General features: G+C 38.2%; 1 long non-coding RNA gene across 2 annotated transcripts; it reads right to left on the bottom strand.

Moving 5' to 3' along the window:
- Positions 1–18503: 18503 nt before the first annotated feature.
- LOC132687634 (uncharacterized) lies at positions 18504–58321 on the bottom strand. 2 transcript variants are annotated; one of them, XR_009614215.2, is made up of 4 exons: positions 58154–58321; positions 21741–21830; positions 19236–19362; positions 18504–18714 (listed from the first exon to the last, which is right to left on the bottom strand). It is a non-coding gene; the product is annotated as an uncharacterized LOC132687634 (long non-coding RNA). The 2 variants fall into 2 exon arrangements; XR_009614213.3 differs by lacking the exon at positions 58154–58321 and adding an exon at positions 43084–43246.
- Between the last annotated feature and the right edge of the window lie 13768 nt (positions 58322–72089).

Genomic DNA, 72089 nt, shown 5'->3' with positions numbered 1-72089 from the left:
TCCTAGAATCAGCCATTGTTCAAAGGGGTAGAATAGGTTTTAAGACAGACTTAAATGGATTCAACCTTGGCTCCACACTTACTTACCTATGACCTTGGGCAAGTTATTTAGCATCTCTGACACTCGCTTTTCTCACTTGTAAAATGAGAACACTACTAACCTCAAAGTGTTACCATTAGGTCTAAATAAGAAAATACATATTAAAGTCAACTTTTTCACACTTTAAATATTTAATAAATATTAATTCTATCCCATTCCTTGTCTTTGTCACCAGTTAGCACAACAATCTACTAGCTTCCCTGAATCACTTCCCACCTTCTACCAACTGAGGATGCTTCCAAAACCACTAACCTGTAATAGTCACTTACAATCTAGGGACGTCTTTTTTTGTGCATAAATTAACACTTACACAGATGCACAGATACATACACACATATGTTGTATTAATTCACCTAAATGTAAAATATTTCTACGTGAACATGTCCATCCTTGGTATGACATATATTTTATGTGAAATACATCACAGAAGCAATTTTGTAAAGCTCGTATTTCACATCATTAATGTAGAGAAAAAGGAAAAAAAATATTCGCCAAATGAGTAGTTACCATAACAAGTACATGCAAGTGGCTTTGTTTTTGGACAATCACTTCATCACCATTTTAACATTTCAGTTTCCATGACAACCAAATACAGTTAGTATTATCTCTAAATACACTCCCAGGTATTTTTCTTCCTCAATGAAGCAAGGTCTTTCATTTTATACTAAAGAGATCAAGGCTATCTGTATATATTTAATGTAAAATCTATCAAAGACAACCCTTTATCATGGAAAAAAAAATGAACATCGGATTCAGTAACATTATGAATATCATCTGCTTTTTTTCTTAATCATAACTATCAAAGAATAGTTATCATAACTATCAAAGAAAATATTCCAGAAATACCCGAAGGAAATTTGTCTAAATTTTTAGTATAGGTTATACTCCAAAGAAAGAAGTATTTAGCTGCAAGAGTCAGACCTCATCCTGTGTTGATATTAGTTTGTATTTTTATAGCACAGTAAGCCTTTTAGTCACTGAGAGACATGAGGCACATAACACTGGCCCAAACGTAGTTTGTGTATCTGCAAAGGCTTTTATGTAAGTGAACCTATTTCTGTTGAAGCTGAACTTGTAACTTCATATTTTCCATCTCACAGTTCGGTTCCAACTGCCCTTTTTAGCTTTTTTCACTTATTCTCCCTTCATTATCTTCTCCTACAGACAGTCCCCAACTTGTGTTTTATTGACTTTATGATGATGCAAAAGCAATATGCATTCAGTAAAAGCTATACTTTGAATTATGCATTTTGATCTTTTCCCAGGCCAGTGATACGTGTAGATCCCTCGTGATACTCGGCAGAGGCAGAGAGTGGTGCTGGCCGGTAAGCCACACAACCACAAGGGTCAACAAAAGTATACACTCACAACCATTCTGCCCCTTCTCAGCAATTCTGTTTTTCACTTCCAGGAGAGTATTCAATAAATTACATGAGATATTCAAAACTCTGTTACAAAATAGACTTTGTATTAGATGATCTTGCCCAACTATAGGCTAATGTATGTGTTCTGAGCACGTTTAAGGTGGCCTAGGCTAAGCTATGATGTTTGGAAGGTCAGGCGTATTAAATGCATTTTGACTTAAGATACTTTCAGTCTGCAGTGGGTTTATGGGATGTAACCCCATCATGAGTCAAGGAAGAGCTGTTTTGTCCTGTTTTCCCTCTTTTCTTTCCTCCACCTTCTCCTTTTCTCTCTTAACCTGCCAACCCCTGCGTTATGTGCTAGTAGTAACAGCAGTGGTACTGGTGGTAAATCAGGTCAGAGATCAGGTGTTTAATAAACACCTTCTTGGTGTCAAAATGCTACTTGGGAGAAACTCTAGTCAAAATCTCTCAGACATTCGGGGCACTTGGGTGGCTCAGTTGGTTAAGCGTCGGACTTCAGCTCAGGTCATGATCTCACAGTTTGTGAGTTTGAGCCCTGCATCGGGCTCTGTGCTGACAGCTCAGAGCCTGGAGCCTGCTTTGGATTCTCTCTCTCTCTCTCTCTCTCTCTCTCTCTCTCTCTCTCTCTCCCCCTCCTCCACTTGTGCTCTGTGTCTCTCCCTCTCTCAAAAATAAAGTGTAAACAAAAAATTTAAAAAAAAAATTTCTCAGACATGCAAATACAGACACCTTATAAGAAAGCTCTAAATTGAGACCCAGTACCCAATCTTATTCTGCTTAGCTTTTAACACTATTTGATATCAAGTGTTCATTACTGTGAGAAGCTGACTCTATGATATATTAGTCAGTATCAAAAAGCCATATGGCTCAAATTCAGCAATTGCAAGAGATAGACAATTATTGTTCTATATCCATTGTTCAGATCTGTCTTCAATAGGTATGCCAAAAAAGGTATACATAAAAATAAATCTGAATGAGATCTTTTTAAAGATTCTGCAGCTGCTAATTCATCTGGGAGCAACTCAGTGCTAATCAGCATAGTGATACCACAAAATGCTATCATTTTTCTGGGCCTTATATATATCCAGGCCCTGTAATATCAAGTACAACATGAGGAGCCAAAGAAATCATACTCGTATTTCATAGTTCCATATTTTTACTGTCATCAGCTTTATCTTTCCAGGAGAGTCTTCTGTTAGTAACTTAGAGTTATATATCCCTTTCAGTATGCCTCAGAAAAATCTTTTATATAGAGCTTACCTGCTTTCATTTTTGTATAAGAAACTTGGGGATGGATATTTAATTATTATAGAGAATATAGGAAATTGCAGATAATGTACCATACTTAAAAGTTGTGCATTATAGTTAGGATATTATTTCAGCTGCATGTAACACAGACCTAAAACAGTGATCTAAGACAGACAGAAGTGTTTTACACTCTCACCTAAAAGATTGGGTATAAAGTCTGTGTTACTTGTAGTCACTTAAGGGCTCTGTTGTTTTGCCTTTCCTGGATTTCTGTCTTGTCCCATGGTTCAGGATGTTGTGTGACCACGTTCATGTTCCAAGCAACAGGATGGAAGCAGGGTGTGAGAAAGGTTTGCCTCTCCTTTTTAGGACATGAGTTAGAAGTTCCGCACATCATTTCCGCTAACAACCTATTGTCCAGAATTTAGTTCTGGTTGGTCATGTGATAGCTAAAATAGATGATTTTATTTCTATGAAGAAGAAGTGGAGAAAAGATGTGGGGAGACAACTGTAAATCTCCATTAATTTCCATTTTCAGTAGAAAGTTTTGTGTGTGTATGCTTAATTCTAATTTCTCAAAGTTCAAAGCGGATGTAGAAGAAACCCAGATAGAAATAGTGCTTGATAAGTCTTACTGCTCTGTAAAATGAAGCCTTGAGTCATTCACTGCTGACATATCTCCTCCCACCTGATGCCTTCATCATTCACCACTCAGGAGTCATCAGTCTGCTAATTAATTACCTTGAGTACACAGACAAAACATCATTTTGCTTTTCTCAGAGGCTGCCACTTTTTACTTTTCCTACTCACTGCTACAGAGAATAGAATTTTCTAGTTCTTTATGGCTTTCATGGAAGGGGATATTTGTTTCCTCTTCTAGAGGTATTACTTGTGGTTAGTGACTTTCCATTAGGATAGCTGACCTCACCCTTCTGTCCAACTGTTGACTCACTCTTGAATTCTTCTGGTTATATAGATTAAACAACATCCTCATTGGCTGCTCATCTACATTTCCCTAGAAACACCATTCTCTGTTACCTGTCTCCACAGATACTTCTTACAGTCTTCACCCCATTTTATGACAACTGACCTATGTGGCTGATCTCTAGCTACTCTGGGGCTTGCCTCCCTGTTCTGAAGAGTTCATACAGCTTGTATATTATAGGTGCCATGTGTATTATATTCTCCTTCGTCCTTTCTGTGACTGATAGTGTTTTGGCCTCTTTGCTTTCTCTGAGATTATTTTATTTCAGTTTATTTGGTGAGAACATTGAAGTTCTACTTTCTTTGATGATTTCAAATTTCAAATTTCTCTCAGTGAAGAAACTCCCTTGCAAAGCTTTATCATCAACTCCACAGGCAAAGTTTTTCCTGCCACATAGAGGTGAGAAATTTTTAAATTTGTAGTGTTAACAGAACTTTTCTAGCTCTGCAATATAGGCAGGTAGTTCAATTTGTAATGCTTAAATCCTATAAATGAATCAAATTGATTTAGTCTTAGGAGAAATGATTCATGAATGTTCATGGCAGCATTATTTGAAATTACCAAAAACTGGAAATAACACAAATGTCTACCAGCAGGTGAACAGGTAAACAAAATGTTGTATACGCAGAGAATTAAAACACCATTTGGCAGCAAAAATTAATGAACTGCTGATATCATGGAGGACTTGTAAAACATTCTGCTGAGTGAAAGAAGCCAAAGAAAAACACAGTAAACAACAATTCAATTTGTACAAGATTCAAATTAATCTATAGTTGACACAAAGCAGATCAGTGGTTACCTGGGGCAAAGACAGGAAAGAGGAATCAACTGTAAAAGACCACAAGATCTCTTTGGGTGGCAATGGGGATGTTCTGTTCCATGATGTGGCAATGGTTTCATCGGTGTCTACAAGTGACAAGACTCACCAAATTGTACACTGCAAATGACTGAATTTGCATATAAATTACTCCTCAATAAAACTGATAAGGAAAATAATTTCTTGAGAGAGTGGGAGAAACAAAATTTTCATATAAGAGAATCTAGTTTCATATTAGAATTATCTTCAACATTAAATCCTCAAATTCATTAGTACTTCTTCAAAATGATGGAAGAAAGAAGGATTTAACTCTTTATTCTAGAATTCCTATTCAAATGCTTCTCTCACTTTGACATTACACACAGACACACACACAGCATTTTACATTTCAAATGCAAATGGCACTTCTGGTATCCCCTTTACAGTACTAATTTAGTTCTAAAACCAAGATAATAAGTCAAGAGGTGATAAACCAGGGGCGCCAGAGAGGCTCAGTTGGTTAAATGTCCAACTCTTGATTTCAGCTCAGGTCATGTTCTCACGATTAATGGGTTTGAGCCCCGCATTGGGCTCTGTGCTTGCAGTGGGGAGCTTGCCTGGTATTCTGTCTCTCCCTCTCTATCTCTCAGCCCCTCCCCTGCTTGCTCTCGCTCCCTCTCTAAAATAAATAAATAACCTTTAAAAAATATATTTAAAAAGTGGGGCGCCTGGGTGGCTCAGTCAGTTGAGCGTCTCACTTCTGCTCAGGTCACGATGTCATGGTTTATGGGTTTGAGCCCTATGTCAGACTCTGTGCTGACAGCTCAGAGCTTGGAGCCTGCTTCTGATTCTGTGTCTCCCTCTCTCTCTGCCCTCCCCCGCTCATGCTCTGTGTCTCTCTCTCTCTCTTAAAAATAAATAAACATTAAAAAACAAATAAATAATATGTTAAAAAAAAGTGATAAGCCAAATGAAAATACGTGAAGAGGATGAAGAGTAGAAACTTTTGTTGCCTTCAATTTCCTATCCATGATTGAGAACACGCAGTCTCACTCCCTGGCTTCTGTGGTGCTGGTGATGCTAACCATGCTTTCGGAGGGAGCAAACAATCCTGCATTTCCCCACAGAATGGTGCACCACCAAAGCCACGTGTCTCCACTGGCTAGAGGCTGAAATACCACTGCAGCATTCGCCACCAACCACATAGGGTAGTGCAGGTCAGTTAACATTTTGACCGGTAGCTTCCATTTCTTAGTAAATACAAAAATGAGTCACATGAAGAAATGAGAAGTTCCTGTTAGGGTCTGGAGAAGAATGTGGGTCCCTTCACCAGCAGAGATCCAGGACAGATTCAGATTGTTTGCTGGTATCTTCTCTAAGGGCAGACACTGCAACTAGAAAAAAGGCTGCAACTCTGATAGAAAAGGAAGGCTCAGGGAGGGCAGTCCTTATTGTGTGGCTGGAACCTTCCTGCAGCTGACATGCACATCGTTCTTGTTGTAACAAATGTTCTCCTGATTTAAAAACTTACATATCTTCTTCTGAAAAGATGGACTGCTTGAATTGCCAGCTTGCTGTTACAAGTTCATAAGGGAAAAAACAAAAAACACACACACACAAAAAAACCCAAAAAACCAAGTTCCATGTTCTTTCTGCCTATATGCCAGCTTTCATCCAGATACCTGCATGTTCCCTCAGCACATTTATGCCCTTGTTAAAATGTGACCTTCTCAGTAAAATATTTCTGCCCATTTATTTAAAACTGAACCCTATGAAAACTCATTCCCCAACTACACACACACACACATACACACACACACACACACACACACACACACTTCCTGTGCCCCTTCTCTGTTTTATATTATATCCATCATTCTGCCATATGATAAACCATATTTTTACTCATTTATTTTCTGTCTTCCCTCTTCCCCTTGGAACCTTCATAATTTTTTTTCTAGTTTGTTCACTACTTTATTCCAAGGTCCAGAAGAGTTCCCAGAACACATTGGATACTAATTAAATCCGGATGAGTAAGTGAAGGAATGAATGAATGAATAAAAGGCTATGACACAGAGAGAAAAACATAGGTCCACAACATACATTAGAGACCAATTCCTTAACAGACTGGTAGGAGGAAGCAAGGAAGTTTAATTTTCCTTAAATTTTAATAGGAAACGCTCCATGAGCCTCCATGGACAGAGCATCTAGAATTCTATAGTTTAGTATTTTCCGAACTGTTTCAATGGTTTTTTCATGAGATCTTGATATGTGTTTGTTATTCAAGGGCATGTGTGAATAATTACATTATTAGAAATATACATTACATTTATTTCCTAGAGAAGCAGAAAGTACATTTTCTTAAGAGCTCTGATAAATTCTGCAATAAAACCAAATTTTTAAAAAGTCCACAAGCTAGTTTTCTTAATCCTGTTTCTCAAATTTATTTAACAATAATGTCTCCTTCCCTTTTGAAACATCTATTAACATCTAATTCAACATTACTATTCAGTGAAGCCCAATTTAGGAATTTTGGCATATTCATATCTTTGAGGGAAAAGAAAAACTGTATCAGTCATTTAGGGACTCAAAGGTATAATGCCAATACAGCAATCCTGAAAAGAATTGCTTAAGAATTCAATTGAACCAAACAAGAAGTGAATCATAATAATGAATCAAAGAGAGAAGGACAAATATTTTATAGAAACAATGTGAACTATGAATTTACACACAAGGCTTAGCAATGAAATTATATATACTTATATATATAACTATATATACTTAGGACTAAGTCCAAGTAATTGTTGATGAATTCTTTGAAGTTTAGTACAGTTGAAGAAAGGATTTTGAAGTAGAATATGTAATACAAAAATAAAATGGATGATACATAAGTGAGGGAAAAAAAGCATATAGGTGAGAATTATAAAATAATGAAAGTTATACTTACAAATAGATTCTTCATTAAATCTTGGGACAATTAACCCTCCACTTGATGTGGGGGAATGACCACCATACATATAAAAAAATAATTACTAATTAACCATGGATTAAAACTTAACATCAAAAATAAAATCATGACAAGATGAATAAGGAGAACAATAGTTCAGTAATTCTGGGCTAAAGCTTTCTAATTAGAATACCATGGTCAGAAGACTAATTCTTAAGAAATCACAGTTATATCTCCATTGTACTTACATGCTATACATGAAAAAAATCACAAAAAATTTTTAAGGAGAAGCAATAATCTTTAAAACAGATTTGCAACCTATGTGACAAAGTGTTATGTTTTTTACTTAGGATTTTTACAATTTTGTGAGCATGAAGACAGGCACCCTCAAATCCACAGATTCCTTCATAAAAGCAAGATACACAAACAAAGCATTACACTTTTGAGAAAGGGCTTAAGTTTTTTAATTAAGCATCTATAGATTTGTCAAAATTAACAAGATCAGTAATTCACAGACTCAGCAAGTATTTGGGGAAACAAGTGTTCAAATATACCATTGGTAGGAGTCCTTCATTCCCAATAACTATCAGAATTGAGATAAATCTTTACCTTAACAACTCTACTTTTAGAAATGTATCCAAAGGAAGGAACCAAAAATATGCAAAACAACATGTATATATTCAATGGAGCTTTTCTTTTTTTTTTTCAACAGAGAAATTAAATGTTTAGCATTTAAAGTGTGGGAGAATTTGTAGCATCATTTTAAAAATATGGGCTTTGGAATGAGGATGCAGCTATTCTGATAGTAAGACTTTGGGTAGTGTCTTAACTTCCCTAAATCTTAGTTTTTGTATGTAACATACACACAAACACACACACACACACACACACACACACACACACACACACACCAATATACTGATTCAATGGAGTATTACATAGCTCTTCAAACAAATAGCTTAAATCATGCCCTGACATGAAAAGTGTTCATGATACACTGTTAAGTTGAAAACAACCTAGTCCTGTGTACACATTAGACTGATCATATTTATATCACATGTTCAACTATATATTTCATATCCTTAAAAATACATATTAAACTATTAGCCATAATTATCTCAGCAAGTGGGGAGGTGGTAGGTCAGGGAAATGGACTAGATATTAGAGGAGGCCTTGATTTTCTACTGTATATGTTATATAATGTTTAAAGATTTTTCAACCGATTGCCATTGCTTTTTTATAAATCAGCACTGGCAACAAAAATTTCTCCAAAAAATGGGCAAAGCCAAACAGCCTATTTGTTGTATCTTTATAACACTCTGTGAAGCTTTCCCCATGAAGGAATGACCCTTTATCAATGCTTTATCCATTTCAGACCTTTTTAAAATTTATTTATTTTGAGAGAGAGAGCAAGAGAGAGAGCTAGCATGCATGTAGGGGAGGGGCAGAGAGAGAGGGAGAGAGAGAATCCAAGCAGGCACCACACTGTTAGCATGGAGCCCAGTGTGGGGTAGAAACCACAAACTGTGAGATCATGACCTGAGCCAAAATCAAGAGTTGGATTCCCGACTGACCCACTCAGGTGCCCCTCCATTTCATCATTTTTAAAAAGTCCACCCCTGTACTCAAAGTTAGGCATACCTGAGATTCATAGATCCTGCCTTTTAATCCTTCTTATTAAAAACATAATTTCCAATAATTTATTTTTGAATCCTAACAACTGAATTCTCCATAAGTTAATTAATCTTATTACAGGATTAAAATCAGAATTAATAATGAACTAAGGCATGCCATTTAAAAATCATTTTTCAAAACCCTTTTGAATTTAAAAGAGAAGTCAGACACTGAGGTATGACACAAAGAGCCAGTGAATCTCAAAGTTGGAGGTTAATCCTAGGATTATGTGTTGTAATAGTTATATGTGTAATTTCATCATTTGAAGGAAACCACTTAAATGCTGTTTCCATGTTTGCTTAAATAATCTCTCACTGAAGCAATTCACTGAAATTTAATTACAGCCTGGAAGGCGATTCTCCCACCAGACCTGGAACACTAGTATAGACTCATCCAATGTTCATATAAAACTGGAATATAACTCCAAGAGATCAGGAGTAATGATTCGGGGAGCAAAAAATGCCAGATTGCATAAAGAAAGACACCTGGTGATTTTATTACTTTAAAAAGAGTAGCTCTCTGAAAACATTTTCTGGAGATCATTTTCTAGCTTAAAAGCAAGCTCACCACCCATATAGTAACAAGAATTTACTCTGGAGCTAGACCACTATTTCTGGAGTTCATAGGCTCAAAAACCCAACATCTATGGAAGACCTTTTTTTTTTTTCTTTTTTTTGAGAAAAATCTTATAATTCAGAGAAACTTCTCTTATTGACTGACTTAGAATAGATCATAATTCAAAGCAAATGCTACATTGGAAATGTACCACTGAAAGACATTTTGAATTAAAAAAAATTGCCGTTTCATGTCTGAGGAGGTGACCTATTGTACTTTACTAAATAAAATAAATAATCTGAAGCCACTCGATTAAGATAACAGTTTTAGAACTCCTATAGCTCACTTTAATAAGATTTTATTAAAGTTGCCTCTAAGCTTTCTCACTTTAATTCAATTTATACGTTTTAAATATGTCCTCCAGGAGTGATACAAACATTTCATCAAAATACTCTATATATTAATCCTCAGCAGAGAGTTGAAGTCCATACCCAACCCTCACACCATGTACACCAATAGCTCCCCAGTGCAAACCACCAGCATCTCATGCACAGACTTCTGCAAGTCTTCATTAACACTTTCTTCCCCTTTTCAAAAAGTATTTCCTGGAATGCCTCAGGGGCTCAGTCAGTTGAGTGTCAGACTCTTGCTTTTGGCTCAGATCATGATTCCAGGGTCATGGGATCAAGCCCCTCATTGGGCTCTGTGCTGAGCATGGAGACTGCTGAAGATTCTCTCTCTCTCTCTCTCTCTCTCTCTCTCTGTCTCTCTCTCTCTCTCTCTCTGACCCTCTCCTCTGCTTGTGCTCTTTCCCTAAGATAAAAAATAAAATAAAATTTTAAAAAGTACTTCCTAAAAAGTACTTCTTATGGTCTATTTTCCTAAGAGCAGCCAAAGAGATTATTCTGCATGGAACTCTTCTGCACAAAATCTTACCATGACCCTCCTCCTTCCTTACCACCGTCACAGAATATATCCAAAGACTACAGATGACCTGTATGGCCTGGTGCATCTAGTATTTTCTATTTCTCTCATACTGTTGGAGACACTACCCTGCACGGCAGTCCTCAAACATACCCTTAAAGATTTTCCTATGTGGGAAGGTCTACCCACCTACCGCTCTATTGCTTAGCTCTGTTCTCTTCATTTAGATCTCTGCTTCAATAGCACCTCAATAGAGAGGCCTTTTCTGACACTCGCTACCATTCTTATCTCATCTTTATGTCTCAGAGTATATTACATATTTGTTTTAGGTTCGGTTATGTTCACAAGTCTTCCTGAATCACTAGCTTGATATATTTTATCACTTTGAAAAAAAAATAATAACTGTTATCCATTTAAATATCCCTTCTGTTCCATTCTCTCATTTCTTTCCTTCTAGAAACTCAATTATACTGAATTAAAATTTGTCACTGTTATCTTTTTGGTCTCCAACCTTTTATTCTGTAATTTTTCAAAAAAAAAAATTGTTAGTGTTTATTTTTGAGAGAGAGAGACAGAGTGTAAGCGGGGGAAGGGCAGAGAGACAGGGAGGCACAGAATCCGAAGCAAGCTCCAGGCTCTGAGCTGTCAGCACAGAGCCCGATGTGGGGCTCAAACCCACGGACTGTGAGATCATGACCCGAGCTCAACCTACTGAGCCACCCAGGCGCTCGTCTTCTGTAATTTTTATTTGTGTCTCTGTTTTTCTTTCTGGATGTGTTTTTCTTTCCTATATAATGTTTCACTATTTATATCTTCCATTGTTCTTAACCTACTTTTATTTTTTTAATGTTTATTTATTTATTTTTGAGAAGGGGGGAGTGAGCGAGAGTGGGGGAGGGGCAGAAACAGAGGGAGATAGAGAATCCCAAGTAGGCTTCACGTGGTCAGCACAGAGCCCAATGCTGGGCTTCATCTCATGAACCATGAGATCACGACCTGAGCCGAAATCAAGAGTCAGCTGCTTACCCCACTGAGCCACCCAGGTGCCCCAGGAACTGTTCTCTGAAGACTGCATTTCCATATCAGGTATTATTGCTCCATCATCTATCTACCTTTGACCTTCCTACAAAATTTGACAGTTAACATGATCCCCTCCTGGCCATTCTATTGGTTTGTGGGGGCTCTGAACTAGTCAAGACTCCTACCTATTTCAGTTATTACTTTTCCCTGGTCAACTTTTTTGAAATTTTTAAATATTCCCTCATCCTCTACAGGATGGAGTTTCTCCCAACTCTCAGAACTGAGCATTCTTTCTCTATGAATTTGTGGTCACACCAATTCTAAACACTGACTATAAATTATATAAAGTTTCTTAACCCTTATCTTTGTACCTTCACTTCTACCCAAATCCAGGCCCCTTTTCAACTGCTTAGAGAATCCTTCAATTATGCATTGTTCTGATCCTCAACCTAACATAAAGCTTTTAGTCTACAAAGCTTCATTAATAAGTAGAATCTAAGCTTTCTTTTCCCCCCAAAATTCATCCTTACTTGTTCAAACTTCTCTTTTCACACTGTTAACCTGCTGGAACTGAGATATATCCTGCCAGGCCTGGAGGTAATCCATGCAAGAATGTTTTAAAGACCATAAGGACATTTCACTGATCTTTATGTTTTTAAATTCGCCAGTGTTTAAGACATACATTCACTTCCTGTTCTGGGATCAGCCCAAAAGAACAACAGTTGTTCTATTTTTCCATGTGATGATTTCCCATGACTTACGTTTTATCACATAACCCTCTATTTTCTTTTCTATTTCAACAAGGGTGTGCTGTCAAAGTACTTAACAAGCTCTCCCCAGGAGTGAGATCTTGTATTTATTAGATGGTAGTTAAACTTAGGGTTCTGGGAATCCATGTGCAAAAGACAGACAAGATATTGCTCCAAAGAGTTTATGTTCCTGTTGGGGGGACACAACAATCAAACAACAGGACAATGACAACAAAAACAGTTTCTCGTTAATGAAGTTGTGAAATTAGAGAGTAAAAGTGGTTCATATACAAAAGAATGGCTCTTTCATCTATCCTCTCAGTCCTAAAGGTCTTATTTAATAAAAACTCAATGCCGTAATTGACTTTGTACACTTACAGAAAAACAACAACAACAACAACAACAACAACTCATTTTTAGTTGGGCTGTGAAGTTTGATGCCATTTTTCAGAACTTTCAGAAACCAAATGGCCAAAATATGAAATGGTGGAATTTAGTGGCCTACATAAAGTAAACAGGTACATTCTTCCTCCTCCTCCACTGAGCAGTGACAAAGGGAAGGGCCATTGTCAGAGGCATCCAATAACTGACCTTTAATTTGGAAAGGAAATGAAAGGTGGTCAGGTGGGGAGGAAGCAATTTCTTTTATGGTTTGAGACTGACTTAGGATTTTTTGTTTGCCTTTTTAAAGACTTATTTATAAAAATCTTTGCAAAAAATATCCATTATGCCATTGACATAGCTTGAATTAATCACAGAACCGCAATTTATTATCGAGCATCATTTAGCAACTATGTTGAAATAACTGCCAGTCAGCTTCCCATAATATCATCCCAAAGAATTGATTATATCCTTTAGTTTTTGATCTAATAGTTGTATACGAATGGTGAAATAGTTACTAATCTAAACAATAGGCATTCATAAAGGTATTGTAAATCATAGTCGCAGGCTATAGTCGTATTCTGTATTTCACAGATATTTTCCAGCATGCCTTAAAGAATGGTGTGAAAATCTTTCTTTAGATAGCTACATTTTGTACAGCTTTCCTTGGACTTCAAGACCCAATTCAGGCAACTGGCTTGGGAATGTAAGTGTATGTAGTCTTATTTTCATTACATTATTCATTTATATAGCATCTCTCTTCCTCAAAGATCTCAAGGCGATTTACAAACATTAATTGCCAAATACTTGTAGTGTTCCTTTGAGATATGTAAACCTGAAGTTGAACTAATTAAAAATTATAATCAAATCCTCCTTTACACACACACACACACACACACACACACACATACTTTACTTACTTATAGAATAACCATTTCTAGGCTGTGGAACTGTAATTGTTCAAAAGTGAGTACAGGGAACAACAGCAACAAGCTGATTAGGCCAGCATGGCCTCAGGACTCATGAGAATCTGGACCTTCACTTTGAAGTGATTTGTCTATGTGGAAAACCAAAACAATGAAAGGATATGAAGCTAAGTCCATGAAAAATTTGATTTTTACCAAGATAAGTTACAAAAAAAAAAAAATGAGATAGTATAGAGCTAAGTCAATGAAAAGTTAGATTATACCAACAAAATTCGCACACCAAGCTTGCACTTCTGGGATGGAAGAGGAAAATTCCATCTCAGTCATTATTAAAGCTCTTTCTCCATTCTAGTATTGCATTAGATTCTTAAAGACCCATGTGATATTCAGAGAAAGGATTTCTAATATTCAGCCTCTCTGAATGACGCCTGACATCCTCACTGATGCTGCTGGTTCCTTGTGGATAGTGACTCTCTCCTTCCATGTCACATGCCTAGCACAGGGTTTCTTTGACCACACTATGAAGCCAGTGCCTCTGAGTTCTGGCCACCTCACCAGGGTACTGCTGTAGAGAATAGCAACAAAACAAAAAATTGCTTTTTGAAAAAAAAAAATTGATGAACTCCCAATGACATTGGATCAAGATTTAAGAAAAAAAAAAGCAAACCAAATAATCAGTCTGAAGAACAAAAAGGGGACATCGCTATAAACTAGACATTAAAATGAGTATCATATAAGCCAACCTGTTGATAAATTAAATATTAGATGAAATAAACCAACTCCTAGAAAATACAATTCATAAAACTGAAAAAGTAAAATCTATATATTCCCGTGACTATTAAAGAAAATGTCACTAATTTCAGGTATATGAGGTAAGCGAAGCAGCCCGTGCTGTCCGTACTATGTCATTCTGCTCCTGGCTTTATTTTTCCCTGCTGTAAGTAAGGGGGTTGAACTGCATTCTCATTCCACGAAGGAAACTCTAGACAAATAAGGTTTAACCAGCAAACTCTACCAAATACATAAGGAAGGAATAACACTAATATTACATATACTTTCCAGATTGCAGAAAAAGTGGGTCACTCTCCAAGTTTTTATGGGGCCGTCATAACCTTGATACCAAACCACAAAAAGAACAGCACAAGAAAAGAAAAACATAAGCCAACCTTATTTATGAACATAGATACAGAAAAATTTTAAACAAATAGTAGCAAAACTATTACAGTAAAACATGCAATATACCATGATGAAGTAGCATTTACTTCAGAAATACGTGTTAATTTAACATCAGAGAAGCACTGCACTGTGCCCTTTTAACACAGTAAAGAAGAGTCGTATGACCACCCCAGAAAAGAATAATTAAATTTAATATTGATACACTATCAATACTTCTACTATTTGAATTCAGTACTTTTAAAAGCTAGACACCAACCACACACACACACACGCGCGCACACACACACACACACACACACACACACCAAAAGTGAGAACAATAGTTGCCTTCGGAAAGATAGAAAGATAACAAGTTAAAAAAAAGATGCTTGGTTATGTTTATTCAAAACTATGTCTACATGAATGTACCAGCAGTAAGAACAGCTTCATATAGATCAACACATAATAATGAGTTTAGAAGAAAAGAGGACAGCAACCCAGGAAACCTGAATTTCAGGCAAAAGGGATGGAAACAAGGAAAAGGTGCCACAAAAATCTTACCTGACAGAATTCTAATCAGATGTACATGAATTCTAGGTAGCGTGTGTGTATGGCTGGCCCTTACACTGATGGGCTGCTCTCATGAATTTTTCAGTTCCCTATGCCTGATGGGAAGCCCACTGTGAGAGAGGCCTTCTTAAGTGTTATCATAACTAATTACCTTCCTTGGTAACCCAGAAAAAACCCAACGTGCAACCCGGCTTCACAGACCGAGATGTAGTTCCTTCCCAAATTATAGCCTTCTCTCTCTGGAGCCATGAGAAAGTTATCTCTGTAAGCCTCAGTTTCCTTGTCTATAAAATGGAGATAAGTTCTTCCCAACTAGGAGTCTTGTTATTGGGGCAATAGTTGACATAGCTGAAGCATTTAGAAAAAAAGTTTTTCGGACGGGGCGCCTGGGTGGCTCAGTTGTTTAAGTGTCCAACTTCTGCTCAGCTCACGATCTTGCGGTCCGTGAGTTTGAGCCCCGCGTCAGGCTCTGTGCTGACAGCTCAGAGCCCGGGGCCTGCTTCGGATTCTCTCTCTCTCTCTCTCTCTCTCTCTCTGCCCCTCCCCCACTCATGTCCTGTCTCTGTCTCTCAAAAATGAATAAATGTTTAAATAAAATAAAGAAATATTTTTCGTATAAAGTAAGTTCTCAGTAGGTATTAGCTATTACTATTTTGATAATTAATACCCACCAGAAGGTGGACTTACCATTTGGTCCCAAAACAATTATATCAGAATATAACCATTATATTGAATTACTTGTTCTTGTGTAGAAGGGTGAGTAGAATATCAGCTGACCAATCCACACTGAACTAATAAGCCAAGCAGAAGCTGGTCCTTTCTTACAGTCTTGCATACCCACAGATGAACATCAAGCCTGAAAGCCCTTCATGCTGATTTCCCATCTCATGCCCTCCTATTTCAAGCGAAGAGCTGTTCAAACAAAAGTTCTCCACCCACCTCTGTTTCTCTCTCACATTCTCACTTCCACAGACATATGCATCTACACAAGAATTGCGAGGCAACATTTACAGACATAAGCTGTTTGTATCAAGAAAAGGAAATCTCCCCCACACTCCAAAAAAAGTCTTTGAGCCACAGTTCTGCATCAGTCTTCCGTAAGATTCGCCTTACCCATTTTCATTCAGAATCTCAGGCTACAAAAGCTGCATTTAAAAACTAGTTTTTCTGGGGGCGCCTGGGTGGCTCAGTCGGTTGAGCGACTGACCTCAGCTCAGGTCATGATCTCAGGGTTTGTGAGTTCAAGCCCCACATCGGGCTCTGTGCTGACAGCTCAGTGCCTGGAACCTACTTTGGATTCTGTGTCTCCCTCTCTTTCTGCCCCTCCCCGACTTATGCCCTGTCTCTCTCTCAGAAATAAATAAACATTAAAAAAAATAAAATAAAAAATAAAAAAATAAAAACTAGTTTTTCTAAAGGAAAGTTGAGAGGTAACTCTGCATTCTAAAATGGGTTCTTAATGGATACATTCAAGTGGGGTTTTTTTCACCTAAAACAAAGGGACAGCTTGCTCCAAACGTGAATTCATGTGTCAACTGCTTGTAAAAAAGAAAATGCTTTCAGCTTATAAATGATAATTAAAAAAAAACAAAACAAAAACACTTTAGCACTAAGTTTCAGACAGGACTGTAAAAGGAGAAAGCTCAATAATATTCATCAGGACAGTTGTATGATTCCTTGTTTCAAATATTTCCACCAAAGTGTTAAACATGAAAAATAAACCTTAGACTTTGGAGGTTGGTCTTATTTTGAGCTTCTGTTCTTGGGATTCTTACTAATTGTAAATCTCTGAGGACACGGACAGGAGTGGTTACCTGGGAAGCCCAGTGTGACAGCCACTGGAAGCAGAATCTGGAAGCAAGTCCCTTCTGCTGCACCAATGGCCACGGCACTACTCACGTCAGTGACATCAAGCATTGTGCTGAGGCTTTGGGCAAGAAGTAACAATTAAAGATGCAAGGTTACACAAAACCAGCATCCTATAGTAAATGCCCAGGTTTGGTGCAAATGGAGAAAAACGGTGGATTTACGTTAGCAGTTTTCTCCAGGTGAATTAGATTTTTCACTGAGCACGCAGCTGTTACCTCTTGTTGCTCACTAACCACTTCAGTAAGTTCTAGAGAATTTGAGGCAAGTGGTCCTATTGGTTCCTTGGCCCTAACATACTTTGTAGAGGACATAAGTCAAACTGGCATATGATTATGTGGGTCCTAATTAGAATGCAGTGGTCATGTGCATATGCCTTTCATTGTTATTCCCTACATTTTTAAAAGGTGAATTTGTTAACCCCAGAAAAAAAAAAATCAAGTTCATTCACCATAGATGGGAAAAAGAATTTGCAAAAACAAAAAAGGATTCTCTTTAATTTTCTTGCTTATATATTCTAGACTGACTCCCAGAGTATATTTACTTCCAAACTGTGTTCTCCACTACCCACCCCCATCTTTTTGTATCTTACTGTCACAGCATTCTGTATAGATAATTCATGGAACTATAAATACTCTTCCAGGTGCAAGACTTTTAAAAAGTAATTATTCTCATGCCACTGCAGTTTTGTAATGAAATTGCTGATAAAAATATCCATATGAATATAAATCATATAAATGCTATAAAAACATATAAATGTATACCACATCTATGTCTATATAATCCTCTCATGCAACACAGGATAGCTGATATGTATCTTGAAGGCTATATTTGGCTCAGGCTGGAGACAAAATCCAATCAGTAGGGAAGTGTCCCCAAGGTACTGCCAAGCCTCATTTGGCAACAATAGCAACGTGTGACAGCATTTAATGAAATATCATATCTTTTCAATTAAAATTTTATATACTAGAGGTTTACTTAAATTACACCAAACAATTTTCAAATCTAGAGCTTAGTGAGGCAACAGAGAATGAACTGTGTGCTATTTTGGAGCATTCATGTGAACACCATCATTATTTTTCATCATTAAAAAAACACTTCCCCCAAATAATAAATATTGAGAGAAATGAGCATCCTATAATACAACATCTATTTTTATTTTAAACGATTTATCCATTTCTGGAGAGCCAAAAAAAAATTAAACTTCATCAAAAGTCCTATTCAGGCTTTCCAAACCAGAATTAATAGCCTGTCATTTTACGTATGCAGTTCTTTCAATTCTGTGATTATGGAACAGTGGTTTTCTGATTTGTGTCTTCCAATGTGGGCAGCTGATTGTACACTGTGGTTAGCTGATATCTGTCTGGGAGGAAAGTTATCACCAGTGCATTGTGGGATGTTGTGGTCCAGAATGCTTGCCAGTTGCAAAGTCTGACAATCAGAAAAAGAGCATAATACATTCAGCACCTCCTTTGTTTAGTCCCAATTACAAAAGCTGCAGACATACATTTTATAAAAGATTGATAAAACATTTCAAACAATCAATGTAGATGGAACTGGTAGATGCCAGATTCTCAGCACCAAACTATCCAGATAAGGAAAGGCAATTTTAGATGAAAGGAGTGATTTTTTTTTCATTTATTATTATTATGTGTGTGCGTGTGTATATATGACAAGCTAATGGCCCTAGGAATTATCAAATTAGTGGATTTTGTGTCTGCTGATTTCTCAATTTCTCAATCTCATAGTTAATTTATTTAACTGCCTTCTAATTAGTAATTCTCAGCAAATAATATCACCATTTAATTGGGTAGGCTTTGCATGCTTGGCAAATCCTTCAACATCTATACCTTATTATTTGATATTCATAACACTTTTGGTTAAATTGGGCTGATGTAATATTACCAATAAAAAAAAAAAAACTTGAAACTCAGAGAAGGTATATGACTTACCTCAGGTTTACACTGCTTTTTTAAAGGCTGTAACTAAACAGAATATCCTCATTCCTAGTAGGATGATCTTTCTACTATCATTATAGCCACTCATAATGATGTTTTTTCATGCATTGTGCAACTGGTCCTGAAAACAAAAGTAAAGATAAGAGCAATCATATGATATAGATTGTTCTGTGTACCAATAGTTCCAGATAACAGAGTCCCCATAAAATACAAGGATTATTATAATTTTTGGAAGTGTCAAAAATAATTAGATGGTTGTTGCTAGACACTGGCCAGCTGATGGACTGGTTGAGATACCTTCACAAATAGGATTTCAGAGAAGTCAAAGCTGAAATTCTACTGATGACTCTTCCCTTTTGGTTGGTTCCCCATCTTCCTATCATCCTAAGACCCATAACTGTTCCAAACACTGAAGAGGGGCAGACAAGGTACCTTCCTACTCCACTACAAAATCTGTTTTGTCCCTACTAAGAAGTAACATGTATCAGTAACAACTTAAATCAGTACACATTTCCTCATGTCAATATATTGCAACATATCTTAACTCATTTGATCCTAAGATCTTTGTGCAATAAGCAAATATTAAAAACCACATTTGAAAGAGAGAGAGACACCACTGAGACTCAGCAAAGTGAAGTGATATCTGTGAGGTCCCACAGCTCATAAGAGGTAGGTCAGGAATAATAATTCAAATCTTTTGACTCCAAATTCAGCACCTTTCAATCACATCTATGAGACCAGAGAACTCAGGAACTTTCCCTGGAAAGTTTATATATATGTATTTTGCTTCTTCTGTTCTCTCACTAGGGGTAACTAGGTGCTCATTGCCCAGAGATTCTGCATAAAGGGTTTCTTGCCACTTCCAGGTAGATATAAGAGGAATGCTGAGACCTTTTTTCTATTTTCTTTTCCCATCAACTAAAATGGTGATATGTAGACTCCCTCTGTTAGTGAAACGCAAGCACAACTGGTATAGGAAACAAATGTGTGCTGCCGGAAGCTTATATAATTTTGGTGGCCCTTTTCAAGAAAAATAATACAAAATTATAACACAAAATTAGATATTAAAGCAAATTTTACTTAAAATGAATATAATCTCAAACCAATTACAAATTTTTAAAAACTGACAAACTGAGGGGCACCTGGTGGCTCAGTTGGTTAAGCACTGACTCCTGACTCTGGCTCAGGTCATGATCTCACAGTTCATGGGATGGAGCCTCATGTCAGGCTCTGCACTGACAGCACAGACCCTGCTTGGGATTCTCTCTCTCCCTCTCTCTGTCTCTCTCTCCCCCTCCCTGCTCATGCACACATGTGCTCTCTCTGAAAATAAATAAACAGAACTTAAAAAAAACACTGACAAATGGCAATATGCAAAAAACTAATATCATTATTTATTTATAAACTAATACATGTCTAAAATACTATTTTCATATATTTTCTTGCTGAATATAATTTGCTTCTTTAAATGATGAGGATTTTGTCATATAATTTTCTTTTAAGTTTATTTATTTATTTTGACAGAGAGAGAGAGAGAGAGATCTCAAGTCAGGGAGGGGCAGAGAGAGAGAGGAAGAGTCAGAATCCCAAGCAGGCTCTGCACTCAGCACAGAGCCCAATGAGGGGCTCAAACCCACAAACGGAGGGATCGTGATCTGAGCCAAAGTCAGATACTTAACCAACTGAGCCACCCAGATGCCCCTGTCATATAATTTTGAATTAAAAAAAAAAAGCAAAAAAGATGACTTTCATTCTCCTGGCATGTTTTTATTTTCTTTCCACTCACAATTTGGGAGCCAAACCTCATAGGGCCCATTCATATTGAAATATGACCTCAGGGATTCATCCTGTTTGAGTTGGCATAATGCATAAGAAAAGTATTATGGGAAGACATTTCTGCCCCAAGAGGGTTTAAATCTAGCTGAGAAAGAGCTCAGCAACACAAGCTTAGGAACCCTTCCACCTAACCATCTAACCTGAACTGTTAGTGCAGAAGACACATGTAGAAACCTTGGAAAATACCCATGATGTTTAATCATAACAGAAGGACTAGACTATATGGTTCCTTCCTAGCTTGAGAAAAGTGTGGCAGAAAGAATGTCTTTCTTAGAGACACAGAACAAAAAGTAGTCTGCTCTTAGGAGCGATCCTAATGACACTGACTGACTCTTTTAATTCACCCATTCAAAACACACACACACACACACACACACACACACACACACACACACACACGACCTTCAGTGTACCAGGCACTGTGCTAAGCACTGGAGACTTGACAATGAACAAAGCAGCATTCCATGTATGTGCTACCTTAGAGCTCACCTTCCACTGCTGAACAGATTGGCAGATTTAGGCAATTTCTACTCCCAGGTAGATATAATCTACTTGGATGGAAAAAGTAAGTTCCCTAGGAAATCTTGAACAATTGTTTTCTCAGTAATTGCATGGAATTCTTGACTCTCCACTGTGTGTTGAAGTAACTGGAACACTGCTTACCTCTGGTGATGATCAGGAATTAGTATCATGGAGGCACATTTCACTTGCTGACGTTTGGCATCCCAGGTCCTTGGAATCCAAATGAAGTCTCTGTAGCAATAATGGTGATAGGCACATAAAATTACACAGGCAATTTAAGCCAGAAAAGAAATATCTCCTCACGTGAACTCTCTATGACAGGGCTGGGCTGAACTACCCTATTGTTTTTAAATCCATATACCACAGCAGAAAAGTTTTAAAGATGCCAGAAAGCCCTTCAGCAGGATTTAGACACTTATCCACATGACATGTCACATTTTAGGGCACATTTTCATCATGACTCATTGTGTTTGTCACAAATGCTTGATATTATAAACAAGACCCTCATTTTAAGAACCTCATTTTCTAGCATCTAATTATCCTCCCAAAGCTATAATCCTTTGTTTGTGAAATCATAATTTATTCCCATAGAAATATGATTATGACTTCAGGTAAAGGAATAAACAGGAGAAACAGATGAAACTTTTAAAACGATATTCTTCTTTCATGCAAATCTCTCTAGCAATAAAGTGAGAATCAAGAAAATAGGAAATGCATGATGAGCTGGTAAGATTGTGGCTAAATATACTCTTTCTAAAATTTTCTCAGCACCAGGTGCTTGAAAGTACACAACTTATTTAGAACTGCAAGAGCTGTCTCTTCTTTTTTTCCATTCTGATTTAGGGGTACTTTCAATATTTTACAAAATTTTTACGTTACTTAATTCTTAAATTTCACTCTTCCTATAAATCTTTTTAACTTTCTGAAGTCCAATTTCATCCACATGGGTAAAATTTCTAAAGGTCATATTTATGTCCATAGCTTTCAGTACGAATTCTACAAATTGTTTTGTAGGTCCTTGACTTTCTAACATTGTATATTTAAAATAGCAAAAAATGCTAATATGTTCAATGTTAAAGTGAACCCCACGCACATACACTGTACATGTATTATAAATGTTATATATATACATATTATAAATGGTAATATGTTAAATGTTAAATGGACCTTACATACAATAACTTACTTACTGATATTGGTAGATAAAATGTGATTAACTTATTCAGTCTGAATTATTTCCCCCAAATTCCACTGGTTACATTATCATATCCAATGGTATATTTCTTCTAAATTCTTATTGTTGACTCTTTTTTTTACACTATCGACCTACTCAACTTCTTGACTCTTCTTCTCTAAGGCCATTGACATGCCTCTCTCCTGATTCTCTTTCTGCATCTCTAGTTATTACTTCTGGGTCTTTCTTCTATGCTTCCATGCATCTTCTAGCACCTTATTGAGACAATTCTACAAGCCTCGAACATTGAACCTCTGCATTTATTTCTCTCACTCATGCCTCTGTGTTAACTCAAAATCTGATGGCATGAAATGCTATGGCTTATCAATGTCTCTCAGACCAAACTCATTCTACCTTGCTTTCTCACTGGCCCATAAGATTTCTCCTCATAGATGTCCTCCCCAGGGATAATGTCATGTCATACTCAATGCACTAAGGGAAACCTTTTTCTAAAATACTCCCTTTTTGTTTTTAAGTAAGCTTTACGCCCAATGTGGAGCCCAGCATAGGGCTTGAACTCATGACCTTGAGATCAAGACCTGAGCTGAGATTCAGAGTCAGATGCTTAACTGACTGAGCCACCCAGGCATCCTTGTACTTCCTTTCTTTAGCATTGTTTTGGTGTTAGTTAGCTGCAACATTCTTTTTACCTCCAAGACTAGGAACCTTGGAGTCATCTTTAAATATCCCTTTTGGCTCATCCTCTGCATCCAGTCTGTCACTATATCAATACACTTCCTTATTTAAAATGTTGCATTTCCCTCCATTTCTACACTAATCCCACAATTGGGGCCTTCATCAACATCAACTAAACACTTCCCAGCTGATCTCCTTGCGTCAACATTACTCACCTGCCAATAGGAATGGATCAATCACTCCCAAACAGTCCATTAACATGCTAGTCCCTATTTCAAGAACATGATACAGGTCCCACTTTTGTATCTCCTGCTTCCAATCTAATTATCTTCTCCCCATCTTATTTATCCAACCTGATTTCTGACTAATCCCCATCGTATGGTTTGTAATATAGTAATCCCCTCCTTCCAAATATTTTCCTATGATATTTTTCCTACTATCTTGTGTGTGCAGCCCCTCTGTCTGGTAAAATATAAATTTTGTCTCCACCTATTCAAATTCTACTTCTCCTTCAAAGGCCACCAAAATTCCCTGCCTCTGACTAAATCTCTCCCATCTCTAAAGTGCTACCTCACTGAAGTTCTAAGCCACTTGGCACAATTCTAATAAATGACTACAACAGCCTGCATGATGCTTTTTGGCCAGATCTCACAGGGCTGCTGCCCTAGTGAACTCACCATCATTCTATCTGTGATTGCCGTCTTTACACTTTTAAGAACTCAAATTCTTCTCATCACTCAGATATGATCAAGCCCTAATGAGTGGGGGAGGGGGGAGAAAAGTGGGGGAGAGAGAGAGACAGAGAGACAGAGAGAGAGAAAGACTGGATTAGTCCTAAACCCAGGTCAACAATCCATAGCTATATGAACTCAAGAAAGTGACTTAAACTTTCCTAAGTCCTTGATTCCTCATGGTGAAAATTGGGGTATTAATATCAACTTTCTCTAGCACACTACACTGCTATGAAAATTAAATAAGATAATTTATGTGGAAGAACATTGTAAAGCATTATATAAGTGTACAGAATTATTATTAATTCATGATAACAAGATTCATGAGGTACTTAGTTCTAAGCCATAAAGTTAATTTAATAATTTATAAGGAGGAATAAATATTTCTGCTGACTGGAAGATGTGTGTGCTCTTGAGGTAAAACCATACTTGGATTAAAGGATTGAAGGAACTGAGTAAATAATTATCAGATTTGGGGAAAATAAATCCTAACAGATTTGAATGGTCTTGAGTGAGAGTTTGCAATAATTCTTGATATTTTAGGGGATGGTAGATAAGTAGTAAAAATAAGAATCATGGACTCTTTTCTGCAGATATCCAGCTCCACCTTGGCATGGAGATGTGTGTTAGCTTTGAAATCAGAAGATGGGTGTACTTTCTGAATTTATGTTTTCCTCATGCAGTTGGAGACTAGTTGTACCTTATCACTGATAATTAACTCCTATGATAATATGACTTATGTTTTCACATCCCTTAGCAGCCTATTATCTCTAAGAATAATTTGCTTTCCCCTGTGCATTCCATTATTGATTTTTTTTGAAGAATGTGCGAATAACACAGTCTAAGATCATACCCTAGCTCTGTCCCTTACTAGTTATGTTATCTTGAGCAAGTGACTTCACACGCCTCTCTTCTCAGTTTTCCCATCTGTAAAATGGGAATAGTGATGTACTTACATCATAGATTGTATTGAGGATCAAATGAGTTAGTACATGACATATAGTAAGATCCGAATACATTTTGTATGTTGCTTTAACACCTATTTCATTATGTTTGTATCATAACCATCTCTGCATATCTGTCTACTTTGCCAGACTGTAAGCATCTTCAGGAGCTCTCTGCTATATTTCTCTTTGTGAACTTCTCAGTACTCTCAGTACTTTGGTCACCAAAAATTGTTAAATATATTTGGGAAATAAATCCAGGACTCTTTCATGTAGGTGTCTTGCCTTCCCAACTAATATATAATATTGGAAGCTTCGTAAGCCCTCATTCAAGGTTAAAGTTATGTCAGATACTCCTCTTATTTCCCCCCGAACAACAGGCACTTAATAAATATTGATGATTTTTTGACTTTCTGTGACATGTGTTCTACCTAAGATTCTCGTGAAACCTAAGTAATGAAGCATGTTGGTCCAGGACTTTTATCCCATATTCTCCTTTATCTTCCCTTTTCCTATATGCCTTCAGTTCCTACAGCATCAATCAGTGATGGCAATGACTACAACAGTGCCCAGTAGGTGCAAAGCCAGCTGTAGAGGAATCACCACTCTGATCACAGAAACAAGCATTTCAGAGATAATAAAATATTAATTGGTACTTTACTAAGACTTGGAAGAAGCTGAGAAGCACAGAAGAGAATTAATAACTAGCCAATGTTTTCAATAAGACAGAAAACAAATCTATGAGAACAAGGCCCTTTATGCATTGCAGAGAGAGACTAAGAATTTGATGCTATTTATGGATTCACTTTCTTCACAGACATAAAATAATTCCTTTCCTTCCCAAAAGCATGGGTAATTATTGGTGGTACCATCTTGCAATGAGTAGCACTGTCACAAGATTATTCTTTTCCTTATTTTACATAAATTTATTTTGATGCCACTTGATTTTTTAGAGAATAATTTCTATTCATATACTGTAAAATTCAATTAAATTACAATTTTTAATCACCAACAAGACAGTGTACCCTCTGGCTCCCCAAGAGAAATGCATTTCTCTAATTTCCTCCCTTGTAGTTTGGAGATACAAACTATATTGTTTTTTAAAAATTCATTTATGTGGGGCGCCTGGGTGGCGCAGTCGGTTAAGCGTCCGACTTCAGCCAGGTCACGATCTCACGGTCCTTGAGTTCGAGCCCCGCGTCGGGCTCTGGGCTGATGGCTCGGAGCCTGGAGCCTGTTTCCGATTCTGTGTCTCCCTCTCTCTCTGTCCCTCCCCCGTTCATGCTCTGTCTCTCTCTGTCCCAAAAATAAAAAAAAATAAAATAAAAAAAAATAAAACGTTGAAAAAAAAAAATCATTTATGTGTCTATTCCACAAAATACAGCACATCTCTAATTAGGCTATGAGCTAATACAAGCAGATGTCCTACGTTAATTATTCTTGCAAGTACCTAACACAGTGGCTAGTACTTGACAGGTATCCAGTAAAAATTTGTGGAATAAATTAATGAATTAACAAAGGGACAAATGTATGCCCACCAAATTCTAACAGTTTGGGAGTTTCAAATGAGAGAACTGAGGCTTGCCTGTAAGAGATTTACAACAAAGTTGTGGAAAAAATATATACTCAAAAGATAATAATATAGTATTAAACTTCAGCTTCCAGTTATAATAGTCTCTGAGCTGGAGTAGTCCTTGTACAGCAAACAATTATAAAACTGGACAAAACCATGGAGAGAAGGAAGTCCCACGTTTTCTCTAGCTCTATGGAGACAACTGCCCCAAACCAGTACAGATAAACAGAACCCACACAGGACACAATGGTTCTGCTGTGATAAAGAGATGGATATCAATATTTGAAGTGGCAGAAGCTACAGAAATCTTCAGGGACAAACACCAGAAACACTGACTTGGGCTCAGGGTGGATTCTAGAAGTCTGTGTCAAGTCCTCACAAGTCCTCAGCCAGAGTGTGGGACATCCACATAAGGTTGACATTACATGGGATTGTACAGTAAGTGGCTGTTATGAGGACTAAGGTATGACAGACAGAATAGGGCTCCAACAGTTATGAGAGGCTTTGGAGTTCTGTCCCAGCCAGAGTAAACAGATCTGGTTCACACTATGGGCATTAAGGTGAAACACAAAAAGTGCAGGTATTTGAAATTAAAACTACACTAAAGAGTAAAATTTACTCTAGATCCACCATAACAATGCTTAAAAGTGAACAATGCCTCTCAAGATCCTGAAGACAGGACAATGTTTGGAGTTTAATGTGCAGCATATTTAGAAGAACTTTTTAAACACTTTGAGGGTTTCAGTGACCCACCCTAACAAAGAAAGATTTACATAAGTTCAGGGTGATCATCTAGTAAAAGACTTCCTATTAGAAAAGGAATCAACAGGGGCGCCTGGGTGGCTTGGTCGGTTAAGCGTCCGACTTCAGCTCAGGTCATGATCTCACGGTCCGTGAGTTCGAGCCCCGCGTCGGGCTCTGTGCTGACCGCTCAGAGCCTGGAGCCTGTTTCGGATTCTGTGTCTCCCTCTCTCTCTGCCCCTCCCCTGTTCATGCTCTGTCTCTCTCTGTCTCAAAAATAAATAAACGTTAAAAAAAAATTAAAAAAAAAAAAAAAGAAAAGAAAAGGAATCAACAGAGGCACCAGGGTGGATTAACTCTTGATTTTGGCTCAGGTCATGATCTCACAGCTCCTGAGATTGAGCCCCATATCCCACTCCACACAGACAGCTTGGAGTCTGCTTGGAACTCTCTCTCTCCCTCTCTCTCTGACTCTCCCCCACACATTCTCTCTCAATCTCTCTCTCTCTCTCTCTCTCTCTCTCTCTCTCTCTCTCAGTAAATAAAATAAACGTTAAAAAAAGGAAATCAACATTCTTCAGAGGAATATAATAGAGCACAGGGTCCCTTTAATGTGCCATTAAAAGTGTCCAGTAAGCAATAAAAATATTACCAGATGTACAAACAGGAAAATTAGAACCATAGTCACATAAAAAAGTAAACAAACAAAAAACTGACCTGACATACTGCAGATGTCAGATTTAGCAGATACATTCTTCAAGATATGTATATAGGGGTGTATGGGTGGCTCAGTCAGCTAAGTGTCTGACTCTCGGTTTCAGGTCAGGTCAGGACCTCACAGTTTTGTGAGATCGAGCCCCATGTTGTGCTGTGTGCTGGCAGTACAGAGCCTGCTTGGAATTCTCTCTCTCTTCCTTTCTCTCTGCCCCTCCCCAACTCATGCTGTCTCTGTGTCTCTAAAATAAACTTTTAAAAATGTGTATACATATTTTAAAGATACATATTTATTTTTAAGATATATATGTACATGTAGGCCAGGAGATATGGACCTTATATTTTTATAGACTTGAATAAACAAAGAAAAACATCAAGCAGAATTCTATACTCAACCAAGTATTTTTTAATTTTTTTTTTTTTTTTTTTTAACGTTTATTTTTGAGACAGAGAGAGACAAAGCATGAACGGGGGAGGGGCAGAGAGAGAGGGAGACACAGAACTGGAAGCAGGCTCCAGGCTCTGAGCCATCAGCCCAGAGCCTGACGCGGGGCTCGAACTCACGGTCCGTGAGATCGTGACCTGAGCTGAAGTCGGACGCTCAACCGACTGAGCCACCCAGGCGCCCCAACCAAGTATTTTTTAAATAAATATGAAATAAAGACATTTTGGGTGGCTCAGTTAAGTGTCTGACTCTTGGTTTCTGCTCAGGTCATGATCTCACCGTTTCATGACTTCAAGCCCTGTGTCCTGCATCAGGCTTTGTGCTGACAGCACTGAGCCTGCTTGGGAGTCTCTCTGTTCCTCTCTCTCTGCCCCTCCCCTGCTCATGCTCTCTCTCTCTCCCAAAATAAATAAATTGTAAAAAAAAAAAAAAAAAAAGAAAGAAAAATATTTGCAAATGAATAAAGAAATTGTTAGCAACAGATAAAACAGTATTACAAATATTAAAGGATGATCTTCTATTTTTAATTTTTTTTTATAATTTAATTTAATTTTATTTTTATTTTTTAAGATTTACATCCAAATTAGTTAGTATATAGTGAAGCAATGATTTCAGGAGTAAATTCCTTAATGCCCCTTACCCATTTATCCCATCCCCCTCCCATGACCCCTCCATCAACCCTCAGCAACCCTCAGTTTGTTCTCCATATTTATGAGTCTCTTTTGTTTTGTCCCCCTCCCTGTTTTTATATTATTTTTGTTTCCCTTCCCTTATGTTCATCTGTTTTGTCTCTTAAAGTCCTCATACGAATGAAGTAATATGATTTTTGTCTTTCTCTGACTAATTTCATTTAGCATAATACCCTCCAGTTCCATCCATGTAGTTGCAAATGGCAAGATTTCATTCTTTTTGATTGCTGAGCAATACTCCATTATATATATATATATATATATATATATATATATATATATATATACCACATCTTCTTTATCCATTCATCCATCGATGGACATTTGGGCTCTTTCCATACTTTGTCTATTGTTGATAGTGCTGCTATAAACATGGGGTGCATTTGTCCCTTCGAAACAGCACACCTGTATCCCGTGGATAAATGCCTAGTAGTGCAATTGCTGGGTCATAGGGTAGTTCTATTTTTAGTTTTTTGAGGAACCTCCATACTGTTTTCCAGAGTGGCTGCACCAGCTTGCATTCTCACCAACAATGCAGAAGAGATCCTCTTTCTCTGCATCCTTGCCAACATCTGTTGTTGCCTGAGTTGTTAATGTTAGCCATTCTGAAAGGTGTAAGGTGGTATCTCATTGTGGTTTTGATTTGTATTTCCCTGATGATGAGTGATGTTCAGCATTTTTTCATGTGTCAGTTGGCCATCTGGATGTCTTCTTTGGAGAAGTGTCTATTCATGTCTTTTGCCCATTTCTTCACTGGATTATTTGTTTTTTGGGTATTGAGTTTGATAAGTTCTTTATACATTTTAAATACTAACCCTTTATCTGATATGTCATTTACAAATATCTTCTCCCATTCTGTCAGTTGCCTTTTAGTTTTGCTGATTGTTTCCTTCGCTGTGCAGAAGCTTTTTATTTTGATGAGGTCCCAGTAGTTCATTTTTGCTTTTGTATCCCTTGCCTCTGGAGACATGTTGAGTAAGAAATTGCTGAGGGCAAGATTAAAGAGGTTTTTGCCTGCTTTCTCCTCAAGGATTTTGATGGCTTCCTGTCTTACATTGAGATCTTTCATCCACTTTGAGTTTATTTTTGTGTATGGTGTAAGAAAGTGGTCCAGGTTCATTCTTCTGCATGTCGCTGTCCAGTTTTCCCAGCACCACTTGCTGAAGAGACTGTCTTTATTCCATTGGATATTCTTTCCTGGTTTGTCAAAGATTAGTTGGCCATATGTTTGTGGGTCCATTTCTGGATTCTCTATTCTGTTCCATTGATCTGAGTGTCTGTTCTTGTGCCAGTACCATACTGTCTTGATGATTACAGCTTTGTAGTATAGCTTGAAGTCTGGGATTGTGATGCCTCCTGCTTTGATTTTCTTTTTCAAGATTGCTTTGGCTATTCGGGGTCTTTTCTGGTTCCATACAAATTTTAGGATCATTTGTTCTAGCTTGGTGAAGAATGCTCGTGTTACTTTGATAGGGATCATGTTGAATATGTAGATTGCTTTGGATAGTATCAACATTTTAACAATATTTGTTTTTCCTATCCAGGAGCATGGAATCTTTTTCCATTTCTTTGTGTCTTCTTCAATTTCTTTCATAAGCTTTCTATAGTTTCCAGCATACAGATCTTTTTTTACATACAGATTCTCTCTCTTCATCTCTCTCTGTCCCTCCCCTGCTCATGCTCTCTCTCTCCCAAAATAAATAAATTATAAAAAAAAGAAAAATCTTTGCAAATGAATAAAAAAATGAAATTGTTAGCAGCAGATAAAATAGTATTAGAAATATTAAAGGTGTTCTTCTAGATGAAGGAAAATTATAATAAATGGAAAATTAGATCTATTTCCCATGATGGGTGATGTTGAGCATCTTTTCATGTGTCTGTTAGTCGTCTGGATGTCTTCTTTGGAAAAATGTCTATTCATGTCATCTGCCCATTTCTTAACTAGATTATTTGTTTTTTTAGTGTTGAGTTTCATAAGTTCTTTATAGATACTGGATACTAACCCTTTATCTGATATGTCATTTGCAAATATCTTCTCCCATTCTGTAGGCTGCCTTTTGGTTTTGTTGATTGTTTCTTTTGTTTTGCAGAAGTCCCAATAGTTGATAAAGTCCCAATAGTTCATTTTTGCTTTTGTTTCCCTTGCATAAAAGCATGATGAGATACCACCTCACACCTGTCATAATGGTTAAAATTAACAACACAGAAAACACCAGAGGCTGGCGAGGCTATGGAGAAAGAGGAACCCTCTTACACTGTTGGTGGGAAAGTAAACTGGTGCAGTCACTCTGGAAAAGAGTATGGAGGTTCCTCAAAATATTTAAAATAGAACTATCCTATGACCCAGCAACTACACTACTAGGTATTTACTCAAAGGATGCAAAAGTACTGATTCAAAGGGCATATGCACCCAATATTTATAGCAGCATTATCAACTATAGCCAAATTATAGAAAAGGCCCAAAAATCCATCCACTGATGAATGGATAAAGAAGATATGGTATGTATATGTACACACACACACACACACACACACACGAATATTAATTACTCAGCCATAAAAAAAAAATGAAATCTTACCATTTTCAATGATGTGGATGGAGCTCAAGTGTATTATGCTAGGTAAAATAAATCAGTCAGAGAAAGACAAACACATATGATTTCACTCATATGTGGAATTTAAGAAACAAAAGAGATGAACATAGGGGAAGGGGAAAAAAAAAGAGGGAGGCAAACCATAAGAGACTCTTAATTACAGAGAACAAACTGAAGGTTTCTGGAGAGGAGGTGAGTGGAGAATGGGTTAAATGAGTGATGGATACTAAGGGGGCAACGTTGTGATGAGCATTGGGTGTAATATATAAGTGATGAGTCACTAAATTCTACTCTTGAAACCAATATTACACTATATGCTAACTAAAATTTAAAGTAAAACTTAAGAAAAAAATTAGATCTAGAGGTAGAAACTTATTCCTAAGGCAAACCTAAAACATAACAAAACTTAAAATGAAATTTTAAAGTAACAATTTTTAAAAAATGAGAGACGCCTGAATGTCTCAGTCGGTTGGGCGTCTGACTTTGGCTCGGGTCATGATCTCGCAGTCTGTGAGTTTGAGCCCCATGTCAGGCTCTGTGCTGACAGCTCGGAATCTGGAGCCCGCTTTGAATTCTGTGTCTCCCTCTCTCTCTGCCCCTCCTCCACTCATACTCTGTCTCTGTCTCTCTCTCAAAAATAAATTATTACAAAAATACAAAAAAATGAATACAGGGCAGTACAAAGAATTCCCATATTTCCTCTACCTGAATCAAGCAGGTTCTCCTATTATTAACATCTTGCATTAGTGTGGTACAGTATTTATTATAGTTAACATTATTACTTTTGGACAATTCTCAGCCATTATTGCTTTAAATATTTCTTCTGCTCCTTTCTCTCTTCTCCTTCTAGTTTCCCAATTACTAGTATCTTACATATTTTGTATTTGTCTTAGATATCTTGGATATACTGGGATGTTTTGGCTTTTCATTTTTGTTTCTCTTTGCATTTCAGTTTGATAGGCTTCTATTGACCTATCTTCATTTTCACTGATTCTTTCCTTGGCTATATCCAATCTGCTAATAACCTGTCAAAGGCATTCTTCATTTCTGTTACAGTGTTATGATTTCTAGCATTTCCTTTTGAATTGTACCTGGAGTTTTCCTACCTCTGTTTATATTACGCATCTATTCTTGCATATTATCTACTGTTTCCATTAGAGCCTTTAACATATTAATCATGGTTATTTTAAATTCTCTGATAATTTTATTAAAATGTATCACATCTGAGTCTAATTTTGATGTTTATGTCTTCATTTTCTTCACCTTGAATTAAAAAAAATTAATGTTTATTTATTTTGAGAGTGAGAGAAAGCAAGTGGGACAAAGAGAGAGGGGAGTGAGAGGGGGGAGAGAAAGAATCCCAAGCAGGCTTTGTATTGTCAGCACAGAGCCCAAAATGGGGCTTGATCTCACTAACCTTGAGATCATGACCTAAGCCAGTATAAGAGTCAGGCATTTAACTGACTGAGCCACCTAGGTGCCCCTTTTACCTTGTAATTTTTTTGTGTTGTTGGTAAATGCATTAATAGGAACTTAGGCTTTTACTATGAGGGTTTTTCTTTTAAATCTGGTTAGGAGCTGAGCTGTGTTTAATGTTTGCTTTTGGTATAGGTGTCAGAGGTCTTAGTTTCTTCTAATCTTCTAGTTGTTTTTTCTCCCTCAATTGTTTTTGGGTTTCCCTGAGAATTTCTTTTCAAGTAGAATCTGTATCTTAAAGTGTCTTGGTTGTAATCCATTATTATCCTGAAGTCCTGTTGATGTGGTTCTAGTGTTAAGGAAGGGAAGCATTCTGTAATCTTATGATTGACTCTCAACTTTTTAGCAAGCTTGAGTTCCTGGGCTGTGATCTTCAGAAGAATTCATTAGCCTTTTTCACCCTTCCCCTACCTGAGACAGGGAGGCTAGACAAGGCTGTGGGTGTCTAATTTCCCTTCCTCCATGTCAGATAAGAATCAAGATGAAGTAGCTTCCTTTGGAGAGCAAGGATTTGTTACAAAGAACTCTCTGAGCATATTTAGAAAGAAATTTTTGCAGATTGTTTGGACATATAACATTCCTTAAGATGTACAGTGTTATAATTTGATATACTTATATATTGCAAAAAGATTACCCAGCTGTATTTAAAACTATTTAATTTTCTTCTTTTCTTGCCTGAAGCAGGAGGAATTTTTTTTCCCTCTGATCTTTGCTATGAGAATGTGGTGGAGCTCTTGGAGATAATACCCATGCATGTGTGGGGACCTCCCTAAAACTGGGCCCCCAGAAGTTTTACTTCTCAAGTTAGTTCACATTCAGACTCTAATAATTCTTCCGAGTTACCATATAAGTGTTCCTACCTGTTTCTGGCTTCAGGGGTTTCTGCTTCACCTTAGCTGATCTCAGCGGTGGCTCACCGTATTCAATTTACTGTCTTTCTAACGTTCAGAGTGGTGGTTTGCCCTGTAACCTCAATCCTCTGATAGAGCTAAGAAAAGTCATTAATTTTATTTTTTAGGCTTTTTCTTTTATTGTAAGGACAAGAGTGATCATTTCCAAGCTCTTTACACATCAAAGCTTAAACCAGAAGTCATTTATTTTTTTCTATTCTCTTAGCATATTTCCTGTGTTCGATACAGTATTAGTAAGTATAGTTATCATGCTCACATGTTAGGTCTCTAGACTTATTTATCCCATATAATGTAACTTTCTACCCTCTGACCATCATCTCCTGATTTCCTACACCTCCATTCCCCTGGTAATCACTATTCTACTTTCCACTCCTATGAGTTCAGCTTTATTTATTTATTTTTTTGAGATTCCACATATACATGAGATCATACAATATTTTGAAAATGGTGCCAAGTTAATTCAATAGGTATGCCTGTAATTTGAACAAATAACTAAATAACCACATAGAAAAAGTAATGAATGTGAAACAGTACCTTTTAAAATACAGAAAAATTAAATTATTCAAGTGGATCCAGACTAAAACATAAAAGCTAAAATGTGACAATATTTACAAGAAATACAAAATAAAATCTTCACCAAGTGGGGCAGGCAGTGATTTATTAACACACGGATGCCTGGGTGGCTCAGTCAGTCAAGCATCTGATTCTTATTTCAGCTCAGGTCATGATCTCATAGTTCATGGGATCCAGCCCTGAGTTGAGTTCTGCACTGACAGGGAGAAGCCCACTTGGGATTCTCTCTCTCCCTCTCTCTGTGCCCCTTCCCTGTGCTCTCTCTCTCTCAAAATAAATAAACTTTAAAAACAAAAAAGAAAGACATAAAAAGCTCAAGTTGTAAAAAATATATAAAATAATTGGACTTCCTTAAATTAAGAATGTCCTTCAGAAGATACCAATTAATATTTTTTTTTAAATGACACAGATTATAAGACATACATTTGTATTTATGTTTGTATGTGAATGTATATACATACATAAAGAACTCCTGTAATTCAGTAATAAGAAAATCCAACAAAAGTAGGTGTGCAAAAGACTGGAACAAGCACTTGATAAAAGAAGATAGGGGCACCTGGGTGGCTTAGTCAGTTGAGTGTCTGACTTTGGCTCAGGTCATGATCTTACAGTTCGTGAGTTTGAGCCCCACATTGGGCTCTGTGCTGACAGCTCACAGCCTGAAGTCAGATTCAGATTCTGTTCTCCCTCTCTCTCTGCCCCTCCCCAGCACTCTCTCTCTCTCTCTCTCTCTCAAAAATAAACGTTAAAAACTTAACAATAAACTTAAAATAAATTAAAAATAAATAAATAAAACTAAAAGAAGATAAAGAAATGGCCAATAAACAAAAAACATTCTCAACATTATTTGCCACCAAAGCAATGCACCTTAAAACTAGAATGAGATGTAACTTCACACATGCTATAATAACAAAATTTTATAATTTTATACTTTTTTTAATTTAAAAAAATTTAAAGATTGACAATACCTAGTGTTAGTGAAGATTTTGAACAATTGGAACTATCACATTGTTGCTACTAGGAGTGAAAAAAATGCTACAACTGGGCAGGGAAATTTCTTACATATTCAAATATACACCTTTCCTGAGATTTTGCAATTCCATTCATCAGTTTAATCAAGAGAAATGTAAACATCCTTCCAGAGAAATATCTGTACATAAATGTTTATAGCAGGCTTTCTGCACAATAGCCAGAAACTAAACACAACCCAAATATCAATAAACCGGTGATTTTTAAAAGATGTATGGATATACATGCAATGGAACACTGCTTATCATTAAAAAATATACAATCTACTAAAAATGCAACCTATAATGCATTATATATAACCTATAGTGCAACCAAAAATGCATTATAGGTTCATCTCACAGACATAATGATTAGCAAAGGAACCTAAGTCAAAGGGATCATAATGTATAGCTTCCTTTATTTGAAGTTCTAAAATAGCCTGCTAAACTATGGTGATGGGAAAGAAGACATGTCAGGTAGGAGGGTAGACTGCTAACATGCACAAAGAGACTTTGGTACTTTGGAGATGATGGAAATGTTTCATATATTGAATAAACATTTGTCAAAACTAATGAATTCCTTACTTAAAAGCTATGTATTTTATTAAATGAAAACTAATTTCATTAAAATTGATCAAAATAAATTTGTCTACACAATTCCCTGTGTCTAGAGGAATGCCTAGAAAATAATGGGCTCATGATAAATATTTCTTAAATGAATGAGTGAATTAACTCAACCAAAAAATGTAAAAATGTATAAATAATTAAATAAATGAATATATACATCAATTCTGGGATGAATTGGGAAGGCAATAATTACTATAGAAGGTCAAAAAAGGGAGAGTTTGGTGAGAATTTGGAGAGGAAGAGAAGGTGATTCCAAATGGACCTGGAAATATACATCAATCATAAGTAAGAAATGGCTCTCACTTTGAGAAAAGGAAACCAGCATTTGAGAAAAAACACAAAGACAGGAATGATTATGAGTGTTCTTAAACTAATGAAGAAATGAATCTTCATCTGAAAACTCTCTTTAGAATTATAATGATTTTAATCAGTAAGTAATTATTATAATAAATAATTTGAACCAGGTATAGCAGATAGATTGAATTTATGAAAGAAAAAATGAAATATGGCCTTTTGTAGCAACATGGATGGAACTGGAGAGTGTTATGCTAAGTGAAATAACTCATGCAGAGAAAGACAGATACCATATGTTTTCACGCTTATGTCAATCCTGAGAAACTTAACAGAAGACCATGGGGGGTGGGAAGGGGGAAAAAAAAGTCAGAGAGGGAGGGAGCCAAAACATAAGAGACTCTTAAAAACTGAGACTAAACTGAGGGTTGACGGGGGGTGGGAGGGAGGGGAAAGTGGGTGATGGGCATTGAGGAGGCACCTGTTGGGATGAGCACTGGGTGTTGTATGGAAACCAGTTTGACAATAAATTTCATATTAAAAAAAAGAAAGAAAGAAATCAGGAAAACCTACTGCAATCATCTATCACAATGTAATAATGATTGGTGATATAATAATCTAAGAACCAAGAGGTAACAGCTTAGATTTACGGTACAAGCATGCAACGTAATAAGAAATATATATCTGTTCTCTACCCCTGATTCCTGACGTGGCACTCTTAAAAACCTGGCAATTTTATTAGGGGTACTATTCAAAACCTTCCAGTGGTTTCTCATCACTCTAACAAATTAAATCCAAACTTTCTACTATATCCAACAAGAGCCTTCATGATCTCTACCTAAGTAACTCTCTAGATTCATCCCCTAGGGCTCTGCCTTGGCCCATACTGCTCAGGCCATTCTCTGAGGAACATGCTACCACTTTCTAGCCTCAGGGTCTTTACCTAGAACACTTTTCCCTAAAACATTCATAAAGTTTGATTCATCACTCCACTCAAAGCTCAGTGCAAATGATGTCACTGCCCCATGGAAGACTGACTTCATCACGCTATCAAAAATAGGATCACAAAACTTATCCTTTCATTCTCTGTCCTCTTACTCTGCTTTATTTATCATCATAGACTTCATATTGCTCTGAAAGCATGTTGCTTAGTTACTTATTTGCTAGTTGATCATCCAAATCTTTCTCCACCTCTAAAATACAAACTCCAAGAGGACTCTTACTCATTAGTGATTCTCCAAAGTCTTTTTTGGAGTGAATGAATAGGTCATAAAAGCGTAGTTCCAACACTTACTACCTATATGAACTTGGAGGAGTTAATTAAACTTTCTAACTCTCAGAATCATCATTTCTTCAATGGAAATAAAAATAAGACTACTGCTATCTAGGATTTTATGGGGATTAAATTGGAGAATATATTCAAAGGACCCCATGTAGTACTAGCCCAGAGTTAGCAATAAATAAATTGTAGTCCTCACAGACTGGATGGGTCAAATGATTCCAGCACCTTAAAAAGATGATAAATTATAAGGTTTTTACATTTTTAGTATGGGGCGGGGGGTGGGGGTATTCTCCATAATGTTAAAGGTTTTTCTTCTCAGAGTCCCCATTTGTGGAGCCACTTGAGGCTCTGGGAAAACCCACATGGGAAGCTATTAACAAAGTTCTAGGGCATAAAGCAACATGCTCTCATTTGTTCAACTTCAAAAACAGACTCAGTGCACATACTCTATCTGTACAACAACCATTTATAGAGTTCACTGATATTGTGATTCCTTGAGGCAAACTGACTATAAACTGGTTTAAGAGAAAATGAAAAAAAAAGTCTCTCTCTCATTTCAGTTCAGGTTATTGGAGTTTTGATTCCGACATGATTCCAAGTACATAAAAATCCAATCTGGAGTGAAGACACTTACAGCATGGTTGTTGGTGAATGCACCATAAAGGTATGAAACATCACATGACTGGGTGTACAGTTACAGCTCACGCAAGGGAGGAAACATGTCCGATACCCACTGCAACAGAAGTGCATGTTTCCAGAACCACAGGACTAGAGAGTGACATACGAACTCTGTGTTCACTCTGTATTATAAAGGCACTGTTTAGCTTTAGGAAACAGCTTAGAAGACTGTGATAAGGAAAGCCCATTCTCTTGAAGATTTATGATTTTTAAATTTCCATCTCAACACCATGAAGTCATGCTCGGTCTCTGAAAACAGATTTTGTGGGGCCACAGTCCTTCCGAGGAATTTTATGCAGAAGTCCAGGTAGCTCCCCAACTAGCTTCCCCACCACTGTTCTAATCCATCTCACACTTTGCCAGTAGATGAATGTGCCCCAAATGCACTACTGTCCCTGCCTGTCCTTTCCAAAAGCACTTACTGGATTCCCCATTGTTTGTTTATGGTTTGAATCTCAAATTCCTAAAGTTAACATCCAAAGGTTTAAAGATTTGGATCTTGATTATCTTCCTAATCGTGTCTCTTACTACTCCTTTCAATATGTTCTTACTTCTTAATATAATTTTATAAGAGACTCTTTTTTTAATGTTTATTCATTTTTGAGAGAGAGAGAAGAATGGAGCATGAGCAGGGGGGAGGACAGAGAGAGATGAAGACACAGAATCTAGAGCAGGATCCAGGCTCTGAGCTGTCAGCACAGAGCCCAACGTGGGGCTCAAATTCACAAAGCATAAGATCATGACCTGAGCCTAAGTCAGATGCTTAACTAACTAAGCCAACCAAGTGCCCCAATGAATATAATTTTATGGTTATTACTTGTCTGTCCCTGGGCCTTTTCTTACCTTATTCTCCCTTCTAGATGGATCATTAGACTACTCTCTTTCTGTCCAAATCCTTGTGATATTCTTACCTAACTTGAAAATTCCTTAGTTTTATTCTTGTATTTTACTCCCAGTCTTTGTAATACTATGTATTATAGGACTATTTTTGTCCCTGTGGCATAATTACAGCTCATCCACTTTATTCATTCCATACATTCCTACTAGGCGCTAGGTACCATGCTAAGCGCTGGACCTTTGGTACTGAACAAAAACAGACTTGGCTCCTGATTTCATGGTATTGTTTGTTAGTGAGCCTTCAGAAATAAACTAAATAATGGCAGAAACAAATGCACTATTACAATCATAATAATGAGTGAGACGTACAAATGCCATGAGATCCTAAAATAGTAAATGTGACCCAGTCAACAAGATTAGAGAAGGCTTGCCTACAGAAATGACAGTCAAGAGGATGAAATCTGAAGAACTGCTTCGAGTTTATTGGATAAAGAGGGTGGGAAAGAGAGTTTCTGGCAAAGTGCCTGTATTGGAAGGGAAACAGGCAAGAAATAGGAACTGAGAGGCGCCAAGGTTGATGGAGCAGAAAAATAGCAGTGTGCTGTGCAGAAAAATGGATTTGGAAAGTTGGGGAGTGGCCAGGCCATAGATGGCCTTCTAGGACAGTGGTTCTCAAGCAGTTAGTCTCAAGAGCACTTTACTCTCTTAAAAGTTAACCAAAACTTCAAGGAACCTTTGTTCATCTGTGCATTATATCTATCAACAGTTACTGTATTATAAATTAAATCTGAGAAATTTTTAGTGTTTATTAAAATAACAAAAACAGGGGCACCTCGGTGGCTCAGTTGGTTAAGTGTCCGACTTCGGCTCAGGTCATGATCTCAGGGCTCGTGAGTTCGAGCCCCGCATCGGGCTCTATGCTCATAGCTCAGAGCCTGGGGTCTGCCTCAGATTTTGTGTTTCCCCTCTCTCTCTGCCCAACCCCCACTCGTACTCTGTCTCTCTCTGTCTCTCAAAAATGAATGCCATTTTTTTAAATAACAAAAGTAAATGTATTACGCATTAACATGAATAGTATGATATTTATTTAAATAAAACACCTATCTCAAAACAAAAAAGAACTAGAGAGAAAGGAGTGATAGTTTTATGTTTTTGAAAGTCCCTGTAATATTTGCCTCCATAGAAGAACTGGATTCTCACATCTGCTTCTGCATTTGTTCTGTTATAATATCATAGGTCAGGTTGCCATGGAAAATTCCAGTCCACTGAGAAAGAATGAGTATAACAAACCATAGTATTATTAAGAAAATAATTTTGACCTTGTGGAACCCCTGAATAGGTCCCTAAAGGACCTGAGAATAGCTGTTCTACGTCACGGTAATAGATTTATGTCCTATACCGTGTGAAGAGCATTACAAGGAAGCAAGAAAAGAGGTGGGTGGATGAAAGCAGTAGCATTTTGCAACATTTTAGTGAGACTGGTAGCTCAGACTAGCCTGTTTCACACTTACAGGGAAGGTGGAAAATTCCAGTTAGGAGATTTAATGGACAACACTTGGTGATAGATTTGATAAGGAAAAAGAAAGAAAGAGCTGAAAAGGATGTGTTCTAGCCTTCTGGTTTGTACTACTAGGTAGATAACTGGACTCTTCACTGAAAGAGGAAACAGAGAAATAGAAACAGTCTTGTGCAGCACAGTCACAGATTTAGTTTGGCCAAGTTGAGTCTGAAGTGCTTTTAAGTTATCCCTCCCAAAATAGCAAGTAAACTGTCACCTATATATGCCTAGAGCACAGAGTACTGGCCTTGGGTAAACAGAGACATGTGTGAGCCCTGTCCCTATGATGGCTGATAAAGTATATGTTTGCTTAGGGGAAAATAAAGAGAAACTAAAGTGCAGAACCGAGCGTCAAGGAATTCCTAAATGTAATGATTGAGGTGAGGAAGCCATATTAGTAATGCAAAAAGGCGGCAGTGTAGCCACTGAGCTAGAGGGAAAATCAGGAGAGTATTCTCTTCGGGAATAACCATTGAAGTAAGTCTCCTGAGGAAGATAGGATCCAAGTTAACATTTCGTTGTTGTTTTACTCCACTATCACTTTGGAAGCAAAAGTACCATGGACCTAAAGATCCGATTATATGAGAATGGAACTAAATTCAAATATAAACAACTGTGCAGAACCTGGCTGGTCAGAAGCTAGAAGGGAGATTTTTTGATTGGGAAGCAGTTTTTCTCGCAGACAGTGCTTGCATTGAGTCACAGGTCAAATGTTACCTAAGAGCTAGTCATTATATCTGGTTACAGAATGCAGGTAAGAGAGATTATGTATGCTATACTCATTTACTCAGTTCTTCAAAAAAGCCTTAGGGAGAAAAATCATATGAAGATGTTCCATCTTTGACTAAATGTAGAAAGTTTTTCAGGGCTTTAGAGAATCTGCGTACCTGATCATTGCATTTCTTATTAAAAAATTAATATGTGTTAAGATTTTCTTTCTTTTTTAAGTTTTTTAAAAATTTATTTATTTGAGAGAGAAAGAGAGAGCAAGCAGGGGAGAGGCAGACAGAGGGGGAGAGAGAGAGTATCCCAAGCAGGCTCGGCACTGTCAGCACGGAGCCTGATGAGCGGCTCGAACTCACAAACCATGAGATTGTGACCCGAGCTGAAACCAAGAGTTGGACAGTTAACCGACCACCCAGGCACCCCAATATGTGTTAAGATTTTCTTAAATTCATTTAGAATTTGGGATCTGATGCAAGCTGGAATGTTCCCCTTCTGAAATTCTTTTAGTAAGAAAAATGTCTCGGAAAACAAATGTATTCTATCCTTTGGGAATAAATGAATTTAATGTAAATTACAGTAAACAATATTGATCAAAAAGAATAGGGTCAAAAGAAAGAAAAGTTGGAGGAGCAAATAGCTGAGAATGTCATTTCTGCATAGCAAAGGAAAATCATAGGGTAACACACTAGCTGACTTAGAGCAGCCAATATTTTAGCACATCAGCCATGTGACAAGTAACATGACAGATACCTCAGATAAAAATATGAAAACGAGAACATTTATACTCTGGGGATAGGAATGTGTAAATGCATGACTCCAAAACAACGTGGCTAGTGCCATATTTTTCTTAGTCTTTTTCTTTCTGTTGATGGAAGGGAAAGACACAAGGATTTCAAACTCTCTGAGACATAACGAGGTATTGAAAAGGCAATGGAATGAGAAGAAATGGAGAAGCCTAGCACTCATACTAGATGAAGTTACAGTATGGCTTATTAAGGCCTACCAAAAATAACATCAAAGCTTTAGAGAAACCTAGGTATTTTGACAACAAATTAAGTCAGCAGAAACAGAAGAGTTGGAGGAAATGTTGCCTATAGTTTTGATTTGGGTTAATTGACAACCAATTCAGCAAACCAGACCAAACAGACTATTGGTGGTAGCTGTGACAGAGAAATGAAGGCGGTTATTAAAAGAAGCCAAAGGTATTTGTTACCAACTTGCTTAGAAAGTCATTTCAGACAGCTTCTTCAAATAATAATTCCGCGGCACTGAAGGAAAAAAACAAAGTTAGCAAGGTTTAATTGATGAAACAGAATCTGTACAAACATATCATTTTAGTCCTAGGTATTTTTATTTTCTTATATATTGCCTTAAGTTACTCGGTTAAGCTCTCTTTAAAAAGGATTCACTTTTGCTGAAGATGTATTTTTGTGAAAAATTAATTTATTTAAAGTGTTGTTCAGTCTTTCTATGTGTGATACAATATACTAGCTAATGATGATATTAACAGCAACTCAAACATGTGATAGGTTTATTCACCTTTTTGAGCTGCTAGTAAGGAATGGATGAAGGCAACCCTTTCCTTGGGTTGCAAAATGTCTTAACAGTGATGTATCACCCAGGATATTGTTAATATGCTCAATATCAGAATTTAGGAAGAAATAAAATCAGTGCACATGTCAGAGATACAGCTCTTACGCATACCCTTGGATTATTGCTACAGATCAGGAACAAATGTAACTTTACTGAGTCACCCAGCTGGCCACTTGCACAGACCTCCTCCGCTTCTGTGATATCCTAGTGCAGCACATTTTACAGAGCCAGGAATATGAGAAGAGGCCACAAATGTGTAGACTTGGTCGCTCAAATAGAACAAGATTTATGAATGTGAACACTTACCTGAGAGTTTCAGTTCAAACTCAGCCCATGACCTAGTCACAATACAGCCATCAAGGGCTCAGCCCACTGTGTGTAGGCAACCAATAATGGGAGGAGATAAATAGGACAATGGCAACATGTGCAAAGTGCTCCTGGGGCAAATGTAAGAGCAGCAAAGTGACCTAGAAAGAGGGTAAATCAAAAAGGAAATGCTTGAGCTATGTTTTAAACACTTAATAGACATTTTCCAAGAAAAGGAAAATGAACAAAGCACACTAGGTAGAGAGACAAAATCATCAAAGGCACAGTCAGGTAGAAGAGAATAGGATATTTGTGAACCGACAATCATTTGACATGGATCAAGTGGACATTTGGAATGGGACTGGAAGAACAAGAGCCTTCAAAGGCTGGGTGAAAAAGCCCAAAGATGAAGGTCCTCAGATGTCACACAAAGGCATTTGGCTCTATGCTATATCCACTTGCAAAGGAAAGATTTTAACAGTGAGCCCCTATTTTTAAAAATGGTATCTTTGTGAGAGTTTAATACATAAAAATGAACACAAGTGAATGAAGATTGGGGTTCTGAGACCACATTTATTGCTCTCCTCAACCCCAGAGGGGACAGAGAGGAAAGGGGGGCTGGGGGCCAAGCAATGCTGAGGAGGTAGAATGGAGTTGTCCCATCCTTCAGACACACCCACGCAGCAAAACCACAACCACAAAACCTGCAACTGCCTTCCTATAGGAGGTGAGGCAAGGCTTCTATGATCATCCGACCTTCCTTCTACTCGTCAACATTACCTACCAGTAGTCACTACAGACGACTCTTCACCTGTCTGTCCTTTACAAGTGGTTTGATAGGAGTCCCACATTAAACTATTTCTTACTCCACACACTTCCGGTGAGATCACATCCCCTCTCATGGTTTAACGAAGACCCAAATGTCAAAGATTCCCCAAAATATGATCTCTGATCATGATATCTCACCTGAGATTCCAACTGGGCTTTTCTACTTGGCTCTCTTATACATCTCCGACCCAGAATGCTAAAATTGTAGCCTTAGAAAGGATTAGAAACATCTGCCCCTCCATGTCTACATTTTACAGATGAAAAATATAACCCAAAGATATTTATTGCTCTGTCAGGTTGTCTTTCTCCTCAGTGTCTGAAACGGGAACAGAACCCAAATGCCCCAACTCATATTTCTTCTTTCTCCCATTACTTAATTCGACTGTATGCACTGAATCCAGGGATGGGCTGTATTATGGGGACAGCACTGAGCTAGGCACATTAGGGAATATAACAATGAGTAACACACTTCAAGCAGCTTATAATCAACTACAGAGAGTAAATATGTACCGTAACACAAGGCAAAATAGAAGTGCTCCATGAACGCTATAGAGAAGAGCTACAGGGTCCAAATGAGGGCCAGTTTGTGTTTGGTTTTGTTTGTATTTTTTAATATGTGTTACACATTCATATGCTTCTTGCATGAATTTAGCTATATTCCTAACCATGTCTGCTTTACACACCAAGCATACAGTTGGCATGCGCATGTTCCCTCCTCAAAGGAAAGCCACAAATTAACTTCAGGATCATAGATGGAGCTTTGTGTATTTTCTTGCCCCAAACGAACACAAAGTCATTAACTTCTCCGAGTCTGGGGAAATCCCGGGGTGAAGACAGATACAGAGAGGCAGTAAAGCAATTTGAGCCCAGAGCGGATGGCGTGTTGCAGAAAGCGCACAGTGGATCATGCGACAAGCTGTCAGGCCCGCTTCCCACGCTGCGGCAACACCTCAACACAGCCTTACATTCAGAAAACAACCTGTTTGTTTATTTCAACTGCATTGGCTGTGAGAGAGAGCCTCAGTCTTGGAACTGCAGCATCCACAACAGTTCTTTCTGTCTCCTCTTGGACTTCTCCAGGTTTGGAACTCATTAGGGAGGCAGAGAGAAATGTAGAGCTCAGGAAAGTGAAATGCGTATCACTAGGAACCTTTTCAATTTGAGTTTGTAGAGAGAATACCTATTAGGAAAGATGTTACTGTGTGAGATCCCTGAAGTCTTCTTATGGACTGTGAGCAATGATAATAAGGAACAAGAGTTCAGCACCATCCACTGAGAATCTCAATTTTAATAGGAGTCTGATTGGCATTTTCCTAGGTTATACCCTCTGGCTCAGAAAAGGGAGGAAAATTATGACGGTGAAAAAGCAGCATCCGCCCTCCCAGGGTCCTCCACAACTCTTGTACCTGCAAAATTCAAAGCAGCAGAAAATGATCAGAGGTGCATTTCCAGGTCTGTAGGAGAGCTAGAGGGAGAAATTGCCTCAAGTCACAGTGAAAAGACTGGAAAATAAACTTCCGAAGGGACACTATCGGCAAGAACTCTCAACAATTATCCCTCGCAGCATCAATATATGCAACGTATTTATACAGAGACACCACAAAACCAGAGGACTAAGAATTCCAAGAGGCAGCATGGTAGACAGCAGAGAGTTTCAAACCTTAATGAGAATCAGAGTGCCCTGGGGACCTTTTTAAATTGCAGCCCTCATTCAGTAGATCTGGGGTGGCGCCTGGATTTGGCATTCTTAAGGAGCTTCTAGGTGACCATGCAGGACCCGTGGACCCATGGACCACACCATGAATAGCGAAGAGAAGTAAAGTTCATCACATTAAAAACTGGGATTGCCCTCCCTTCCTGTCTGTCTGCCTCCATCACACACACAGCCGGCCACAGTACTTACACACTTCTTTTTTTTTTTTTTTTTTTTTTTCAACGTTTTTTATTTATTTTTTGGGGACAGAGAGAGACAGAGCATGAACGGGGGAGGGGCAGAGAGAGAGGGAGACACAGAATCGGAAACAGGCTCCAGGCTCCGAGCCATCAGCCCGGAGCCTGACGCGGGGCTCGAACTCACGGACCGCGAGATCGTGACCTGGCTGAAGTCGGACGCTTAACCGACTGCGCCACCCAGGCGCCCCGACTTACACACTTCTTAATCTGCACCGGAAACCTTACCTCCCTAGGTCTCTACTCCTCTAAAATGGGATACTAATTATATGCCTAAAATTGAGTCCCATTGAGAAATAATGTATATGAAAATACTTTAATTATAAAACAGTATAAACAAAATGTATTGTTATTTGAGAAAACAGAACTATGAAATTTCTCACCTTAAAAGAAAAACCACAGAGGATGATAATGGTTAGTATACAAAGGTTTCATTTTCTTTTCATTCTATTAAATGCACTTTTTAGAGAGAGACAGAGACAGTGCGAGGGGGTCGGGGGGAGGAGCAGAGAGCGAGGGAGACAGAGAATTCCAAGCAGGCTCTGCACAGAGCGGGACCGCGAACCCACGAAACTATGAGATCATGACCTGAGCCAAAACCAAGAGTTGGAAACTTATCCTACTGAGCTACCCAGGCACCCCTCAAAGATTTCATTTTTAAAATACTGAAATTAAATTGCTCTCCGTCTCTGAAGACAACAGCTGTAAGCTTCTATGGCAGTGGTTCTCAAACCTTGCTGCCTATTAAAATCACCCAAGCCTTGAAAAAAATATTTTAAAGCTTAAAAAAAAATACTGTTGTGTAGGCACTTTCCAAATCTTGCCCTAAATTCTGATGCAATTGGTCTAAAGGGGGACCCAGACACAAAGTGATTTTTTTTAAGAACTCGAGTAATTTTAATATGTAGTCAATGTTAAGAACCACTGGACTTTGAGAGGAATGCTCACTGTGCAGAGCCAGCTGGGAAAATCAGGGGAAGTTGACTGGGTGGCAGTAAAAAAGGAAAACGAGAGGTCTGGACAGGCATCTGTGTCAGTATATACCTGCTTACTGAGGGAAAACTGGTTTCTCCATTGAAAAGATATTCAAAGAAAATGGGAGAAGCTGGTGAGGGTGATAATAAGGCTTATCTCACTATTCGTTGTGACGATCAAATGGGATAATGTCTGTGAAGGCACTTGAATGTCTGTTAAGTACTATAAAAAGTATGATTCATCAAACAACTCTTCATACCAGATTCACCTTACCAGGTCCATCAAACAACTCTTATACGTAGAAAAGAGTGAGATGTAACTGTCAAAGAGGGTCCCTTTAAAGGAGTCTCTTTTTTTTTTTTTTTTATTTTTTAATATATGAAATTTACTGTCAAATTGGTTTCCATACAACACCCAGTGCTCATCCCAAAAGGTGCCCTCCTCAATACCCATCACCCACCCTGCCCTCCCTCCCACCCCCCATCAACCCTCAGTTTGTTCTCAGTTTTTAACAGTCTCTAATGCTTTGGCTCTCTCCCACTCTAACCTCTTTTTTTTTTTTTTTTTTCCTTCCCCTCCCCCATGGGTTTCTGTTATGTTTCTCAGGATCCACATAAGAGTGAAACCATATGGTATCTGTCTTTCTCTGTATGGCTTATTTCACTTAGCATCACACTCTCCAGTTCCATCCACGTTGCTACAAAAGGCCATATTTCATTTTTTCTCATTGCCACGTAGTATTCCATTGTGTATATAAACCACAATTTCTTTATCCATTCATCAGTTGATGGACATTTAGGCTCTTTCCATAATTTGGCTATTGTTGAGAGTGCCGCTATAAACATTGGGGTACAGGTGCCCCTATGCATCAGTACTCCTGTATCCCTTGGATAAATTCCTAGCAGTGCTATTGCTGGGTCATAGGGTAGGTCTATTTTTAATTTTCTGAGGAACCTCCACACTGCTTTCCAGAGCGGCTGCACCAATTTGCATTCCCACCAACAGTGCAAGAGGGTTCCTGTTTCTCCACATCCTCTCCAGCATCTATAGTCTCCTGATTTCTTCATTTTGGCCACTCTGACTGGCGTGAGGTGGTATCTGAGTGTGGTTTTGATTTGTATTTCCCTGATAAGGAGCGACGTTGAACATCTTTTCATGTGCCTGTTGGCCATCCGGATGCCTTCTTTAGAGAAGTGTCTATTCATGTTTTCTGCCCATTTCTTCACTGGGTTATTTGTTTTTCGGGTGTGGAGTTTGATGAGCTCTTTATAGATTTTGGATACTAGCCCTTTGTCCGATGTGTCATTTGCAAATATCTTTTCCCATTCCGTTGGTTGCCTTTTAGTTTTGTTGGTTGTTTCCTTTGCTGTGCAGAAGCTTTTTATCTTCATAAGGTCCCAGTAATTCACTTTTGCTTTTAATTCCCTTGCCTTTGGGGATGTGCCGAGTAAGAGATTGCTACGGCTGAGGTCAGAGAGGTCTTTTCCTGCTTTCTCCTCTAAGGTTTTGATGGTTTCCTGTCTCACATTCAGGTCCTTTATCCATTTTGAGTTTATTTTTGTGAATGGTGTGAGAAAGTGGTCTAGTTTCAACCTTCTGCATGTTGCTGTCCAGTTCTCCCAGCACCATTTGTTAAAGAGACTGTCTTTTTTCCATTGGATGTGCTTTCCTGCTTTGTCAAAGATGAGTTGGCCATACGTTTGTGGGTCTAGTTCTGGGGTTTCTATTCTATTCCATTGGTCTATGTGTCTGTTTTTATGCCAATACCATGCTGTCTTGATGATGACAGCTTTGTAGTAGAGGCTAAAGTCTGGGATTGTGATGCCTCCTGCTTTGGTCTTCTTCTTCAAAATTGCTTTGGCTATTCGGGGCCTTTTGTGGTTCCATATGAATTTTAGGATTGCTTGTTCTAGTTTCGAGAAGAATGCTGGTGCAATTTTGATTGGGATTGCATTGAATGTGTAGATAGCTTTGGGTAGTATTGACATTTTGACAATATTTATTCTTCCAATCCATGAGCAGGGAATGTCTTTCCATTTCTTTATATCTTCTTCAATTACCTGCATAAGCTTTCTATAGTTTTCAGCATACAGATCTTTTACATCTTTGGTTAGATTTATTCCTAGGTATTTTATGCTTCTTGGTGCAATTGTGAATGGGATCAGTTTCTTCATTTGTCTTTCTGTTGCTTCATTGTTAGTGTATAAGAATGCAACTGATTTCTGCACGTTGATTTTGTATCCTGCAACTTTGCTGAATTCATGTATCAGTTCTAGCAGACTTTTGGTGGAGTCTATCGGATTTTCCATGTATAATATCATGTCATCTGCAAAAAGCGAAAGCTTGACTTCATCTTTGCCAATTTTGATGCCTTTGATTTCCTTTTGTTGTCTGATTGCTGATGCTAGAACTTCCAGCACTATATTAAACAGCAGCGGTGACAGTGGGCATCCCTGTCGTGTTCCTGATCTCAGGGAAAAAGCTCTCAGTTTTTCCCCGTTGAGGATGATGTTAGCTGTGGGCTTTTCATAAATGGCCTTTATGATCTTTAAGTATGTTCCTTCTATCCCGACTTTCTCAAGGGTTTTTATTAAGAAAGGGTGCTGGATTTTGTCAAAGGCCTTTTCTGCATCGATTGACAGGATCATATGGTTCTTCTCTTTTTTTTTGTTAATGTGATGTATCACGTTGATCGATTTGCGAATGTTGAACCAGCCCTGCATCCCAGGAATGAATCCCACTTGATCATGGTGAATAATTCTTTTTATATGCTGTTGAATTCGATTTGCTAGTATCTTATTAAGAATTTTTGCATCCATATTCATCAGGGATATTGGCCTGTAGTTCTCTTTTTTTACTGGGTCTCTGTCTGGTTTAGGAATCAAAGTAATACTGGCTTCATAGAATGAGTCTGGAAGTTTTCCTTCCCTTTCTATTTCTTGGAATAGCTTGAGAAGGATAGGTATTATCTCTGCTTTAAATGTCTGGTAGAACTCCCCTGGGAAGCCATCTGGTCCTGGACTCTTATTTGTTGGGAGATTTTTGATAACCGATTCAATTTCTTCGCTGGTTATGGGTCTGTTCAAGCTTTCTATTTCCTCCTGATTGAGTTTTGGAAGAGTGTGGGTGTTTAGAAATTTGTCCATTTCTTCCAGGTTGTCCAATTTGCTGGCATATAATTTTTCATAGTATTCCCTGATAATTGTTTGTATCTCTGAGGGATTGGTTGTAATCATTCCATTTTCATTCATGATTTTATCTCTTTGGGTCATCTCCCTTTTCTTTTTGAGAAGCCTGGCTAGAGGTTTGTCAATTTTGTTTATTTTTTCAAAAAACCAACTCTTGGTTTCGTTGATCTGCTCTACAGTTTTTTTAGATTCTATATTGTTTATTTCTGCTCTGATCTTTATTATTTCTCTTCTTCTGCTGGGTTTAGGCTGCCTTTGCTGTTCTGCTTCTATTTCCTTTAGGTGTGCTGTTAGATTTTGTATTTGGGATTTTTCTTGTTTCTTGAGATAGGCCTGGATTGCAATGTATTTTCCTCTCAGGACTGCCTTCGCTGCATCCCAGAGCGTTTGGATTGTTGTATTTTCATTTTCGTTTGTTTCCATATATGTTTTAATTTCTTCTCTAATTGCCTGGTTGACCCACTCATTCGTTAGTAGGGTGTTCTTTAACCTCCATGCTTTTGGAGGTTTTCCAGACTTTTTCCTGTGGTTGATTTCAAGCTTCATAGCATTGTGGTCTGAAAGTATGCATGGTATAATTTCAATTCTTGTAAACTTATGAAGGGCTGTTTTGTGACCCAGTATATGATCTATCTTGGAGAATGTTCCATGTGCACTCGAGAAGAAAGTATATTCTGTTGCTTTGGGATGCAGAGTTCTAAATATATCTGTCAAGCCCATCTGATCCAATGTATCATTCAGGGCCCTTGTTTCTTTATTGACTGTGTGTCTAGATGATCTATCCATTTCTGTAAGTGGGGTGTTAAAGTCCCCTGCAATGACCACATTCTTATCAATGAGGTTGCTTATGTTTATGAGTAATTGTTTTATATATCTGGGGGCTCGGGTATTTGGCGCATAGACATTTATAATAGTTAGCTCTTCCTGGTGGATAGACCCTGTGATTATTATATAATGCCCTTCTTCATCTCTTGTTACAGCCTTTAATTTAAAGTCTAGTTTGTCTGATATAAGTATGGCTACTCCAGCTTTCTTTTGGCTTCCAGGAGCATGATAAATAGTTCTCCATCCCCTCACTCTCAATCTAAAGGTGTCCTCAGATCTAAAATGAGTCTCTTGTAGACAGCAAATAGATGGGTCTTGTTTTTTTATCCATTCTGATACCCTATGTCTTTTAGTTGGCGCATTTAATCCATTTACATTCAGTGTTATTATAGAAAGATATGGGTTTAGAGTCATTGTGATGTCTGTATGTTTTATGCTTGTAGTGATGTCTCTGGTACTTTGTCTCACAGGATCCCCCTTAGGATCTCTTGTAGGGCTGGTTTCATGGTGACAAATTCCTTCAGTTTTTGTTTGTTTGGGAAGACCTTTATCTCTCCTTCTATTCTAAATGACAGACTTGCTGGATAAAGGATTCTCGGCTGCATATTTTTTCAGTTTAGCACACTGTAGATATCGTGCCAAGCCTTTCTGGCCTGCCAAGTTTCAAAGGAGAGATCAGTCACGAGTCTTATAGGTCTCCCTTTATATGTGAGGGCACGTTTATCCCTTGATGCTTTCAGAATTTTCTCTTTATCCTTGTATTTTGCCAGTTTCACTATGATATGTCGTGCAGAAGATCGATTCAAGTTACGTCTGAAGGGAGTTCTCTGTGCCTCTTGGGTTTCAATGCCTTTTTCCTTCCCCAGTTCAGGGAAGTTCTCAGCTATAATTTGTTCAAGTACCCCTTCAGCACCCTTCCCTCTCTCTTCCTCCTCTGGGATACCAATTATGCGTATATTATTTTTTTTTAGTGTATCACTTAGTTCTCTAATTTTCCCCTCATACTCCTGGATTTTTTTATCTCTCTTTCTTTCAGCTTCCTCTTTCTCCATAACTTTATCTTCTAGTTCACCTATTCTCTCCTCTGCCTCTTCAAGCCGAGCCATCGTGGATTCCATTTTGTTTTGCAATTCGTTTAAAGCGTTTTTCAACTCCTCGTGACTGTTCCTTAGTCCCTCGATCTTTGTGGCAAGAGATTCTCTGCTGTCCTGTATACTGTTTTCAAGCCCAGCGATTAATTTTATGACTATTATTCTAAATTCACTTTCTGTTATATTATTTAAATCCTTTTTGATCAGTTCATTAGCTGTTGTTATTTCCTGGAGATTCTTCTGAGGGGAATTCTTCCGTTTGGTCATTTTGGAGAGTCCCTGGCGTGGTGAGGACCTGCAGTGCACTTCCCCTGTGCTGTGGTGTATAACTGGAGTTAGTGGGCGGGGCCGCAGTCCGACCCGATGTCTGCCCCCAGCCCACCGCTGGGGCCACAGTCAGACTGGTGTGTGCCTTCTCTTCCCCTCTCCTAGGGGCGAGATTCACTGTGGGGTGGCGTGTCCCGTCTGGGCTACTTGCACACTGCCAGGCTTGTGTTGCTGGGGATCTGGCGTATTAGCTGGGGTGGGTAGGCAAGGTGCACGGGGGCTGGAGGGGCAGGCTTAGCTCGCTTCTCCTTAGGTGATCCACTTCAGGAGGAGCCCTGTGGCAGCGGGAGGGAGTCAGATCCACTGCCGGAGGTTTGGCTCCGCAGAAGCACAGAGTTGGGTGTTTGCGCGGAGCGAGCAAGTTCCCTGGCAGGAACTGGTTCCCTTTGGGATTTTGGCTGGGGGATGGGCGGGGGAGATGGCGCTGGCGCCTTTGTTCCCCGCCAAGCTGAGCTCTGCCGTCCGGGGGCTCAGCAGCTCTCCCTCCCTTTGTCCTCCAGCCTTCCCGCTTTCAGAGCAGAGCTGTTAACTTATGACCTCCCAGACGCTAAGTCGCGCTTGCTGTGGGAACACAGTCTGTCCGGCCCCTCCGCTTTTGCCAGCCAGACTCGGGGGCTCTGCTTGGCCGGCGAGCCGCCCCTCCGCCCCGGCTCCCTCCCACCAGTCCGTGGAGCGCGCACCGCCTCGCCGCCCTTCCTACCCTCTTCCGTGGGCCTCTAGTCTGCGCTTGACTCCGGAGACTCCCTTCTGCTAATCCTCTGGCGGTTTTCTGGGTTCTTTAGGCAGGTGTAGGTGGAATCTAAGTGATCGGCAGGACGCGCTGTGACTAAAGGAGTCTCTTAAAGCATTCACCTCCTAACATAATGTGTTGCAACCTGATAAAAATTATGGAGGAATCTGTGTGCTCTAAGCTAAGTAAAATCTCTGATTATTGTCTGCATTTTTGTTGTTGTTGTTCTTGACCTTAAAGATTACTCAGTTCTTTGCTGACTAAGTACTCTTCAAATTTCAGTTTTGAAACAAAAGCAAGTTTTTGTGAGCCTCTTAAAAATAAAGAAATCTTTCAGTGCCTTGCAAACAAAAGTGAGGTGTAGCACATCGACAAATTTACATAACAAGCAGATATTGAAAATAAAAATCCAATAGAAGAGAAAGTACCTATCCAAAGACACGGTGTGTGGAAGAGGTAAGGCAGTATTCCCTGGTTTCCACTGTGGCACAGAAAGATCACAGCTCTTTGCCCATGGCTATCTAAGAAAACATGACAGGCCTTTGTCATGAAATGATCTTGGATGGAAAGTCTCTCAGGGGTGTCAGAGACTCTGAAGCAAGGAAAATATAATAGTGTTGAGAAACAAACCAGCTAGTAGGGCAAGTCTCATTGGGGAAGAAGCAAAAACTCAAAAAATATAAAAATATGACAATTTTATGAAACTCGAGGTGTGATTGCTTTCTTATTTGTGGAATTGAAGGGTGTATGCTTGGTAGTGCAGAATAAACTGTGAACATTTAATAGTTATTAAAACATTGTAAGGTGAATGGAAAGTCCACAGCCACCTAAGATAAAAGGCTGTGGCTGAGACATGTAATATATGTACGCACTAAAGCCTGGGAGGAAAAGCTAGAGACAATGTTTCCCTGGGGAATTGGCACTTACAGAACCACCCATGTACACTCGGGAACTTAGGAAGCCATTCCCATGCTTGGGGAAGAATACACACTCATAAAATACCAGAGGAGGACCTAAGCTTTCACCTTCGGCAGATCTTTAGGCTCACTGCAAGCAAGAAGTGAAGGCTAGGACAAAGTTGTACGTGACCTGACTAAGTGTTAAAGAAGTGCCACAGCACAGAGCCAGTCTGCAAAGACTGGGATAGGGGTGTGTGTGTGTGTGTGTGTGTGTGTGTGTGTGTGTGTGTGTTTGAGCACCTGGATTTCGAGAAAATCTGTCACAATACTAGCTAAATAGAGCTAAAGAAACAGAGACCTCAGTGAGCACACACAACAAGGAATAGAGTTGTTGCAAAACTAGGTTGGAAAAGTAACTAAACAGATGATCTCAACCTTCAACAATCAAGAAATAGCAAACCCTGAGGAATAAGACTAATCTTATTTCTAAAACTAACATATCATATTTAACTTTCTAGTTTTCAACCAAGAAAAATCACAAAGAGTACAAAGAAACAGGGAAGTATAACCCATTCAAAGGATGGTTGGATGGGTGGATGAATGGATGGATGGATGGATGGATGGATGGATGGATAATACATATATACAACATACATACATACATACATACATACATACATACATACATACAAATAGAAACACTCTCTGACGAAGCCCAGCCATTGGGTATACTAGACAAAGACTATATCAACTGTCAAAGAAGAACAATGCTTGCACCTATAAAAGCAAGTCAGTATTTCAGTATTATTTCTAGAAAAGAGCTTTGAATTGTTTTGAGCCAGGGACTGAGGTTTTCAAGTTCTGCATCATATTCACGTTTAAGTGTCAACTAAGTCCTTAAGAATAAAAATGTTTGAGGCAGGTGTTACCAGATGAATTGACCATCTCTAAAGACTGTCTGGCTAGATAACTTTTGATAAGCAGAAACATCTTTTCTTTTTAATTTTTTAACGTTTATTTTTGAGAGAGAGAGAGAGAGAGAGAGACATAGTGTGAGCAGGGAAGGGCAGAGACAGAGGGAGACACAGAATCCAAAGCAGACTCCAGGCTCCGAGCTGTCAGCACAGAGCCTGACATGGGGCTCAAACTCACAAACCCTGGGATCATGACCTGAGCAGAAGTCAGATGCTTAACCGACTCTGCCACCCAGGCACCCCGATAAGCAGAAACATCTTAAATAACTACCCTCATGTGTCTGCTTTGCTAAGTGATGAATGACTTACAAAATGTTTCCCTAATGTCTTGAATTAATTCAACTGTGGAAAGTTGTGCTACGAAGTAATTCTGACTCTGCCCACAAGAAAAAAATAACTGGAGCCTGGGTGGCTCAGTCAGTAAAGAGTGTAACTCCTGATTTCAGCTCAGGTCATGAACTCATAGCCATGGGACTAAGCCCTGCATCAAGCTCTGCGCTGAGTATGGAGACTGCTTGGGATTCTCTTTCTCTCCCTCCCTCTCCCTCTCTCTCTGTCCCTCCCATGCTCGTTCTCTCTCTCTCTCTCTCTCTCACTCTCTCTCTCTCTCTCTGAATAAGTAAACATTTACAAAAAATAATTATATTTTTAGGTACTTAGTACATACTAGGCAATGTATTAAATATTCTACATGGATATTTTCATTAGAACTCTCTGAAATATATTTATCATCCTCATTTTACTGATGAGAGAACAGTCTTAAAGTTGAAAATTAACCAAAAAGCTTACAGATAGGTTGTGAGAGACTAGAGATTTGAACCAGACTACAATTTGCCTTCCTCCAGAGTTCACCCACACTTGGCCACCTGCAGTGTCTCCCAGATGCTGTAGATTGGAGCCACCCAGCTAATTCAGAATATTTTTTAAAAATTTATCTGTGCTTTTTAAGAAGGTAAAACTCAGCTTTCTTATATTTGATTATCAAGTAAAAATATATCAAGTCCATAATTCAGGCAATCCTCTGGATTTAACATCTGACATTTAACCTAATTAACATCAGACACATTCAATAATAAAGACTATAAAGAACACCATAGATGTCTGCCAACCAGAATATTTTTACCTTACAAATATGTGACTCTCTAACTACTCAAAGTTTACCACGTACATATGTTCTCCACTTCCAGAACTAAAGAAAACCCCAACTGGCTACTATAGTTAATTCCTTGCCTTCCATTTAAAAAGGAAAAGAACAAACCTTTCAATTTTAAACAAACTTCTAGTAGTCCATACCTTTCAGATAGGTTGGTTCAGCTGAAAATTTGAATGACCTTTCAGTAATTGACATCATAAAAGTAAAGTAAAGGATATAAAAATATATGGCACATGTATATACCTGATGCAAAATTATTGAAAAAGTAGAGTAGCACAACGAAGTAATAAAAACGAGCAATTGTTATGCCTAAGTGGCTTGGAAAATCCTTGGCAAGGAATTTAGTGGTAATAGATCTAAGGTTTTCATTCTGAAACTCATTATTCTTGCTTTTTCACCTTGATGATTTAAAAGTCCTAAATGAGAGACTGGATAAGGATAGCTGTGGGGAGAACCAGAGAAGGAAGTGGGTACAAAGAGAGAAAGAATGAGGAACTACTGAGAACAGAAACTAACCTTTACTTTTCAAGGGGAAAGCAAGCCCAACACCGAATGAGGGAAACCTCACTGGAGAAAGCATGCGGCACACAGAAGTGAAGAACGGAGGTGGTTAATGGACAGAATGACTCATGTGATGTTGGATTTTTCTAGCAAACAACATTGCTAAATCAGGCATATTTTGTTCTGTGAGTGTCAAGAAAATACAAAGACAGTCTAAATCCAACAACAAAAATCATTGATTCCAAAAGAACAGATGGAAACCCATTGATAATGAACCCCAGAGCAATTCAGCCTCAAAAATATTTGGGGGTATTCACTGAATGTGGCTCAGCTCCTTAGGGAATAGCATGCCCAAAGATTAGTCTCAAGACTTTATTATCATTAGACATTCTCTTTAATTAGGATGAGTTTTATTTAGTACTGAGGTCACATTTCTAAAACCTTAACCTGCCTGGAAAAATAAAAATAAAACCCAATGTACTGAAGGACTAATCCTAGTATTCAATCACAGCTTTGGACGGTTTTGCTTACATCTCATATTCAACTCAGCAACTTCCAAATGTGTCACATTGCCTTGGTTTTACCTATCCTTGTTACCCAGGGATATTTGGGCAGGCATGAATAATCACCTAATCTCAATCCACTGTGCTATCGAGAAACTAAAGTCTTTATCCTACTGATGAGTTTTCAAGCTAATTTAGGAGAACTTATAATTTTGATGGTTTCAGCTGAACATTACCTCATATTTTCATCTAGACCTTTATAATGCAATGGAGGTTTTCCAGTTTTAAGAAACACAATATATATGAATGCAAGTCACGTCCTTCCCCTTTCCATCATTTTGTCCATCAACCTTGAGCTAAAAAGCCTGAGCTTTACTGCAGAATGATTGAGGGACTGTGTAGAAGAAATCACAAGCAAAAGAACACTTACATAAAGATACTTACTCTATAGCACAAACAGAACGAGAGTTCCAGATTTGTGCAGATCTAGCCATGTTGCCATATTTAAACCCATTGTAAAGTACATATCACCGCATTCTGTAACTCTAGTATGTTGGTGAAGAAGGCAGGCAATCACCAAGGAAGTAAGTAACAAAGGAAATGTTTCTTCATTGCCTTCTAAAAAGAAAGATAAGCAGTCAAGCCAATTGCAGCATTAATTTTCCAACTCCTTTTAGATATTCCAAATTTGAATTCAGGCAAAATAACATTTAAATTTCCCCCAAATTAGGTGACTTCTGTTTACTGTCCCAAATCTTAGAGATATAACATTCTCTCTGAGGAATTCCTTGTTGGAAGATGATGACCAGTGCTCACTCTTGGTTGTCTACACTACAGGCAGATGAGACAAAAGACTCTTCCCTCTTCTAGAAGGGGAGGGCTGCACCCAGATTTAGCTGCCCAAGGCTCCAATGGCCCCCATGAGTGGTGCAGCTGGCTCTCCTGACAATTTCTCTAAATAAATGACACCTAACCCAAATTATCCAGTGACCAATAATCCAATAATCTTCTTACCGACAAAATTGTTCTTGTACCATATAAGACATAATGGGCAAGGTCCCTTCCCTGGAATGATGACTATAATGAAAGATGATTCAGTGTCTATGGAGTATTCAAACCACGCACATTCCAAAGAAAAGTCTGGCCTTTGACTAACTTCTAGAAGGTAACCTTTAAGCCGTTGGGATCTCCTGTCAGATAAGAGTATCTTTGTTCACCTAGGGCCTTGTGTCATGCCAGATGGTCTATACTAACAATGTGGTTTGTGACCAAGGCCTTGGGCCACATGTTATCAGTCTAACTTCTGGAGGGGCCTAGAAACTAAGTAACTAAGGTCAGCCACATGAATGCTCCATGCCTACATGATCAACCCTCAATAAAAACTCTGGACACTACGGATTAAGTGAACTCCTCTAGGTGACAATACTCCAGATGCATTTTCACACATTATTGAGAGAATTAAATACTATACAACTCCCTAGGAAGAGATGACTGGGAGCCCATGCAGAATAAATAAGTAGATTTTGTGTCTTCCATAAAGATCCAATCTCTTTGTATCATATGTATCAAAATAGACTAATCACATAATTTTCACAACAAAAATTTTAAAGAAAGGGTTCTGCTTTTGTCAACTTGGAAGGGGATATTTATTTAGTGAACACGAGTATAATAGCTAATTTGCATCTAACAGAATAAAACCTATTTGTCTTTTACTGTAAGAATTTTTAATGTTTTAAATAAATCCTCTGGGGAAAACAACAGGTTTTATTCTGTTAGGTGCAAATATAACAGTACTTGAAAAATGTTGGGTTACTCAATAAATATTGGTTAAACACACAAGTGAATTATTGGTTCCTAATAGAACCCTGTCCCCTGGTTTTGCTGTGTGTGTGTGTGTGTGTGTGTGTGTGTGTGTGTGTTTTCTTTTCCCCCTGTATAAAAGCTCAGGTTGAATATAACTGAGAATCAAAGCTAAGCTGTGGAAAATGAGTAAGTTCTACCTTATTATTGTTTGTAGATCAAGCAAACCATCATCTCTACCACTCACAACACCAAGCAAGCAGTTATCACTGGCAAGTACAACCAAAGATGGCCTTCTGCAAATGGGTTGCTATCTCCCTCTTGGCCACCTTACAAACACCTTGCATTCTTGACTGATGTCCCAAACTTCTGGATCATAGCCCACCATCTGGACTTCTGTCCTCCTCCAAGGGTACTGCCTGCCCTGGGCCACTACTCAGTTGTTAATTCATTACACTGACTACAGCAAATTTCCTACTCATGATCACTCAAATGTTTTTCCAAAAGCAAGAACTGCCAAACATCCTTCATTACAAACTCCATCCAAATCCTGTTTAACAATATGCTATTTGTGCATTAGGAATAAATTTCGTTAGATATCTGCCCGGAGAAGCACTCCTTTTCTAAAGTTTTAGACATTACAGTTTTTAAAAGGAAATGTTGAAAGAGCAAACAAAATCACCAAATGGTTACGGTCTGGGCTGGAAAGTTCCAGACTTGCCGGCCAGGCCCAGCCAGCTGCCTGTGACTTTCCACACATCAGCAAGTTCCCCTCATAAAAGGTTTACAGCTCAAGCCAGGCTGGCTGCAGACAGAGTTAAACCAACACAGTACAAAAAAGTGAGAGGAAAACAGTGTGAGACCAATTAAAACAAATTGGTAATGAAAGCAACAGCTGGATGTCAACATGTTCTGCTCTGTTAATGGTATGTCGACGGGGTGATTTTTAGAGAACTGGTGCCTTCTGAAGGAAAGGAGAGACCAGCTCCCTAATGGGACAGAGCAGGCCTGTACCTCACCAGAGGCATTCCTGCCCACTCACTTGGGAGGCCACCTGCACAGATGAAAACCTATGCAAGAAACTTTTGTCTCTTCTAAGGCCTCCCACCAAACTGCTGCCATGGGGGGAAGGGAATAACATGCAGACCATCCCCTGCTGGGCTCATTTGACAAACAATGTTATGACAGCAGAGGAGAGTTAAGGCAGTCTGAAGAGCGCTGGAAAGTCCGAGGAGCTGGGTTCTGAATCCAGCACTGTCATTTTGACCTTTGTCCCTGCTACAAACACCTCATCTATAAAGAGAGGAATGAAACACCTTTTTTTTTTTTTTTTTTGGCCTGCTTACAGGAGTATCTCAAAGATGAGATGAGAAATTATATAGGAAGACAGTTCAGAAACTGGAAACATTGCCCTCATTTAAGGAGTTCTTCTTATATACCTGACTGGCAGTTTTTAAACCAGTTTAAAAACTGGTTTCATAACTGTTCCAGAGCATGTAATGTTGAGTCTCGTATTGAACCACCTGCTCCTTCTCATAGCACAGGGTAAATCCTGGACATCGTTGCTGAGAAATCATCTGTGAGATGTAATGCATGTTGGCTGAGCGTATGTGTGCCAGAACTTTTAATCATCTCATCCTCATAACAAGCCTCTGAATTAGGTATTATCATTACACCTTACAGACAAAAAAACCTGAGGCTCAGAGAGGTTAAGTAAGTTGCTCCAAGTAACATAGCTATTTAGTTAAGGGCCCAGAACGTGAACTACTACAGACTGCACTTCCAACCACTGTGCTACTCTCCTGCCTTCATTGTCCCCATTCTCATGCAGCAGGGTGTTGATACAGGGTTAAGCCCCAAAGGCCAACAGCAAAGCAGTACGAGCCTAGAGTCTAAATATGAACCACTTACCAGGATCAACCCCGGGGTAATTTGAGTTTCTGCCCCAGATGACAGCTTTAACTTAAGTGGCCAAGCCAAGGAGATAGCTCACCCCCTCCTAAGAAGTGGGTCCTTGTGGGGGAAGTGGTGTTTTCTATAAACATGAAAGCATCCCACGAGAGACCATCAGCTGTGAGCAACTATCCAGAAAGGGTAACATGCCTGTTCAAAAGAATATAAGTCAACAGAAATTTTTTCTAACACCTAGCACTCCTCCACGCCCTCCTCCTAACCTTGTTGGAGCCAGGGGCTGCCAAGTGAGAAGGAACAGATGAGGAGAAATACAACACATGGGATGAGAGAAGGAAATAACCTACCATCCACCACGGCAGGTCCCCAGCTGAAGGAAGGGAGGTATGTGGACTCGGATTTAGGTAAGGAATTTTCATTATCCCTGGAGTTTACATTTTAATTACTGTTCTTATGACTGCCTATGACCTGAGCTTTTTTTTTTTTCTTTCAAATCTACTATATGAGGAAACTAGAAAAACTATGGAAACTTCCCACATTTCATTCAATGTCAGGAAAGAACTAGGCCCTTGAGGGAGTTTGGAGTTCGAAAGGAGAAAAACATTAAGTTGCTTTATGAATTATCACACTCTTTTAAAATACTTACTTACAGTTTCCTGGTCCTAGGAGTGAAAAATGGCAAAGGTTTCAGAAATACTATTGCACATGCAAACACAGAAATCTAGTTCAAAACCTAGGTGTTTGAAGAGGGAGAATACTTAAGGGAGGAAAAGGTAGGAGCAGGAAGAATCCTCTATCATATTAACATATTCCCAGTCCAGGCCAAGTCCTCTGAAGTGTGTGGAACTCATTTATGGCTCTCAGGCCCCAACCTGAGGCTCTGATAAAGCAGCCAGCCTGTCTAGTGCTTCCTTAAAAGCCAAGTACCCTTCAAGGTCTCTGATTTGTTCCTCTTTCCCCTTCTTCCTCCCTCTTTTGGACAAGTGTACTTACTTCTGTGAGATGTCAAGTGTAAAATGGACCATGCAATCATTTCCCCAGCTAAGAATATGTTCTCACAGACCCATATAGTCATGCATCAAGTATCACAACAACTACAGATTACTGAATAAAAAGATAACTAAGCACAAATAAACCCTGTACCAGTTTAGTGGAGAGTAATAGGGGATTTAAGTAGGAGACTGGCCAACATTTTCTGGTTCCCTTAGTCTTCCAAGAAATGAGAAATGAATGCAACAATAACAAAACAGGAGAAAATTGAATAAAATGACCTTTCATAAGGTGAAACAATACGTGTATAAGTATACACATACCCTAGGTAACTTCAGCCGTAGGTTATAACAGTAGTCCCAAGGTATAAGTTATGCACACAACTGTTCATTTCCTCCCATATAGGCAATTCCATAACTAGGTAATTGGTTATTACCAAAAATATAATTTTAATAATTTAATAAATCATGAAGATTATAAAACCTAATGAATATCAAGAAACATAATCTGCCTGAATGCTACTATCCTTGGAATCAAGGGTCTGTAGCCAAGTGGCAGAAGCCTTAACTCTCCTTCCAGATTTTCTTCAGAACATGTTTTTCTATTGATTTAGTGTTCTGGTAGTAGAGAATCAACAAATCTCTAAAGTGAGAATAAAAACTACATTTATTACCATCTATTATGCACATATGTCACCCACTATTTACTTCTCACAGCATCCATATAAGGTAGTCAATATTATCTCCACTTTGAGATACAGGCTACCAGTGATTGAATGAATAAGTTGCTAGGATAAAAGGTACAACACAGGGAATATAGTCATTGGTACTGCTGTGTGGTGACAGATAGGAGCTGCACTTGAGGTGAGCATAACATATAGACTTGTCAAATCATTGCTTGTGCACTTGAAACTAATGTAACATTGTGTCAACTGTAATTAAAAATAAAATTATATATCTATCTCTATAATATATAATAAAATATATAATATATAAATATATTATAATGTATAAATATATAATAAAAATGTATATAATAAAATTCCCTCTCCCTCTCTATATATACATATATATGTATACGTATGTGTGTACATATATATGTGTATATACACATATATGTACATATATATATATGTGTATATATATAACAGATGAGAATATTGACACTCAGGTTGTGTCATGTTAGTGATGCCAAAGCTGGAACCAGAGCCCAGGGCTTCTGAATACCATTGCAGAACAACTAGTAGCAACTTTACTGAATTAGCTCACTAGTTCTAACAGTTTTTTGTGACATCTTTAGGGTTTTCTCTATATAAGATTATATCATCCACAAACAGAGAAATTTTACTTCCTCTTTTCATATTTGGTTGCCTTCTATTTTCTTTTTCTTATCTAATTGCTCTTGCTAGGACATCCATAATGATGTTGGGTGGAAGAGGTAAATGCAGACACCCTTGTCTTATCCCTGATCTTAGTGAAGATAGCTTTTCACTATTGAGTATGAGGTGAGCTGTGGTCTTGCTATACATAGCCTGTATTATGTTGAGGTACATTCTTCCAAACCTAATTTGTTGAGAATTTTTATCATGGAAATATGTTTGATTTTGTCAAAGGTTTTTTCTGCATGTATTGAGATGATCATATGATTTTTATTCTTCAATCTGTAAATGTGATATAGCATATTAATTGATTTGCTAATTTTGAAACATTCTTGCATTCTAGGGATAAATCCCACATGCATGATCATGGTGTATGATCCTTTTAATGTGCTGTTCAATTCAGGATGCTACTATTTTATGGAGGATTTTGGCATCTATGTTTATCAGGTGTATTGGTCTATAAGTTTCTTGTAGTCTGGTATTATTTTGTTGAGGATTTTTGCATTATGTTGATCAGGTATATTGGCCTGTAATTTTCTTTTCTTGTGGTGTCTTTGTCTTGCTTTGATATCAGGACATGCTGAAGAAGACAATGCTGGTCTCATACAAAGAGTCTAAAAATGTTCCCTTCCTTTCCATTTGTTTTTGAAAGAACTGGAAAAGGATTGGTATTAATTCTTCTTTAAATCTTGGTAGAATTCATCAGTGAAGCCATTTGATTCTGGGCTGTTCTTTGTCAGGATGTTTTTATTCTGCTTTTATCTCCTTATTCTTTATGGTATTGTCAGACTTTCTATTTCTTCTCAATTCAATGATAGTAAGTTGTATGTTTCTAGGAATTCATCTATTTTGTAGGTTATCCTATTTATTGGTGTGTAATTATTCATACTAGTCTTTTATGATCCTTTGTGTTTCTGTGGTATCAGTTGTAATGTCTCATTTTCCTTCTATAATTTTTTAAGTAAATCTTCTCTGTTTTTCTCTTAAGTAGTTTAGCTAGAGGCTTGTCAGGTTTATTTACCTTTTCAAAAACACCAGCTCTTAGTTTCATTATCTTTTCTACATTTTTCTAATCTCTAATGTATTTCTGCTCTAATCTTTATTATTTCCTTCCTCCTGCTCACTTTGGGCTGTTTGTTCTTGTGTTCGCTTTGGCAGCACATATACTAAAATTGGGCTTAGTTTGTTCTTTCACTAATTCCTTGAGTTGTAAAGTCAAGTTACTTATTTGAGATCTTTCTTTTTTCTTAATGTAGGTGTTTGTCAGTATAAATGTCCCTCTTAAGAACCGGCTTTCCAAGTTAAGCTCTTTTGTTGGTTTTTTGCTTATTTGAAGAAGCATGTTAGTAAGAAATCCTCTCCTGAGCAACCTCGGGATCTCTATTTCAAGTATCTCTCCCTCTTTCCCTCCTTTGGTAACTCCATTCACATCTGCCTCTCCTCCTAGGAGTTCCTGCCCAAGCTTCCAGCTGGTTCTCCTCTGATGCCAAGAGGAGACAAGTTCAAATTTTAAAGTAAATTTTAGGATTGCATGCTTCCTCTCAATCCCCAAAAGCCAGGCCAGATGCTGAGAGCCTCCTGTTTATTTTCCTTAGGGCAGCGGCCTGAAGTATTCAAAGTTAAGCGCCTTCCCCTGAAAGAGCAGAGCTGAGGTGGCTGCCAGTGTGAGCTCACACAAGATCTGCAGAGGCTCCTGAGAGCCCTCACTGAGGCACACAAAGAGCTGGGGGGAGGGTGGGGGAGAACTAAGACACACAGAGTGTTAGGAGTACACCTGGGTGAGCTGGTTGGGAGTAGGGAAGTCAAAGGGTAATGCATCCTGGCAAGTTTGTGAGAAGGCTTCTGGGTGAATTTTGCCAGATAATTAGTGGAAAGCATTGCCTTTGTTGAGTTCTGTGCACTGATTACTATGAACCCCTTTTCCCTGCTCCTGGCACCTTGTAGACTTTTCAGCCATTCCCATGCTCTCAGTGTTCTGGATGGGGTGAGGAAGTAGTGAGCCTCTCAGGCAATGCCCTGCATGGAAGCCAGGTACTCACTACCTCTCATTTTGTCCTGTGGGAGAAACAGTGGGACAAAGGGGTCTCTTGCAGGGAGGAGTGATACAAGTAAAGTGAAACTGTTCTTCTTACCCAATGCAATGGATCTGTTCTGAGAAATCTTGCTCTAAGGGGATGCTGAGACCTCTCTATTGGACTCCCAGGTTCCCACAAATATATTCTTCTGTATGAATGGGTGTCAAAATCAAAGTTTCTTGAGGAAGTCGGAGAAGGGAATGAGAACTGAAAACCGCTATTCTGCCTTCTTACTGATGTCACATCCCTCAACATCCATTTTTAGTTTTTCAAAATTTCCTTAAATAGTATTTAATGTATAGTAATCAATAGCATTCATTGCATATTTTGTAATTGTATGAATATATATAACTGATTTACTAATTTGTATATTATTATAAAACTAGTATGTATATATATATGTATATATATATATATAAACTGACATATTTATATATAAAACTGATACATATTTCATTTATTTATGAAATGTAATGTTGGAAAACTTCCATATTGCTGACATTTATATATAAAACTATTAGGTATATTTATATATACTTACATGTATATATACTTACATGTATATATAAGAACACATAGATAATTAAATATACTAATGGAGAAATACTCGATTATATTGGAAAGAGGTCATTTTAATTAAGACTCAAAATCCAGAAGCCATATAAGAAAAGACTGTTAACTTAAACTACTTAAAAAGAAAAATCTTCAACATCACACAAAACAGTATAAGGAAAGTCAAAAAATAACAAGAGAAATATCTGTAAATCATTTTGTAGATATAGGACTAATTTCCTAAATATTATATAAGCACCTAGAAATTGAAAGAAGGTCTCAAGAGATAGTTTACGTGAAAGGATATTCATACAAAAAAAGTTGCTCAAATATACACATGATAAAAGAAATGCAAATTATAATTACAAGACACCATTTTTTACTTATTAGAATAGCAGAAAAACTGAAAGTTTTCTCAACAGCAAGACTGTATTGAGACAAACCCTTTTAGACACTTCAGGTAGGAGTATAAAGTGATACAGCCCCTATAGAAGCCAATTCAAAAATGTCAATCAAACTTACAAATTCATTTACCCTCGCTCCAGGAATTCCACTTCAGGAAATTTATCCATAAATACACTTGCATCATTTTTAAAATGATATATTTACAAAGTTATTTATTAGAGGGAAAGCCAAAAATTGTATCTACTCAAGTCACTGTCTACTGGGACATAGTCAAATATGGTATAGCTCTATAATAGAATACTATAAAGTTGCAAAAGAAAAAAGAAAAAAGATGCAGAAGCTCTGTTCTAGTTACTACCGCCACATAACAAACCATACCAAATTCTGTGGTGTAAAACAACAACCATTTTATTATGCTCACGGATTATCTGAGTCAATAACTCAGAAAGGGCACAGTAGGAACACCTTATCTCTTTTCCACCAGGTATGATGGCCTTCAACTGGGAAGGCTTGAAGGCTAGGTAGGAGCTGACTCCACTGCTGGAGGCTGAACTACGGGGTGGGTCTGCTCACTTTTAACAATGGTGCCTACGGCCAGCTTTGGAACTCAGCTGTAGCTGAAGCTATAATACCTACCCATGGCCTCTCCATGTGATTTCTTAAGCTCCTTACAGCATGGTGGCGGGCTTTCAAGAGGAGCATCCTAAAAAGAAAGCCAGGAGGAGGCTGTATTGCTTTCTTTGTCCTAGCTTTGTCACACAGTGTCATTTCCTTCATGGTCACAAGCCCATTCAGATTTGACTCCTGTCTTGATAGGAGGAATGTCAAAGTCATATCGGAAAAAGAACAGGCAGGATGGGAAGCTCTCACTATGCCAATTTTGGAAAATACAATCTGCTCCACTTTTATGGAAAGACAGGATACAAAATTAAGTCAAAAAGCAAGGTACTGAAAGGCACAGAATATGCTATCTTTTATGAAAACAAAAGGGAAGAGTTAAGTAGGGATAAAGAAACCATGATAAAATACACAAGAAACTAATAAAAATAGCTAAATGTTATGGGAGAAGTTTAACAAAATCGTAAAAAAAAGGGGGGGGGGGAATGAGGTCAGGAGAGAAAAAAATATTATTTCATTTCTCTTGTTTTTTCAAACTTGAGAATATGCAACCTCTGGGGGGAAAAAGTGTTAAAAATAATAACTGACAAACACACTGACAAACACACACATTTACACACACATGTAGATAATTCTCCCTCTAAAATAATTATGTGGAGAGGCGCCTTGGTGACTCAGTTGGTTAAGGCATCCGACTTTGGCTCAGGTCATGATCTCTCAGTTTGGGAGTTCAAGCCCCGTGTCAGGCTCTGTGCTGACAGCTGGGAGTCTGGAACCTGCTTCGGATTCTGTGTCTCTATTTCTCTCTGCCCCCCGCGCCCCACCTTGTGCTCCGTCTCTAAGTCTCTCTCAAAAATAAATAAACATTAATTAAAAAAAAATAAAACAAAATAATTATGTGGATTTATGAGCTTTTTAAGTTTAAAGAAGTGTTTACATATTCAAGCCTTCCCTGGAACCCCCAAGCAAAGAATGTGTTCCTTGAGCCAACGAAACATCACCTCCAAAGATTCTGTACACTTAGAAATAGAAAAGTGACTTTTCCACATTCACACTTTGTATGGAGGCCAGTGATACTCACCTGCAATAAAAGGCTTGACCCAATTCTTTTTCATCGCATTTCACTTCTCACCGAAGGTTAGTGTCAATTGATTTTGAATGTTTGATAATAATTTCTCTCTTCTCTTTTTATTTCCCTCTCTCCTAATAAGCAATAGCAATTCACTGTTACCCTGATCCTGGCTATTTGCTAACCATTTCAAATGTAACCTATAATTTAATCCTTATAATAACATTATGAGGAAGGAACTATTATTTTGCCAATTTTACAGATGAGTTTGCAAAATACCAAAACGTACAAGTGTACGCAGTGGAGACAGTGCCTATAAGGTTTGGTTGGCTCCAAAATGTAAATCTCTAAACTCGATTTCAAGACCTCCTTAACCTGAAGTTAACACTCATCTAGGAAATCCTTTAACAGACCATGAGGCCATTTAGTTGGAGGTAACTCTTAAGAGTACTTCAAGCAACCTTTTCAATCATAGAAAAGGAAATTAAGGTTGGAGAAACAAGCCACACTGCAAACCCCAGGCAGTTTCGTGGAGTAGAATCTAGGTTTCCTGACTCCCCGTGCCGCGTGCTTCTCACTACAGCAACTGTCCTCCTGCACAGGGGAATTCACTTGTCACCTAGTAACCCTGCCACAATGGCCTGTGACAGGTTGTGTTCAAATAGAATCCATTTTGAGGTACCCTCACAATACAGCTGCAATAGCTGAGTGGGAGGCTGATCAGCATCACAAAAGGAGAGAAATGGCCTACTTTCCCTGGGCCATAAAAAGAGGTCTAATTATGCTAATGCATTTGGAAAATTTTATTTATAGATGGACTAGAAGGCTGCTAACAAACAACCATGGAATTTGAACAGTCCCTAACCCAAGAATTCCCGTCAGTTTTGCAGATGAAAGACATTCCCACAGGAAGGTATTTCAGGTGCCGCCACTGCTTCTGGGACAGCAAGCAGGAGCCATTTTGACTTACTAAGGCTAACTTTCAATGTTCCCACTACCCAGTTTATCCTGTGTGTGAAATGAAGGGTGTGCTCCGGGAGGCGCAGGGACATTAATATCCATTTACACGTGCAGCAATCACTTAGTGAACACCTTCTCTGTGCCCAGCATCCTCTCCAGGCCAGGATGTGGTGAAGCAGAGATGAAACAGTTCAGTTATTGACAGCTGCTAACCACCAGCACAGTATGAATCAACTCACTTCCTTTGTCAATGCCAAATGTTAGCTACTTTATAATCCCTCAATTCTTCAATCAATCAATCCAAAATAAGTTGGATTTTTTTCAGTTTTAAAAATCGAGACATAACTGACAATAATTTTCTTTAAGTTTATTTTTGAGAGAGAGAGAGAGAGAGAGGGAATCTCAAGCAGGATTTGCGCTGTCAGCACCAAGCCAGATGCAGGGCTCGAACCCACAAACCGTGAGATTATGGCCTAAGCTGAAATCAAGAGTCGGACACTTAACCAACTGAGCCACCAAGGTGCCCCGACAATGAGTGTTTTAAAACCTCCAGTTGTGAGCCTAATATTCCACATACATTTTTGCTTCTATACACTAATCAATGCTATTACTGAACAGGTAAGAGGCAGACTTCCAAACACACATTAAATCCCTAGTATTCCACCTATAGTCAAAGCCAAGTTTAGGGTTGTAGTGGAAGGCGTTTTTAAAAAGCACCACAAGAGAAGGCAATAGGAACTGGAAGCAACTTTAGTGGAAATTAGCTTCTGATAAAACAATCTATGGTGTTTAAATGATTTCTGCCTTTCTTATTTTATTTTCTCGTGTCAAATTTTCACCAAGCCAAGATTAAGTCTGTGACTTTTTCAAGGACGGCTGCCTTAAAAGAAGTGTACCCAAAGTGCTAGTCTCTGATGTTAACGATCAACACCTGGCTGAGCTATGTGGCCAATAAAAGGGCCTGGTATTCTAAATATATCTAACAAAGTAATGCTTATTTTTCCTGATTTCCAAGATTTTAAAATAGTGCTATGTTTTATTCTCTGTTTCTAACAGAGAGCATAAAGCTCAAATGCAGGGGAAAAAAAACAAAAACAAAAACAAAAACAAAAACAAAAACAAAAACAAAAACCATCCACTCCTGCCTAAACCAATACAAGAAAGTACCCAGGGCTGTCCCGTTGGGGGCAATAGAAGTAGACTGTTCTCTGAGCTTGAACTGACATTCACCTATATAATTTGTAGTTTTTAATGTTTTTTTTTCTTCCAAAGTCTATACATTTTTTCCAGTATGCATTATTCTGATATAACACTGCTTAATATATACATTGCTTCTGCCATGACTTAACATTCTCATATACTCAAAGATGCAGCAACCCGTCATGAAAAGATTACTACACTGCGAAAAAGGAAATCTGAGTACTAAAGCAAGTGTTATTGGGGCACCTAGGTGTCTCAGTTGGTTAAATGTCTGACTCTTGATTTCTGTGCTGAGAGCATAGAGACTGCTTGGGATTCTCTCTCCCTTTCTATGCCCCTTCCTTACACTCTGTCTTTCTCTCTCTCTCTCAAAATAAATAAATAAACTTAAAAAAATAAATAAAGTAAGTGTTATCACTTCACAGCTGATTTTTAATCAGTAATAAACTCTCTGGACAGTACTTTTCAAATCAATAAAGTGGGGTTAATTGTACTCTGTCCTAATCTTTTTGTCAAAACTTTTATAAACTGCAAACAGGAAAATTCATGTGAAATTCCTTTGAAAACCATAAATTGTAATAACTTTGTAAAGCATTATCTAAAATCAAGATTAAAGTTGTCTAAAAGTGATTAAAACAAGCTATCACTTTGTTAGTGATATTTCCAACCTATCTCATAGACAGTAAATTAAGGATCTCCAGAGAAACAGACCAACAGGATGTGTATAAATATATTTATCTATACGTATGTTTAAATATATGTACGTGTGTGTGTGTGTGTGTGTGTGTGTGTGTGTATACATACATAGAGCAATTTCTTTTAAGGAAAGGGCTTACATGATTGTGGAGGCTGGCAAGGCCAAAATCTGAAGACTAAGCCAGCAAGCTGGAAACCCAATGAAGATTTGCAGTTCAAGTCCAAAGGCAGCTTGCTGTCAGAATTCCTTCCTCTTCTGGAAGGTCAACTGTTCCCTATCAAGGCCTTCAGCTCACAGGATAAGGCCCACCCACATTCCAGAGGGTAAACAGCTTTACTCAAAGTCCACTAATTTAAATGTTAATCTCATCTTTAAAAACCTTCACAGGAAAATTCAGACCAGTGTTTGGCCAAATATTTGGGTATTGTGGCCTAGCCAGTTTGACACATAAAATTACCACCATAGAGAGTTACCAGTTCAGGACTCGTATATAGAAAGTTCATTGAAAAATCATGACTGTTTCATTTCCCCCAAACCACATCTACAGTACATGGTATGAATAAATGCATAAAAAATGTTTGTTGAATAACTAGATGAACTAGAAACAGGTGTAGGGTAATATGGTTTCATGGTACCTTTCATCTTCCTTAATCTGTAAATATCAAAACTAAGAGGAAACATCCAAAAGGCAAAACTGTGTATATTCAAAGGGTTGCCATACAAAA

Source organism: Panthera onca, chromosome A3 (genome assembly GCF_046562875.1).
Source record: "Panthera onca isolate mPanOnc1 chromosome A3, mPanOnc1 haplotype 2, whole genome shotgun sequence".
Taxonomy (NCBI): Eukaryota; Metazoa; Chordata; class Mammalia; order Carnivora; family Felidae; genus Panthera; species Panthera onca.
The sequence above is the reverse complement of the archived record's forward strand: the minus strand, read 5'-3'. Positions and strand labels throughout refer to the sequence as shown.